Source organism: Anguilla rostrata, chromosome 1 (assembly GCF_018555375.3).
Source record: "Anguilla rostrata isolate EN2019 chromosome 1, ASM1855537v3, whole genome shotgun sequence".
Classification (NCBI taxonomy): domain Eukaryota; kingdom Metazoa; phylum Chordata; class Actinopteri; order Anguilliformes; family Anguillidae; genus Anguilla; species Anguilla rostrata.
The window spans coordinates 60,313,278-60,374,225 of NC_057933.1; the positions used below are offsets into that span (position 1 = coordinate 60,313,278).

Consider the following 60,948-nt stretch of genomic DNA (forward strand, 5'->3'; position numbering starts at 1 on the left):
GAAGGTAAAAGTCCTCCCCAGCATTTTGTTCCAACCACCTGGATTCACTAATTAGCACAATTCTTCAGCCAAGAGGTAGAACTAGTTAGTAGAATCAGCTGGATTAATTAACGGTTGGAAGAAATACATGGCAGGACTTTTACTTTCTGACCCCTGGACTTTCCACCTCTGTTCCCTATACATTAAAATAGAGTTAAAATGAATAATCAGAATCTATTTTGGGTTATATATTAAATATTGTGACCATTCTCTGACTGGGGCTTTACACGTGTTCTTTTATGGATAGCAATGGGCCATATGCCTTCCAGGTTTCCTTATATATTTAATGCCTTTCAGCAAGTTGCTGATGCCTATTGATGACCTTTCGATGGCAGCAAGCTATTCTCCCAATAGGCAAATACAGTTAGAGGTTGTTCAGTGTCTATTGCAATGTACACTACGGTACATCACTCTGCATAAGAGCTTCTGCTAGGTGACTGTAATGTAATTTACAATGTATTTGGTTGAGGTGTTTTATAAGGCAATCAGAACTTGTATGTGACATTACTGTAATCACACAGCTGAAGAGCTCACTGGAAGACTGCAGAAATGCATGCTAACCAGAGAGAGTGAGAGGGAGACAGAAAGAGAAAGAGAGGGAATGAGAAAAGGCGAGAGAGAAAAAACAAGCTGAGGAGATGGCATTCTTTTTGCGGCACGGGACCTGTGAAAATAATCAATCTCTCTCCCAGCGCAGGACAAGACGCAATCTCAAATTGCTGGTAATTTAAGGAGCGACAGAGCGCCCCTCTCTGTGAACCCGCGGTGACAATGGGGTCTGCCGCGGACTTGCAGAAACAGCTGCGGGTCCTGCGGCTCTCCCTCAGAGGAGGAAGCAGGATCGGCGGGTCCTGACGGGCCTCTAATGGCGGGCCCATCACGGCCCGGCCCGAACACAAGCACAATCACGCTAAGCATCCCCGCGCCGCCGCTATGGAGTTCATTACCTCATTACCTGCTGTGAGGAGCCAGGTGCTGCCGCGGGATGACAGGGACACCACGGGGGTGTGGTGGAGGGGCCGTAAAGAGGGCCGAGAGACGGGGAGAGAGAGAGAGAAAATCCTTTCAATAGGCCACTGATTTAAGATAAGTGATCCTCTTGACAGAGGAAACATTTTGCCAGTTGAGCATGAAAGGAACACCCACCTGCTTCCAGCTCTTAATTGGCTCTTGTGTAGCTTTTCACAGCTCGCCCCTTTTTCCTCAGCCATTTATGCAGCACTGCGTGGCGTATTGAGCAGAGAGGTTGCAGTTGGGGGAGTGCGGAGCATTTCAGAGAAGGATGGACTTCAAGGGCTTTCAAGATGTTTATTTTGCCTGGAATTAACAGCTTTTTTTATTTTTATTTTTTTAAACTTTCCCATCCACCACAGCTCCTTGAAGAAGCATTTTATTTTGGGGTGGCTTGTTCTTTTTTCCTGTCGCATATTCAGTAACCCTCATTTCTCTTCACTGTGCTGACATGAATCTAGTAAATGAGGAACATGCCATTGCCAGTGATTTGCATGTTGCTGGTTTTTCAAACAGCAGGTGGACAGTCTGGTCTGACAGGTGGTGTCTCTAAGCTTTTAACACTGCTGTCGAAGTTTATCCCAAATACAGCCCAGATATTTGCTTCCATTTCTGGATTTGATGATTTCCATTTTATCACACATGTTTAAATATATTTACTTTGCAGCTGATATTCATATACAATTAAACAGATAGATAGATAGACAGATAAATAGATGTAGAATCTGAATAAGCAGTAGAATTGGGTAGACTCTTCCTTTATTTTCCTCTTTGTAAATTGTGCGCCTTTTTAGAATCTACCCAGCAGTCATGGCAGAGTGAAAGAGCTGAGAAATTGACTTGTCAGACTGACAGTGAAAGACAACAGCACAGACAGAGCTACAGTATGAACAGACAGTCCGCCTCAAATACATTCATATGAATGCTCTGTGAGAAGATTTTTTCTTCACATTTTTTCTTCACAAATACAGATGAGCAAGTTAATTTAGTTTAACATAAGTTTAAGAAAAGCTGTTTCATTCAGTAATGAGTTGCTTTTTACATTTTAGTACAATTTATTTTTCAATAATGAATTGTATGTATAAATCGCATTCTTATTTAAGCTACTTCATTAACAGGTCAATCGATTAGATGTGTAGAGAGAAATAATTCCACCAAGAACAGCCACAAATGGTTTGCACTCAGAATTTCACGAGACATAGCTAAAATAGGCATGATTTATCTAGGCATATTAGCAATTCATATGAGTCTTTAATAACAGGTCCTTAGAGTCTTTAAAGCAAGAACACACAATAATGGCTGCTAATGAAGTGTTAGATTTGGTGTTTTCTTTCCAAAGGGCCATAGAGCTCTAGCAGAATAGGGAACTAATGTAAGACACAGGCAGATAGAACCATGTGATTAAAATAAGAGCTTTCGGTGAATGCAAAGTAAGATCTGACGTCTCAGCTGCCATCTGGCTGAAGTCAGTATCACAGGACCATAGAGAAAAAGGGCAGTTTTCAGAAGTTGGTTTCAAGATTGTTTTTTGTTTTTGTTTTTTGCAAGTTTTTGAGAATAATGTCTCCGTTTTGTGCCAATTAAGTCAGAATGTGACTTGTACGTTAGAGAAGATTATTTCAGATATGCTAATTATGTACATGGCACTTGCTATATTTGGCTGCAAGTGCATGTGAAGAATGCCATGACCTTTTCAATTGCAGTCTGATTAAGATCAAAATCACAGGGCCGTCTCAATTTATTCAGCTCTATTATGTTTCATTTCTTTAGCTTGTTATGTTCTATCTTTGTGTTTGATGGTTGCATGCACCAGATAACTGTGGTGAACATTATCAAGGTTGTTCATCATATAGCTGTGCACATTTGGTTTAATAGGTGGTTATTTCAGTGATTAGTTTTGTTTTGAGTTAGTTTTGAGAGACACATTTGTATGATGTGCTCTGAAAACATTCGTTTGTTCAGCTTGGAATATTTAATAAAATAGCAAATTGTTTTTCGCTACATTTTCATCTTACTTTGCTGAAACTCAAAGAAAGACAACAACATATCTCCTTACCAGGCAGGCTGAGATCTGTGCAGTGGCCTGTAGCCTACAGCCCATTAAACGGCTGGCCACGTGCATAGAGTCTGTGTTCTAAGCCTTCATCAGCTTTGATATAACAGCCTGAAAACAAACCAGTTCCATCATTAATTCAGTTTTCTATGAAGACAAGGATTGAGAAAATCAATCTATTATTATTTAAAATTTGAGCTGATTATTAAATGTATAATAAATCACACAGTGAATCTTTTCAATTAAGTAAAGGAATTAAAGAATCATCACCTGATGGCTCAAAATAAATAATGTAAGAATCAAACTGACTGAATTATAAATGGGTTTTTTTCAGTTTGAGATGAGTCAGACCCACACATGTGAACAAATTTGAATAATTTCCTGCTTATTTAGCTTATTCAGTCCCTTCTGTGTTCTTTTATTCTGCTGCTTCACTGCCACTTGTTTCCAGGAGCTCTCTGCCCAAAATTGCACTGAAGCACCCATTCACTTTCTCAGTGGTGGTCCACTGCACTGACACAAAGACGCACATGCAAAATCACATTGAGGCCCCCTTTCTTAAAAAGCAGATAGGCTGCTTGTCACCCCTGCATTCAATCATTCATATTCCTCTCTGCCCCTCTTCCTCAGTTCAGTGAGTGAAAAGATGAGAAAGAGATCAACTGTGAGGTTGAGTCTGGTCTGATTTAACACACTGATTAACCACATGGGGGGGGGGGGGGCGGAGAGTACACTCACACTAACACGAAAACAAGTAAACAGACATCTTCATCGTGGTTTTTAAACCACTGAACTCACAAATGTGCATTTGTCTTTGTAACGTGGGGTTCATGAACTGCAACCTTACTATAATATCCCTCTCTATGTAGTTGTCAAAGGACTGTTCTTGCCGACACAGTCTGATCATGTCCTGCACTGACATTCTAGAGTTGCTCTACTGTTTATCCCAACTTATTGCACTAATGCACGAGCACCACGATCATCAAATGTGCGCTTTCGACCCCAATTTCCAACCCTATTTCCTGATGATTTTCCCATAGATATAAATACAGATGTCACTTTAGTCATTGTTCCTATTGAGACACTCACCAGTTGAGCAGTCTTTGTGAATGAAGCTCCTGCCTTTCATGGCCCAATAATGAACCCTATTTCAAAGTCACTTTGATATTTTCCTCTTGCCATCTTGATCCAAAATTGAGGTCAACTGGGCTTGTAAGTTTGTATGTACAAGCACATATGTATGCATTTCAGAGGTCATCCAACATAACACATGGCCTTATGAAATCTGTTTTATTTTATCTTGTGGTAGTGATCAAAAAACATTCTGAATCTTTGAATTTTTACTACATTATATATTCTGTACAATTAAATACAGGACAGGATATCCATAGGACACCTGTCGACACCATGAGCTTCTTGTTAAAAATATACACTAGAGAAAAACAAAATCAGAACCATTTTCCAAATATGTGTGTGTGTGTGTGTGTGTGTGTGTTAATGTGCTCATTGAGCTATTTGAGGTCATCCAGTACTTAGAAAGCTCAATAGTTTCCTTTTGTCCCAGGAGACAGTGATGAATGGGTTCTTCTGGGACACAAGGCATATGTGTGATGAAGTAATCATAAATTCCCAATTTACCAACACTACCGCACCATTTTGTTACATATAACCAGTCATTTTATAATTACATTCTATTTGTCTCCTATTTGCATGCAGTCGGAAAGCAGGGGTAAGCATCTGAATCAGGACTTTACAGCATGTTTGGAAGGGATATACAAACACCTTGAGAATGGGGGGAACTGTTTGGAACTCTGAAATGTTTGTAACTTTAAAAGTGAAGCAAAGACAATAAAAAAATTAAATGGTGAATGGACAGTCCATACTTTTACTGAAGCATAGTTTTTAAAGAGACTGCTCATTCAGTAGTTATAACTCTTAGTAGGGCCTTCGAAAATGAAAAGTGCTTTTGTTATGAATAAAGTACACATGCAGCACAAGAATAACATGTCTGTATTCGCCAGCTCTCAGCAAATAAACATTGCAATGTCATTTCAAAAATGCATGGCTATTCAGAGAAACTAAAATGGAAAAACACTCTAGAAGGATTGATGGGTGAATTTCAAAGCAAGCTATGACTGCTTTTTCCCATGTCAAAATGAATCAGCGAGAGACCATTGAAAGGGAGCAGTGGTTTTTGGATGAGCTAGCACCTTCTGACTACCCATCTCAGCTTAAACTGCTTCTAGAATCTTTAAAAGACAAATGCATCAAAAAGTGCCAAGTGTCAAATGTTCTAGACACCATCTTTTGTTTAATCATGCCACGCTCTTGGAAAATCGCTCCCCTCAAAAATGATTGATATTAGCTAGACCCTGACAGACAGTTATAAAGGGGAAGGTATATTGCCAGTTTTCTTTTTAATGGAAAGTGTGTGTTTCATTACGTTATTTGAATTTACATTAGTGAAATAATTTATAATAAAGTTTTATGAATAATTGCCTTCAAACTCGGTTATGCCTTTTCAGTGTCGGTCTGCTGCCGAGATATTTGTATCTCAAAAGTTCTGCGGTACATTAATTGCACTCTTACAGGTAACTGTCCCATTTTGGTATTTTATTATTGGCCAGACTTGAAAGTAAGATACTAAAAAATGTTGCTATTCTGAATGGTTTGCACACACAGGTGGAGGTGGAGACAGCTGCACTTCCTGGCAAAATGTGAAAAATGCTGAGTGAAGCAATAATACTCTCCCCCCACCCCCCCCCCCCAAATACTGGAAATATGCCCGGAAACAGAGAGGCTGCAGTACTCAGGAGGAAGAAAGGAATGTGGCATATTACAGGCATGATGCCACAATCTGAGGGCCAGTGAGAGATACTACACAACATAAAATCTTAATTTCATGTACGGCTTGAGATTGTAATTATTTATTATTTCTGCATATTAATTAGGTCAAGCAAACAAAGCCAACAGAATATTTTTGAACTAAAAAAGAGGAGGGCCTGTGAGATCGCAAAGGCCCAGACCTATAAGTTCATTGCTAACAGAATGAGTCAAAGAAAACAACACTATAATGCAATATAAAAAAATCCTCCTCTAATTGCACTGGTGCCATATGGTTGGTACCAGATGACCCAATGTGTGGAGTGATTCCCCCTTAGTTCGGTAAGATAGCACCTTCATTAGTGCACGCCCTTGTGCTCCGTGAGAACACATGGGGGCATTTTTGTGTTGCGCACAACTGGCGAAAGAGCTATCATTTTAATTAGCTCCTGTGATTCCGACCTTGTTGCAATTAGTGGTGGTGTTTTTCCTGCCCAAGGTTCCTGTACAGACATCCACATTCCCCAGCAGGGCAGCCCTGGGCACTGCATCTGGGCTTTAGTTCCTCTTGTTTTCTTTTTTAAGGCTTTGATATCTCTGCTCTCAATCTGTTCACTCTCTCCCTAGTCTTTAATTTAGTGCGGTTATGTTGGTGAGAAAACAATTTTTGCAAGAAAGTATACCTATATTGTGAGCTGAAATGGCCATATTTGTGATGATGTCAATTGCGCATGGACATCAATAGTGTAAAGAAAAGAAAAGGCAGTCTTCACAAATATAACCTGACTTCACTTTAAAGCCATATTATTTAAAAAACATGAAGAATAAAAAAAGAGTTAAAAAAAAGGAAAAATACAGAAAAGGAAATGCTAGAAGGTACAATAGCAGCACACGACACAGTGAGTCAAAGACTAGAAGCCAATAGCTGTAGTGGCAGTGTGTGTTCTTGTTTGTAGTACACATAGAACAGGTTAATCCCACGCATCCTGTAAAATGTCAGTTTGAGCCCTCAGGAAAAGAGAATACACTGAAAACTTTCACTCTCAGCTACCTTTTCTCCCAATCTTCTCCAGATGAAATGATTATGTGATTTTCTCCCTGGTCTTTGCTTGAGGCACTGAATTTATGCAATAGTATTTCTTTTATGGCTGTCATGGTTTTCATATTCATGTCTCTTTATTCCAAGGCCGAGATAGAGTTGGGTATAAGTGTCCCCTCTGTTCTCAAGGCTTACCTGTCACCTCAGGAATATTCCTCAACATCAACATACTGCACTGTATCTGAACTCCACATTCATACATTATTAATGCAAGCATGAACACATTAATTTGTGGGCGATGTCTGCCATTTCTTGACATGCAGAAATACTCTCTCTCTCTCTCTCTCTCTCTCTCTCTCACACACACACACAGACACACAATGCATGCAAGACTGTATACACACTTGAACACACAAAAAGATGAATACATTGTGTACTTACAAAAAACACATAAAAACCACAGTCCTGTGTTGGTAGAAATAAATAAATATACAAATTCTACATCTACATCAAGGCTAAGGTAAAAATATTTACTTCAATTTTTAGACCCAATCTCACTGTGTCAGTCAAGCCCACTCAACAGATTAGCTGTCATCCACATAATTAACTCAGAAAATATACTTCACTCATATACTTCCAATTTCCCACTTGGTTGATCTAATATCTAAAAAGAAAAAAGCTGACCTATGAAACTGGGTTATGGCTCTGCTGTTGGTAACCTTTTAAATTTACATCAGCATTCTGGCCATAGCTAAGAATTTAAAAATTACATCTGTATAAATGTTTAATTATTATAAATCCATATAATCCCTTTTGAAAATGACCCCCGACAGCTTTTTTATATCTGGGCCTTATTTTAATTTATATTCAATGTTATTTTGGAGGAACTGTGGAACATGCAATTTAGTTTGACTTTACATGAATTGATATATGAGGCAAATTCTTTTGTACTATTTTCTATGAGCGGTACTTCCAAACCATGCAAAAGCTTCATGAGCAGCAAAACCTTCTTAAACACTTATGTCCATTGACACACACCATTTATATATTTAAGACAAAAATAAATATTTTACCTAAACGTTTTATTAATTAGTGATTTTCAACATTTAACAGAATGTTTTGAAAATGTTTCTTACATTTATGCAAATATTTCATACATATACTAAATGTCTGGTTCCTTAAGTGTGCAAGACATATGCACAAAAGATGAAACATGAAACATTCAGCTAAATATACAAAGCATTTGGTAAAGAACAAGGTCATTAGAATAACAAAGCTTGACAGTCTGCTAGCCAAACCACTACACCCCTCTCCCCCATCTTCCATGCATTTAAGTGAATATATTAGGATTTTAGCAACCACTGCATAAGCAGCTAATAGTTCAGGTTCAAGCAAATGTTTTATGATACATAATTAGGTATTCCAGATATATATTTGAGGCTTTCTTTTTTGTACCCTGGGCAAAAGTCTACAGTGCCATGAAAAAATGTCTGCCCCCAACCTGTGTCCTCTATTATTGCATATTTGTCACACTGAACAGTTTCCAATCTTTAGACAAAATGTAATACTAGATAAAGGGATGCTGAGTAAACACACAGCACATTTAAAACATTATTATTTCATTTATTTGATGAACCCATGTGAAAGAGTAATTACCCCCTTAAACCTAACAACTGGTTGCAACACCTTTAGGAGCAATAACTGCAAATTAACACTTAATATAATTTGATATCAGTCTTCCACATGGCTGTTTACATTTACATTTACACCAAAAGCTAAAACCAAAAATAGAAAAGGCACACCAAAGTGTTTAAATTGTTTCTAAATAAAGAGTAGACCCCTTAAGAAAAAATGCTTTTCTCACACTAAGAGAATAGACTAACAAATAATTTTCCAAGAGCAATACTACCTTAGAAGTAAGGCTTGAATCCAACCAAACAGGAAGTGAATTGTTTAGCTTCCTTTTCTTCAGAATAATAGTACCTTGGAGGTGGAGAGTTAAAACTGCCTCAGTGAGGAAGAGCAGGTGATTGGCATCCCTGTGAGAGGGTGATGCAGCGGGATGCTGTGAACAGGAGGATTCCGTCAGCAGCTGTTAAAGTCTCTAAAGAGCAACTTCACAACTCCCAGCTTGCTCTCTTTCACATGGTAGAGAAAATAGCTGTGTTGTGATTAGACAAAAATCCAAATTTAATTTACTTCACACTGGCAAGACAATGAATTAACTCAGACTTTAAATATTAATGTCTGCCTGTTTCATCTCCTGTTAAGCTGAGGTCTACTGTACCAAAACGTATGTGTAGTTTCACTTCTGGTCTTTCAACGTCTTTGATGAAGAATAATATGGATTTGATCCTTCAAGACCTTTTATATGATCAAAACACATTTTCCAAAATACATATTCTGTTACTACATGAACCAAACAACAATTTGTTTGATACAGGCCTCACAAGCAAAGTATAACACTGTTAATGGAAGGGAAGTGAAATTATAATATACAATTACTATGAATGGACATGAAATGTAATACTGTGTATTGGAAGACAGACAATACGGAACAAAAACATTTCATGAAAAGCATAATGGGTTTATACCTCTTAATAATAGAGGTTCTATTTATGTACACATATTTGTCTACTGTACCATAATAATCACTCTCTCTGAAGTTACCATTTCACCTAATAAACTGATAAAAGTATGACCGTGGTTTTTTCAGTCTTTGATATGATTTGATGTCCTGTTTTTACTACCTGCTGGATGTCGGCTCAAAGCTCAGCTCACCTAGCCTCCCTCTGGGGAAAGGGCATCTTTTCAGGGTCTCAACTGAAACCAGGGGCCCGAGAGAGACAAACAGTAACACTGCTCCCCTAGAAGGCCTAAAAGCCCCATAAACTACACTGCCTCCTGAGAACACACTGGCCCTAAACAAATAACTGTCTGTCATCTTTTCCCTGTTTTATTTCCCGTGTACAGGGTTTGTGACAGAAACACTGCAGCTCCAAATCAGGGACCTATCAAGCTATCACACCACTGCTTTTGCTGTAATGAATTGTGAATAGGAAGCATAAACCAGGTAATGACTCATAGGGGATGCAGGGTATGTTAAAAATCTAATGTCACTGACTGAACATCACTTAGAACATATTTTACAGCATTTATTTTACACAGAGTTATGATTTGAAAAAAACCACATTGCAATCCCTACAGGAAAAATGGTACGAAAAGCTATTTTGATATGAAACCTTGGGTTATTAAATCACATCACTGTCTTGCGCATTAGCAAAACAGCCAAAGTAAGTTGTTTTGTAAAATACAACCTATCACAGAACATGTGTTGTATGCAGCAAGATGAGGTATACTTCTTAAAGATTAATAGGTCTAGAGAGAAATGCAGGGCACAGGTGTCTTGGTGCCAGTGCACTGTGGTGCCAGGTCCTGCAGGGTGGGGGTCTGGAGAATGCAAACAGTGAGGTGCTGGCCTGTAGGAGGCCCACAGGTGTGATAAAGAGGAGTATGAGGTCACCTTTGGGCATGGTGCAGCTTTCACAAGAAAACGCACCAGTTACAACAAAAGAGAGTATGGTTCTTAAGAGCCACCACTGCACGGTTTTAGCATGAATCACAGCAGATGCACTTCTGCTGGGACAAATACCTGCTAGAATTAAGAAAATGATATGACTATTCTCTGAATCAATATCAACAGTTGCAGCCATTGCCAAGCATACAGCAATTTTATACTATCAGAACAGTTAGTATGTATTTGGAAATGTATTTGTAAGTGTTTACTCAGCACAGGGTTACACTACTTAATAGGCTGATCTATTGTAGAATGACTGCCTGCAGTATGTCTAACTCAACATTTTTCCTGTGTTTAGACTCAACTTTTAATGGAGGGTTGTACAGAATGCTATGTCCTCTCCAAACCCCCGCCTCCTCTCTCTTGGGTTGCGGTTTAAGGAAGACACACAGGATTTGTTTCACACTGCTGATGAACATGGGGTGAATCGAGGATTTATCATTTACATAAATGCTCAGAAAGTGGGTCACTTAAATAATTAACATGAATTAAAGTGCTTAGGGAATTATATCCCAGACAAAGTAGATTTAAATACTTTTAGGCCTGTAACATTAATACAGAGCTGCAGTAAGGAAACTGACATGAAATAAACTCAGAAGGTGTCATATGTGTGAGTCTGGGGCGAGACAGGGAGACATGTTGCCCAAAATATTTTCATTTGAATTAGTCCCTAGACTAGCTAGCATGCTTTTGATACTTGACATTTGACAATGCGGGACTAGGTTGTCCAGCAGTGTGTCTCCCCCACAATGAAACCTATACCTACACTTATGGTTAAAAAGGAGGAAGTGACTTTGTTTTATGCACATTATTTATTGATTTATTTGCTTTTTATTTAGTTTTTGCTTGCTTTGCAAGTATGTAGTAGTCAGTCCTATTGAAAAATCATAATTGCTAGTTCTCAACAGACTAAACATAAGCAAATGCTTTTTCATGGCAGTGTATACATGGTGCCCTCCTCCATTATTCACACCCTAGAAAAAGGAGAGCAAAGAAATATGCAATAGAGGTCACAAACTATATTGTATTCTTTAAAATCGGAAAATTATATGATTTTATACTAATACAGTTACAGTTGCAATACAGAGAAGAATATCTTATAATATTAGTGATATATTGGCCTTTGACATTATTATAGGGTGGCATGATGGTGCACTGGTTAGCACTATTGCCTGGCTGGCCAGATCCTGTTTGCACGCTCACCCTGTGTTTTTGTGGGCTTTAACCCAAAGTCCAAAGACATGCAGGCTCTAGGCTCAATTTGCAAAAGGTATGTCAATCTCACCGTGAATGCCCTGACTAAATTAAAAACTATTATTCCTGTTTTCACCACTGTGTACTTTTGCCCTGTATGTCTTTATATTGATGAATGCATGCCATTGAGGACTCATTGACCATTCCTCCATATAGAATCTTTCAGATCATTTGGTCTGTGCTTGTGGCTTGTGGACCACAGTCTATTTTCTGACCATATTCAAGTTAAGAGACTGGAATACCCATTGCAACACAATAATTTTGTGGTCAGTTAAGCACTTCTTGGTGGACTTTAAGGTTTGTTTGGGATCATTGTCTTCAGTTCATCATTTTTTTATCAAAATCTGAGCTCTCTGGTGAGGGGCTACAAGGTTTTTAACAACAGCCTTAAATCCAATGCAAATCAAATGCAAATGAAATAAAAAATAAATACTAAATTAAAATGAAACAAATGTACACATTTCTTCATCCAGAAAATTGTACACTTTTCCAAAAGGGTTTTCTCACTTACTGTAGACATAAATTTCATGAGCTTCATATTTTTAACAAAACACCATTATACAGACTTTAACAGGGCTGATATTTCATGTGCCCTTGGTCTGCGGTAAATCTGACAGGAATGCATGCTAGAAGCAATACATCAGATAAAAGATGCTTTTAGTCAGCGAAGTTACCTTGAAATATAACACTGAAAAACCTAGGATAATGATCATAGTATTTCATTCCTGAAGTGATTTACACACTTCTTCTTGGAGTAAAGCTATTCCTCACCATGGGTGTAGAGAAATGTAGTATACAGTATATTAATATAGATACAAATGAAAAAATTATGAACATTGTTGTAAGTTTAAAATTGTGCTTGAATAAAATCTGAGAATGTATCATCAGGATACACTGAGATCTGAGATCTGAGATCTGCTCTATCCTTTAAGCTCTTGGTTTATGCCAACCTCAGGAATTCAGTCATACTATATTTACACGAGGCCAAAAGAAAGTTGCAGTGATTATTCTGATGAGCGTGAGGGTGAAATGATGAGGCATATGTACCAGTCGCTGAGGGAAGCTTTTGCCAGGTGGTCCCTTCTCTGGTTCACTTTTTCCGGAAGGGGGCTGGGAGGATACTGTTTCAGAAATGCCTTTGTCAGCTTCCACCTCTCTGTTCTGGGGAGAAACCAGATGCTTTCATAAGTAATTATTTTTCCCTCTGTAACCGTGAGCTGACAAGCTGAATGTGCGTCAGCCGAACGAAAGTGCCTTCTCTCCACCTGCGGTCCTGTCCTTGCCGATGGGACAGAGTACAGCCGAGCTCTCAGCAGAACGGGACATGTGGTGTAACCCTATCCTAACCCTCTGTTTGGGCTGTCTGTTCCCTGTTATGAACTGTACCTCATTGCAGTGTATCTAACTGCATGATGGCCCGTTGGGCACATCTACCATTTGACTGCACTTTGTGTGCAGGTACGCATGACACAGAAGTGGAGGGAACTTGGTTGAAATATTGGAAAAGTATTTTGTGCAATTCAGTTTTCTCTCCTCTGTAACAAATGATATTTTGGATTGCGCTTGTTCTTTTCTTTGGCATTGCACTGAAACTACTTCATTTACCCCCAAACTGTCATTTATCATTTTATTAGCTTCAGAGAACTAAACCGATTCCAAATCCCTACAGCTGGACAACCAACATGGAATATATACATATGTATTGGCACACCAGCCTCAACTACCAGATATCTGTTGTGTCTACCCCCCTTTTTTCCCAATTTGGATTGCCTAATTGTGCTTATAGGCACTCATTGTCCCAGATTGATTCAGGAGAGGGCAGACATGCACCCTGCTCCTGAGCACATGATGTCAGGTGTTCTTCTCACACTGCAGTTTGGAAGTCGGGCTCACACAGACATGAGCTGGAGGAAGACACTTCATGTGCAATTTAACAGGCAGATGTACAGGGCCTGATCGACCAGCAGGAGCCCTGCTGGTGCATGAGGATACAATCATCCCAGCTGACTGAAACCCTCCATTTGCTGAGCAATGTTAGAGAAAATTGTGTTAAATTGGTATAGAAAATGAATTGTTTCATATGTTTGCCTTTAAAATCTGTGAATAGTGTAGCTGATCATTACCTGTAGTCGCAGGTTCTGTATAAGAGTTTAAGCTATGCTGTTTAAATCTTATAAAAGTAATGATAGTAAAGCTGAGTGGATGTCTTTTCATTTTTTTAATTATAGCACTGAAAAGGCTGTCTTTTTAAAACAAAATGCAGGCCATAAAAGACTAAAGGGCAAAAAAATATACTTATTTATAACTTATTTACAGTAGTCTTTCAGCATTTACCATGCACTGCTGTACTGTACATCAACCAATAGGTAAACACTTGGTCCCTCTGGTGCAAAATGAACCAGCCAATCGTGTGCATTTGTGCCATCTTCCATGTTGCCACTGAATGGATGAAAGGACTTATTCGTGTTGATAACAGACGCTGCCGGAGTGAGAGACAGCAGGGCATTAATCTTACAGTGTTAGTGGAACTATCCGTTTTTCACAGCTCATGTATTCATCATTTTATTCAGATTATAGGGATAGCAATAAATGTCATACCATAAAACTTTCCATTGTGAAGTTAGATGTCATAAATCTTACTTCGGAGGGACAGAAGGGAGTGTACTTTTATTTATGTCTACTTCAAATTCTTCTTTCTTCTCTTCATGTGCAGTAGTGAGTACCATCATTGTGCCTGTAGGAAGAAAAACAGGGAAAAAAAGAATCAAAGACTGAACTGCTTTAAATGTAAGGAGGCTTATTGTTGCAATTTTGTTGTTATTTATTTTATGAGTTGGGGCGGGGGAAGGTTACAGAAAAATGCTTCCATTCAAGTGCAAAGCAATTTAATAGCTGATTCCAGTACATGTAGGGAAACAGTTCAGCAGGCCATTGGAAAGAAACCTGGGCAAATAAATCATGTCGGTATTGTACTCCCCTCCAAAAAAAACCTCTCAATCCCTGTACGAACCAAATGAAAATAAAAATCTGAATTATGCATAATCAAATCCAAATCAATAACAGATCACGCTCTCTCTTGAGAGAATCAAAAACCAACAGTATTACACTCTTATATGGACCACGGATCACACAGGAAAGAACATCAAATGTACTGTACAGACAGAATGAAAGACACCTTTGGCTACTCTACTGTGTTTTTAATTGTGCAATAAATACTATATGGATTTCAAGCACTTAGAATGCTTATAATGCACAGAGAATCAATTAATCAATCAATCAGTTAACAAATCAATCAGGGGTAGTAACAGGAACATAAGGTCAGGAACATAAGGTAGGCCTCTCACACACACATCTATTGCTCTCTCACCCACGCACACACATGCATACACACCTCATTTATTCACTGCTTCCCCTCCATTACTGTCTGACATTGGAGGTAGACAGAGATCTGCACTGATTGAATATCCAATCTTCTCTAGCCTATCTCCTGTCTGGACAAAGCCCATGAACGAGCTGGTGCTCATGGCCTGCTCACCTCCAAAAACAAAGATGATCAACTTTGTGAGAGAGAATTGTGGGCTTATCAGGTCTAAAGTGTCTCTTCCTCTTAGTTGATCCCCTATCATTCAATTTTCAGTGCTTTTCTTAAGAAGCCTTTTTTCCCAGTTAATTCAGGAGATGGAAATTCTTTGTGAAAGTGTGTGTGTGGGTGTTGTGAGCACGTGCTGTGTACAGCCTCTGTGCAAGTGTCTTTTATTATTATCATTACTTTTTTTTTTTTTTTAAAGGGACCAACTTCTTCTTTAAACAATAATAACACAGATTAAGCTTTTTCTGATACATTTTCTGCCACTGGAATAATGCTGCAAGAAATATAAAGGGAATTGCGTCAGATGGTAATACATGCTCCAAACGGTGGAGTGCCTACTACCGGATTCATGTGTAAACGTGTTTGTCAGTTAACAGTAAATATATTGTTCCTTACAGGATCCTGTTCTCTTCTGCTTCAGTTGATAATGAATAATAGCGAAACACATGTTCATCTGTTGCAGTTCTGTTAAATATAGCAATCACCAACAAAAGAGATAAACAAGATCTCCTCCTTAAAATTGTATCTTTGGTTGCCAGGAGCATACCCAGGGATTTCCCATTTCACAAATGTATTTATTTATTTATTTATAGTGGTTTGTTATTCTGCTCATTTTTTCACTACAATGTCTTACTACATGCAACAGCTCCACAAGAGGATCTATTATACCTTTGGGTATATCCACTATTTGTGGAATTATTTATATGAAATGTGACCGGTGAAACAGTATGTGTCAATTATTACAATAACATGCTATACCAAATAAAATTTGACTGCAAAACCTTCACATACCCATTCACACCAAGGATTCAAATCGACAGGCATACACTGAGGATCCCTTGGGCCTCCACTGAGTGCCCACACAAGCACTCTGTCTCACATACATTACTTGTTCAGACACCCATTTAGCAAGTGAGACTACCAGCATCCATAGCTTCCTGCAATTATAACATATCTGTCTCCCACTATGCTAACTATACACAAAGGCACAGGTGCACATACATTTAGCATGTCAACTCTTACTTCTCTCAGTGAATTTTGGAAGCTGGGAATGAGGGTTAAATTTGAACTACACATTTTCCATTGACGTTGTTGCTGTTTTTCCACATTGACTTGCCTCTAAATGACACACAGAAAGCCATTCAGAAAGTTTTGTCCTCACAGATGTCAAATGTCAAAGATGACACTTCTGTGACAGTTCAGATTAGTTGGGAGCTAGGCCTATAGCCAAAAGGTTGTAAGTTTGATTCTGAGGTGGATTCCCAAATACCAGCCAACCTTCCAACATAGTATTTGAACCAAATCACCTCAAACACAAACTATATTATAATGGGTCTAATTTTAAGCATCTAGCATAGGGTCCACACCACAGGCCAGTGCCAAACTACTGTACTGTAATGCAAGCGTTTGAGAGGATGCAAGTCTGAATTTGAAAAGCCCTATTAGCAGCTCCACAAACAGACGATACAGCATTAATCTTAAAGTGTTAGCGTAATCGTCAGCCTTGCAGAAGTCACCCAAAGATGCACTCCTTCCACAGCCAAGGTATTCATCATCTGTTGAAATGATTAGGACAGCAGTATGTGTCACACTGTAGAACTTTCTATGCTGCAGGAAGTTCAGAACCATAAATCTTATTTGAGGGAGAAACACTGAAGAGGGAGAAGAGCGCATAACATTTTTTTTTCTATTCTCATTAAATTTATGAAAAACCTGAGGGTATATTTGCACCGCAGAAGAATGTTATTTTCCTTTGTAATACCTGCGCAGAGAGCGGTAATGTGATTCAAAGCACCAAAGTGTTCCCTGGTTTATGACACTCATCCAAAACTCACCAACTGCATATTAACTGATTACACTGTAAGAGTACCCCGCTCTCTCTATCACGCATTTCATGTCTCAAAAAATACAATATTCCACAAGGGTTTAATATGTTCACATTTTCAATAACATCTTCCTTGTATCATCATTATAAAATAAAACAAATCATTACTGGCCTTCCTATTACAAATGTACAAAAGTCAGCACGCTGAATGTAAATATGACATGTTAGAAACAAACTAGGATGCTTTGAAGACTACCGCAGAGAGAGCCCGTCACACATTTTGACTAAAGATGTAAGCAAACCGATTCTTAACTCATATCGGTCTCTCTCTGCATCTCAGCTGACCCCCCAGTGATTACATCTATTAAGAATTACCATAATACAAACTCAGCAGATTAACTGTGCTTTTCCATACATACAATTTGAACGCTAAATGGTTTTTTCCACTTCACTGTAGTGCTGTTTGCATAACATGGAGACGCCTGAAACAACAAGCTTTGCCTTTCTGCTGAACAAGAAGGAAGTCCTGAAGGAGAGAAATTTTCTCTGCCTGGCTTTAAGGACAGATTTGTTATTACATCCCCAAACCCCACCTGACCCTGTCCCTTCATTGGGGCTTCACTGTGAAGTGAGTAACCTAAGCAGACTCAGGAAGGGTCAAGATGGTACCGAACATTCAGAAGAAAGGCCTCCTGGTCTTACACAGTCTCTACCCTTAAAGGTGGGTCCCCAAGAGAGAACAAGCTATCAGTTTAATTTAACGCATCATCTGCGATCATTGTCGCAGTGCGTGCGCGCATGTGCGTATCATCTACGCAACCAGACACAAAAGCTGTCCCGACGCAGATCCTGGGACAGTGGAAACTGTGTGATTTAAGGACCATTAACCAAAGAAAGGGGCGCCACTTCAGTTTTGTCTGATGTACCTGGGATCACCTGCTGCAACTACGCGGAAAAACAATAATGCCATTTATTCAAACGAAAAACATGTTATCACCACTGTGCAATGTCTCATTGGATATATATATATATATATATATATATATATATATATATATATATACTCACAGCTTTATTTGACCTTTATTTGAGATGCACTGAACAGTGTGAAATCAAATACAAATTCACAAAATTAAAGTTCTGTTCTAAGCCAGAAAAAAAGGAATATATGGTTGTTTAAAACTGCTCTTCAAACTAAAACTTAATAATTAACAAGTATTTTCTTTATTTGATGGTTGCTACTATGCCAGCCTAGTGGTAAAGCATTATGAAAAAAATCTGTTGACCAGTCAGCGAGTCAATGAATGAAGGGCAGAGGCATTTAAAACACGTGACACAATGAGTTCAAATGAGTTGAAATCCATGGCATCAAGTTTCTTTGCAGCTTTCCAAACAAAATATATTTTTTACTTGTTGGAAAGGAGAGGATTATCAAATTGATTAGGAGTGGCCTTGTCCATGGCAAAGTCAATAGCATCCCTGCTTGCTCTGAGACTGACTGAAGTAAGTCATACTGTGCGAAAAGATTCAGGCAATTTCTCTGCCCCACACCAGTTTGAAAAGTACATACTTCTAAAAGTAGACGGCAGTTTAACCCAAGCATGTGCCTCCTCTTCACGTTTCACAGCAGCATAGCAGCAGAGACCTAGGGATGAGATCTATCATGGCTGAAAGGAGCTACTTTTGTGTCTTTATTTTGCAATCAAACCTTTTGACACGGCAATAAAAAAATATTTAATTGAAAACAAAACATATACCTTACAAGTTTTGAGATCAAATATAAACTATTTGCGTTGCAAACAAACTGAGAGTAAAACCACTTTTGCTCTCAGTGATACTCTTTCTGTTTGCATGAAAGGCAAACACACCTAGATCTCTTGGGGATCTGTATGTATTACCTGGTCTCTAGTAAAGCTGAGTTTAGTCCGAGACCTTATTAAAACTCCACAAACAGGCCCTAGGCCATATGATGGAAGTGAAGAAAACATGAGCTTTGACTCAAGGAAGACATATGCCACTCATGTGGTAAACTGAAACTGGCTAAGCGAATAGAAAGCGGACAAGTTAGTGACATCATCTTGACATTTGGTGTGTTGAACATGGCAGACTGCACAGTTTTAGGATGCAATCCTGATGTAGGAACTTCATTCCACTCATTACCAAAGGAGCCCAATCTATAACAAAAATGGGTGGGATTTGTTTTAAAAATCATGTGGGTGTACCTGACAGCAAAGAGGAAGTCCATGTCTGTAGCACACATTTTACGGAGGACTGCTTCCACTGCATCCAAACTCACGTAGAAGTTGATGGGTGTCACGAAGACATTCATTTTGAATCTGGATGCCGTGCCTATTTATCCCAGGACCAAAGCAGCAAGCATTAGCAATTTGCATATTCATAGATTCTGGCATTATCAATGAGGATAAAGGTATAGAGATTCTAAGCCTTTTCAGTAGTTCATTTTGGTGGAAAAACCAACTTATTAAACAAATTATTATTCACTATATAATATTTTTAAAGGTCTTAAAATACATCTGGAGGCATACTTTAAGAATCTTTAAAGATTTTACATCAATGTATTTGTTGATGGAATTGCAACTCACTTCATTAAAATGAACGTTAGCTCCCCCCAGTGGCAGTCATAGATTAATCTGTTGTTCAGTATATTAATGTGTGCCTGTCCTGCATATTCTCAACCATTGCTTAACTGTCAAGCATATTCATGTTGTTCAACAGTAATATCAGAAAATGATCCATTAACGGTATCTGAAAAAGATCAAAATTATTTCTAAAATAATTGTGTGTATGTATACATATGTGTCAAATAAGTGTTTTTGTCTCCTCATATATGAATGTATGCAAGTGCGTGTATACACATAGACACACACACACACAAATACAATTGTACAAATATACAACAATTTTGGATAGAACACTTTATCTGTTCAGAAACTGACCATTATTTTCATGTTTCTGACTACTATAGTTCATAACCATTACTATTAAATAAAAGAAATTGATATTTACAGCACCTTCTGGAATAATCACTTTAATAATTAATGTTAAAATAAAAAATGACAATAATCACTGTCTATAGTCTGTTCTCCATCATAGTGGAAGTCAAAGACATTAACAATAGTGCACCTTTTATGGACAATTTAAAAGAAAACAAAAATCAAGGCATTTTACAATTGCAGATGCTAGAATACTTTCCAGCTGATGCCTAAAGCTCAGTCCCATTAGTTTTATGTGGTTCTTTTCCACAATAGAACTATAGAACCCCTAAATACACTGACAAACAGTAGCTTTCACCAAATAAACAAACATACCGTAACCAAACTCACTCTCCCTGCGCGGAAGGCTTAAGACAAACTAGGAAAGCAAATTTTTAAAAAGCCCACTTTCCCACACCACTGATAAATACATTAATAGGATGCTGATTTTTAAGACAATGAAACACCGATGTGTCATTTCTAGACTGTGTACTGTGTAGTGCAACGTACCATACAGAAACTGATTTAGGCCATCAATGATCCCACAGTGGAGCAAGTGATGGAGTGAATCCTCCTCATCCGCTTAACACAGTGCAACCAACATTACAATGTACCATACTGGGGGGGGGGGGGGGAGCAAATAAAACCTGGGAAATAAAGTAGTTAGAGACAAACTCCAAGCAGTGGACATAGAACCAAATCTTGATGGGGACAGAATGAGAGGACGTATATGGGGAAAAACACTAACATTAAAACATTATTGCATTTTTTTCTTCTTCTGAAGCATCTTCATAATTCTCATTTGGCACTTTGTTGATGCGACGTTTCCACAGGAACGCCCATTCTGTCAACATTGTCTGCCCAGTGCCGCTAAGAAGTGCTGGATGCATATGCAGTGCTACAGTATACTGCGGACAGCTGTCCGGCCGCAGGAGATGGGCGTAGGTACATCTCCAAGTGAAAGCTACACCTTTTTAAGTCTCCTTTTTTCTGGGGGGGTGGGGGGGGGGGGAGGTGATATAAACAAAAGAGAATGCATTTGGCGAGAGAGAGATGATAAATAGAGAGAGAGAGAGAGAGCTGGATACAGAGAGAGAGAGAGAGAGAAAGAGAGAGAACAGATTCACTTTTGACAATGATGCTCCCTCAACCCCTTGCTTCCCGACTACCTGATACCAGTTACTGCACACGTTTGCAATCATACCAACAGGACTCATCATCCCACACCCACATGACACTGAGGACAAGGGGCCAAGGTGGAAAGGGGTCAGACTGAAGGGTGAAGGTAAGAAATGGGAATGGGAGGATAAACTGAAATGGAGAGGAAGAGAGGGTGCTGCACAAAAAAGGATGAAGAGAGGGTAGAGAAGGGGATGGGCAGAAAAGGAAGAAAGGAAGAAGGAGGCTGAGGAGGTGGAGTAGAGAAGATGGAAGAACCAAAGGCTCTTGATGCAGTGAGGTAAAGACGATAAGAGATGTGAGGTTTAACTAGATTAACAATCTGTGGTGCACAAAAGGTTCAGCCCCCTAAAGACTGCATCTTAAACAGTTCAACTGCCAACACACAACTACCACACACTCGCCTGCCCTACCACTGACGAAAACAGAAAAGAAAAAAATAAGAAAACTGCTGTCACTGCTTTTCACATACAGTTCAACTAGGCTGGAATGGAAGGATGCAGCTGCTTGAGCATGGGGCTGATACAGATGTGGAGTACACAGTCTTTGGTCGCTAAATTCTTTGAGGGGTAATTCAAGTATGGGCCACATTTTGGGTTTTCTTCTTTCTTTTTAGAGCAGCTGCAGGACGGGCCGGTCAGCGGTTTCAGTGGAAGCGTCCCATTGCCTCAGCAGCCTTGGCTCGGACCAGAGGGTCGGGATCCTGTAGCAGCTGAACCAGCCCTAGCAACAAAGATCACTGCAGTGAACCAGAGTGCAGTTCACCCATTAAAGGCACCTATTCTCTCAGAGAACATAACACTTTGACTGAGAGATCTGAGCTTACATATAGCACCATACAGCCCTTTCAGAAATCTCAATGTTCATCCATACAGAGATCTTCACGCAGGTGTTTTCAAACACGTGGCTAGTTCCAGAAAACCTAAAACTCATATATGCAAAACTTACTACGATTTAACTACTATAACTCCATTATTAAGCTCCAATCCATTAGATAAATAGACGTTAAATTACATTTGTCAAGTATCCTACTTATAATTAAAATATTTGTGATTTATTTAAATATAACCAGCCTGTAGGGCTCACCCTCTATGTTAAAAGGTGTTTCAGGCCTATTTCCATATTCATTTCAATATAGCCAGAAAAAAAGGTAATTCCTGAGTGACAGGAATGTTATTCCAGTGACACATGACTTTCACAGATGTGACTGGATGTAACATTCATTGACTTTGAATGGACAAGAACGCCAGGGCAAACTGGAACAGTTACCTTTCGTCAAACTCGCCATGTTCATTTGTGAAAAGTACTCCTCTGGAAGATTTCCTAAAAGAAACCCTAAAAATAAGAATATAATAGGTTAACATCTGATAACATGCCTTAGTGTTACAGCTGTTCTTTGAAGCTTGTCAGTTTGAAGAGGAAGCAGGTAGAGCACAGCTTGGAATAACCACACTGATGCTGCTGCACAGGCCTGTTACACAGGAACCAAAGTGACGTTACTGAATTTAAAAAAATTCTGTTATCATACACTTTATGACAAAAGAAAACACTTTACACCAGAGAGAGCCTGCAGTGATATTTTCTGAGGCTAAGGGGGAAGCTTAGTCGTGCTTCATGCTCACCCATGAACATGGCAGCGCTGGCTCGAACCTCAGCCCAGTTACTTTTGAAGAACTGGATGACTGTGATGTGGTAGAAGTTGAGCATGGCAGGGAAGTCTTGAATCTGCAGAGAATAAAAGCTTTAGAAGAGTGCAGTTTAGTCCTGTGGTTCATTGACAGTGCTATGCTGCAGTGTGGTTCAGTGGCAGTGCTGTGGTTTAGTGTGAGGATGCTACTCACAATGTATTTGGTGAGGTCATTGATGAACTCTCCATAGTGCAAACCTTTGTCCTCATGCAGATGATTCTGGAACATGGAAGTTATTTGCTCTGAGCCCACCACTGGAGCACACTCTCGCATTGCATACTTACAGGCCTGCCAAGACAAAAATCACACACACGCACACACACACCAGATACAAACACACACACACATGAATGCACACACACGCACATACGCACTAGTCACTGTGACTGTTCTTATCATGTATTTGCTTAGGATTATTGGGATGTCGCAGCTTCATGTATCCCACAATGGGTGGATACGCTGTTATTTATTGGCTTGACGTAGCAACTCAAGCAAACGAAGCTTCTTTGATTTTTTGGCATGTGACACAATATATCCACCCATTTTGGGGTTCACAGGTGTATACAGCAGGTAGACCACAGATATAATTTTAGGATAAGCAGATGGTCAGCTCTGAAGTAAATGTTTCAGAATCTAAAAGGAAGACAACTTTCAATGCTATGAATACAGAGCTGACCATCTGGCAACTCTCTAATAATCTATGCTTATGCTCTCTGCAACTCTCAGAAACAGCTGGACTCGCAAGTGCTATGACTGAAAGCTACGGCATTCAGGCCCACAGTTAGGCTTGCTACCAGTTTGCTGTGTGCAGCACTGTCTCCATTGGAAAGGGAGATGTGCACAGGAAAATCTATTCAAATGATTCTTAAAAACAACAGTGCATGCTAAATTACCACAGATTACTCAAATGCAGTGCAGTGTAACTGTGTCGAGGGTCAATAACTAGCTTGGTGTAGTTTACCTCACCTTGACCACTTGTGGGCTGGGGTCATTGAGGTGCAGAAGCAGGCTGACCAGAACGTTGTGGATCTGATCCTTAAAGACAGGCTCTCCCGACCCGAACATGGACAGGTTGCCCAGCAACATGATGGAGGCACTGCGAATCTCATCATTCTCCTGCATTTTAAAGAGGGGTGTGAGAACACTATTGCCACCTACTGGCCTAAATGTCACAATAACCAAAATCAAAATCAATCATGGCCCTATCTGCAATAGTGAGCATAATGTAATCAGTCATCAGTCTATAATTTTCATATTACTTAACTCTATTACAGCTATTTTAACTGTTATCTAACCCAGGAAAACTTCTCATCTACCATCAGTGCACAGGGAAAGGGAGGAAAAAAAAGATAGATAATATGGTTAAATTTCATTCACATCCTGACAGATATCAATAAATTTTGAGTTGTGAGAAAAAATTCTGGTCTCTCTGACTTCCCGAGGCTCTGAAATCAGCCACAATAAATTTCACTGCCTCTGAATCATTAACAACCAATCAGGACAGCTCTCTGTAAGGAGGCCAATCAGGACACCTCTCTGCCTGTCAATCAGGTTGCTCGTTCACAGTGCTGTCAGAGCAGAGATACCGCAGAGATAATGCTATAGCTTACCAGTTGCCTACAAAATAACACAAGAATGGCAGGGAAAAATCTGCCAAAATGACTATTTCCACCAATTACTGCAATGGCATATAATGATATTTTAAAAAAACACGAAAAACTGTCAAAGAAAAGATTATGACCATAAATGAATTGAACCAAGCAAGAGACAGGACTCGAGTGAACATTGGTTTGGCTTTTCAGCCAGAGCTCAGGGACTTGAAGGGCTTCAAAAGTGATGCTGAGCTAGCAGTATTTTTGCTGGACAGGTAATTATCTTGCTTGTTATAGTTCTGTTGGAATTCGTTATGGCTCTGAGCTGTGTAGCCCACATGCAGCTAGAATATGTAAGCTAGTCAAATGATGTATTTACCCCACTGTTATAGCTATGCGGTACGTTAGGTGTTATCTTGCAGCGTATTTTGAGGGGGTTGGAATGTTTATTTATTTTTTAAATAATCTAGCTCTCTCTCACTCATTTTTCCAAACTTACTGCGCCTTTAAGTACTTATAGCACATCCACCTTAAGGGGGCAGAGATCCAGCCTGAGTGTTTTCCCACATTTTGGCTAATCTGTACAATGGGGCCTTAAATAAAAACAGGGCCTCAGTTTAATGCCCTGTCTTAAAAACACAAGCCATCTGGAAAACACAGCAAGAAATAACTGTGCTCCTGTTGGACAAGATGTCGCTGCAGGACATCACATAAACTGTATATGTGGAATGCTATCAGAGAAGCAGTCTGTCACAATTTTGCCAAGACTGCTATATCTGAAGAAACACAACTGAGCGGCTGGCTGAAAAAGCTCTTCTTGCCAGGACACTGAGAGAAGAACCGCAGCACAATCAGACATCAGGAAGGACTCACGCTCTCCAGAAAGGGCTTGATCTTCATGAAGATGTAGACCACCAGCAGCTGCACGTTCTTCTTATCCAGGTAGAGCAGGACCTTGGAGAGGCCAGACATGGCCTCCAGGGTGATGTGTTTACCAGGATCGTCCTTCTCCTCCATTCCTGAGCTCATGGCTGCCAGCAGCTCCTTTGCATACTTGTTCACCTGCCAGCCGGATAGATTTCATTCAGCATAGCACTCTTAACAGCAGGATAGGCACAGTGCAAAGGAAAACCAAACACCAATGTAGGACAGCAAAGACCAAACCATGAGCATGGCTGAATGACCAAAATATAATTACTGGTCATTAGATAACTCTACAGTCAGCTATTGTCCCTTCATTGAATATAATGCTAGCCAAGCCTGTACATTGGAGAAGAGAAACATACTTTTTGTACAAGGAATTGATATCTCAGCCAACAAAAATGCTACTTTCTCATATGTAGAGCTGGAGAAAGTAAGGTCGAGTTAACCCTTTGATGGGTGAGGGAAAAACATACTTTTTAATCACTGTCTGACAAAAAAAAAATAGCAAAGCAGTATGATTGGCCCAAATCGGCGCGTCACGAACGGCATCATACATTTTGGGGACCAGGAAACTGAACTTAGCAATTGCTTCTACCATTATGTCAAAACAGAAAAAGAATGTAAAAATGTGGATGTGGATGTGTTAGTATTTGCGTGAGGCCGGGCCTACCTTTTCAGGGGAGCCCACGGCGATGTTCCCCAGCCCCCTGATGGACAGCATGCGCACGGTTCCGCAGGGGTCGGAGATCCGCTCCATCATGTTGTTCATCAGAACGTCCATCATCATCAGCTCCGTCACGACATGGTGGTTCAGCAGCTGAGAGAGGCGGCCGTCACAACACGCACACCAAACAACAGCACGCCAAAGTGTACATATAACAGCACAGCACACAGCCAAACAAACACCCAGCACAGAGACAAACACAGCTAAACACACACTCAGCACAGAGCACAGCTAAACACACACCCAGCACAGAGCACAGCTAAACACACACCCAGCACAGCACACAGCCAAACACTCAGCACAGCACACAGCCAAACAAACACCCAGCACAGCACACAGCCAAACAAACACCCTGCACAGCACACAGCCAAACAAATACCCAGCACAGAGCACAGAGACAAACAAACACCCTGCACAGAGACAAACACAGCTAAACACACACTCAGCACAGCACACAGCTAAACACATACCCAGCACAGAGCACACAGCCAAACAAACACCCAGCACAGCACACAGCCAAACAAACACCCAGCACAGCACACAGCCAAACAAATACCCAGCACAGAGCACACAGACAAACACAAACCACAGCCGCACAGAGACAAACAAGCTACAGACCACACTCAAGCAGCGCACAGCTTAACAATGCCAGCAGCGCCATGCCTCAGCACGACACAGGCCACAAACACTCAGCACAGCACACAGCTAAACAAACACCCAGCACAGCACACAGCCAAACAAACACCCAGCACAGCACACAGCCAAACAAATACCCAGCACACAGCACACAGCCAAACAAACACCCAGCACAGCACACAGCCAAACAAATACCCAGCACAGAGCACACAGCCAAACAAACACCCAGCACAGCACACAGCCAAACAAACACCCAGCACAGAGACAAACACAGCTAAACACACACCCAGCACAGCACACAGCCAAACAAACACCCAGCACAGCACACAGTCAAACAAACACCCAGCACAGCACACAGTCAAACAAACACCCAGCACAGAGCACAGAGACAAACACAGAAGCGACAGCACAGCGCCCGTCTCACCTCAGAGAAAAAGGCGGTTACAGTGATCCTCTGACACTCGTAGATGTTGCTGAGGGACGGGCACAGGCTCTCCACTATGGCGGGCAGGCGTGGTCCCGCGTGCTTCGCCATGGCCCTGCAGGTCACCGACACAGGCGCACGCACAACTATTACCCCTTATTTATGACCCCAGAGCTCAGGAACCAGACCCCCATATCTACTGATTTACTGCTGGATTTTATAGTGGTGAGCATCTGAACATGTATGACTAAACAAGCAGAAGCATTTGGACAAGCTAGGCTTCTGTAGCCTCAATTTACTGAAGAAAATGTGATTACAAGGCTAACGTACGCTAATGCACATAGTCTCAAGCCACAAGCCAGAAATAACAGTGGCATGTACCTCTGCCATGAACAGGATAAGTGAAGTATCTGTGACTGTTACGCTGTCTTTTGTCTGTGAACAGGTTAACCAAAACTGATGTGGCTTTCAGGTCATATTTAATATAACTGCAAAAATTGAGATATTTCTAAATTAACTAAGATTAATTCTGGTATTAAACTTTGGTTTATTTGTTTCCTGTTTAGTTATTTACTTCTCACTAGGATAGTGGAAGGGGCTAAAGCGTACACCCACTCAGATTTTCACCCGCAGGGTGTGTACAACCACTCCAGAAAGAAGAGGGGGTGTCCCTGCTAAACCCTGGTACAGGGAAGGGTACAGGAGTGTTCCCCTTCGACTCTGTGGAGAATGGGGGGTGGGGGATGGGGTGTACCTGGCCAGCTGCGTGACCCCATCAATGTGTTTCTGGGGGTCCTTCAGTTTGTCCCAGGCCCCCTCCCGGTCCAGGGGCTTCACCACCTCGTCCAGCTGGGCACGGGCCAATAGGATGCGCATCGCCTCCACCGCCACCCTGTTGCCACGAAAACACACGGACATACAACTTTCAAGATGGAATTTTTCCCTCTTTTGAACAAACCACATGTATTAAGAACAGTTCATATGTAACATAATCACCGTGACACTGTCACACACAATAATTTGACAGCCATTATGAACGTTGGCATCTTTACACCACAGCTTTGTGACTAAAGTCTTAAATAATGCCCCATGTGTGAAAATAACTAGCAAACTAATTTACTACTAACCGTCTGACCCTTGCCAGCCATAACTGCACAAGTTTGATATAAACGTGTGAATAAGCATATGTACGTTTTTGCATGTTTGGGAGTATTGGTCTAGAAGCGAGCCCACTGCACACGCTCAGAAGAACAGTTCCCAGCGCCTCCTCCCTACCGCCACTCACCCGCACACGTCGAAGGAGGCCGGCGGCTTGCCGGGCGCCCTCCTCTCGGGCCCGATGCTGTTGCTGTTGATGTCTTTGGGGAGCAGGACGCCCACGCTGGAGCCCAGCCGCACCAATAGGGTGCTGAAGAGCCGGGGGAAGAGCGTTGCCACGGCGTCCAGAGTCTGCCCGTTCAGCATCATCTCCCGCAGGGCGCAGGTCATCTGCAAGCAGCCCGCAGAACAACGGCTCAGCTCTCAACTTTACAGGGGCACTTCACTTCACCCTTTCCTACTATACAGGGGTACATCACCCTTTCCTTTATATTATTTCAGTTTCAGCGTGTTTTGGATTTTTTTATTTTTAAAAAGTAATCTGGTAATATACATACGTACAACCACCAGTTAAGTTTTTGAGAACCGGCTGGGTTCACATTGGCTGGTATAGGTTTTTGCTTTAAACTACAAACCCGCAAATTCCCCTATACCAGCCCCTGTAAAACCTGCAGGTCAGAAACTTAGCGGTTGTATGTGTGTATACTACCAGATTTCCTTTTTTAAAGTTATATATAATCTTACTTTCAGTTGGAACTACTCTGTATGACAACCTGAGATGTTTTCAAGGAAAGAAGTAATGGCAAAATATAAATGTGAACAACCACTATAAAATAAGTGTGCTCGCATGTATAGCCTCTGACAACAGTCGCTGTATAAACTGCTTTGGAGTCATTATAAGTACACTTTCATGCTTTAGACAACAAACCCACAAATGTCATTATTAATGCATGAAATAACTTTCAACGGTTTTTGTCGAATCCCCTACGAAGGCCCAGTAATCCTCTGAGAGCAGATCTCTGAGATGGGAGACCGCATGCTCTCATCATTAGCCTTGCTCATGTCCCGCTGTTCCTCTGCGGCTCCACACAGCTCAGCTACTCACGGCTAACGGGTGACTGGTAGCCACTTTGGTGGTGCCGGACCTCAGCATGGATTCCTTCTTGTCCACGTAGGGCACCATAACGTTGAGCTTCTCGATGATCAGCTCCATGATCTGAGAGGCCAGTGTGCTGTCGGCCCCAAGAGCAATCCACATCTCACAGCTCCAGCTGCAAACACAGCGAGGGCATCGTGTCACTGCATCACCCAGCAGTTTTACTGGCATTGTTGTTTATTATTATTAGTACTACTTTTCCAGATACATGGCGTGTATGGCAGGATGGACAGAAGGATGGATTGGTAAATGAATGGTTGGATGGACGTCATTATATAACATCAATGGCAGACGTAATTACCATTTCATATAACATTTCTGCCAGTTAAGGCTTGGAGAACATGTTATGGGAGATTCTTCTATTATTCCACCCAAACTGGAGGGTTTGTGCTGCAGTCTCACCTGTCGAAGGGCAGGGGGTAGGACACCAGGGTGTTGACGACAGTCTGCAGGTGTTGAGTGGCCAATATGAGGATGGACTGGGCCACGGCCACCTTCACCTGCTCCTCTGAGATGGCCTGCAGCCGGATGTGCAGCACTTCCAGCATCTCCGGCACCTGCAGCACAGACACACAGACTAACCAGAGCCTCCAGCATCTCCGGCACCTGCAGTACAGACACACAGCCTAACCAGAGACTGTAGTAACTCTACCACCTGCAGCACAGACACACAGCCTAACCAGTGCCTCCAGCATCTCTGCCACCTGCAGCACAGACACACAGCCTAACCAGTGCCTGCACTAACTCTGCCACCTGCAGCAGACACACAGCCTAACCAGAGACTGTAGTAACTCTGCCACCTGCAGCACAGACCACACAACAGTCCTCCAGATCCTCCACCTGCAGCAAGACTACAGCTAACCATGCCTGCACTACCTGCCACCTGCAGCAGACACACAGCCAACCAGTGCCTGCCAAACTCTGCACACTGCACAGACACAAGCCATACCGAGCTGTAGTACTCTGCCACCTGCAGCACAGACACACAGACTAACCAGTGCCGCCAGTATCTCTGCCACCTGCAGCACACACACACAGCCTAACCAGAGACTGTAGTAACTGCCACCTGCAGCACAGACACACAGACTAACCAGTGCCTCCAGTAACTCTGCCACCTGCAGCACAGACTAACCAGTGCCTCCAGGATACAGTCTGCATGTGAACACATATGAGCATGTGCACTGGACTTACATATAAAACCAGTAAGCGTGCATCTGTGTATGTGTGTACATGCCCCCACATGGGCATCATTTATCTCACATGTCAAATCACACACGCCTGCTTGTTTCCTCCTCTGGGGAAAGCTGAAATGGTGCATTTCCTCTCATAATGGTTCTAATTGTGTTACACAGAGAGATCAGTGAGCGGGGCTTTACCAGATCCTGCAGGCCTCCTCCCCTGTTCTTCAGCAGAGTGTTCAGGACCACGCTGGAGGCACGGGAACAGTTTGACTGGGAGTCCACCAGGCCCTCGAACAGCATGAAGATCAGCGTGTTCAGCTGCTGCTGGGGCAGCCGCTTACTGATGATCTAAAGAGGGGAGGAGCCTCATAGTCAGAAACAGCAGGGTGGGGAGGGGGAAGAGGGCGGAGTCAGAGCTGATAGACTCCTGACCGATACACACCCAGCTCTGTTTAAGGTGAAATGGGCTTTTGCATTCTGATTAGGGACTTCATGAGTGTTCATCACTGCAACTATGAAATAGGCAAAATATTACAGAGAATAGATTTTTAACAGACTAGTCAGACTAAAGAATAAAAACGATGTATGCATCTTTAACCCACTGAAGAGTAGGCCTTTTGGAATGTTTTTTCAAAATTCAAAGTCAGTGTTCTGGGATACCATTGCTTTCAATTACCAGTAGTGTTACCGTACATGAACATTAGAATGTTCAGCTAAGATTCTAATCACATATCTGTTATCTTACACCTTAAATGGTTAAACCAATATGCTGTACTGCCACCTTAAATGTACCTTTGCGAGCAGGACTGATACAGGATCATGTGGTCAGAGTAACTGTGTACCTTTGTAAGTTCAGAGCAGGTCCGGTACAAGACGGCATGGTCAGGGTTGTTCAGCTGCTCACGAAGGGTTATTAGACTTTCCACAGACTCGTCCTTGAAGTCTAGAGCAAACCCTGAAAGCAACGAGCAAGATTTCCCCGGTCAATGGTTCAGTTCTGGTCAGAGTGGGGAAAGGAGGAGGGAGTTCCTCTTCATATTTGATTAAGAAGTGCCACTCAGTCCTTTTCCACTATAGAGCTGGAACCAGGCTAGCACAAGATGGTGTCCTCCTTTCCATAATACGGTAACTTTATTCTGGGCATTCAAAACACCCACAGTGAAACAAATTTTGGGCATTGCTGCTCCTATAGATCATTGTTATGCACTGTGTGTACTGTAGCATGATCTAACACAGAGGTGACCAACCCAGGTCCTGTAGATCCGCAGGGTCTGCTGGATTTTATTGTTACTCGGCACTTAATTAATAAATTAAAACAGTCGATTATGCAGTTAACTCACCCCAAATGGTTTCTCAGGTCTAAAGCGGTTGTTGTATTTAAGGTGAAAGCAAACATCAGAAAACCCTGCGGCTTCCCAGGACCAAGGTTGGCCACACCTGATCTAAATTGTGGCCTAATACTAAATTGTGGACAGCTTCTGCAATCACAAGTCGATATTGATTTTCACTTCTGCAGAATACTGAATATGGTGCCCCAGGGCTGCGTGTACACCTCAGCTGTGAGCTTCCACCAGTGTAGACTGCAGGTGTCAACAGTTTACAGCGCTGATCAGCGCTTTATGACATAAGCAGCACAATAATGGCAAACAGTGCATATTCAGCATGACAGAGCCATAACACCCACTGCAAATTAAGGAAATAAAGGACATGGGGTGTGCAACCAGTTGGCCTAATTCCTGCATTTAACAGACCCAGCCAAAATTACTTTGGCCCATCCTAAACTGAAACCCTGGCACTGCTACCGGTGTCATTGTCAGCATAACTACCTCCACCGTGGCTAAGTGGACGGCCTCACCTTCGTAGCGCAGCTGGATGTACAGCAGGTTGTAGATGCAGTCTATGGCCACCCGTCGCACCACAGCGCTGGGGTCTGTGCAGCGGGGAGCCAGGCGCCCCAGCAGGGCCCCCAGGTTATGGAACGTCACCATGTTCTGCACAGAGACAGGGCGGGTCAGTACAGTGATGCACCATAAGAGACATACAACTCTGGCCCTAAGGGGGTCCTAACGTTCACTCTCCTCCGGCTGGTCATTTTTTATTAAAGTCATTATCACAAGAAGTCACCCGCTCCATCTAGGGCACAATAAAGGATCCCCTACAGAGCTTTTGAGTTTTTGAGCAGCTTTCAAATGCCTGTTAGGAAGTATATGCATGCGACCATCCAAAATTCAATGATAAATCCGATGGGCTTAGAATAAAAACTAGGACAAGCTGAACAAGTCAATGAACTGGTCGTGAGCTTACGCTGCACAAAATTATATGATTTTTTTTCCTTCTTAGTTCAAATCCAAAAATGGAAGTGGACTTAATAGGTACATTTCATTTACCATAAACACACACAGCCAGCTACGTACATACACAAGGCCGTATACACACGCACACACACACATACACATACACACACAAAAACGTATAAATGCAGACATACATACACATGCATGCACACAAAACACATGGAGACAAACCCGCAACACACTGAGGACTTCAAAATAGATTCGGGTATTTCACATGATTTGAGTCACAAGTAAGCCAGAGAGATCAGTCATTTGAAGCAGACCATTCAGCAGTTACCTCGTCTAAGCACAGTTGTGTTCTAGGCTCCCCTCCCCACCTGACTCACCTTGACCTTCAGGTTGTCCAGGTAGAATTCCAGGATCTCAGCTATGGTCCTCACTGCCCTCTCCCGCTCATAGTCTCGTCCTGAGCTCAGCCAGCCTTCGATGTGCTGAGGGATGGACAGCAGTCAACAGCAGCAGTGGCCACTTTCACAACGAAGCGATGACTTACATTTTTAACAGTGTTATTTATTTGCATATCGGACACACTTATCCAAGGTGAATTACACAATCCATGGTTTACCTATCATGCCTGTATATTCATTTTGTCATGGATATACAGATTTGATATGGTTAGCAATCCAGCAATTTCATATCATCCATATCTACTTCCTGAGCAAATGCAGGCTCAGAATGTCCCTCAGCTCACCTTGAAAACACCCTGAAGTCCATCAGGGCTCAGGTCTCTTGCCAGAATGTTCCTCAGCAGGTCGTGAAGAGCGCGGAACGTATCGGCATAAAGCGCCTAGGGCACAACAAAGTTCGGACAGCTCTTAGACATACAGAGCATTACACTACATTCATTTCACAGATGTTCTGATCCAGAGTGACTCACAACTATGGAAATACACGGTACTGTACCTGCATTATTTCTATTCACTTTCTGCTTACAAGTGCTACAAGCAACTGGCATTCACCTTACCCCAGTCAGTACAGGAGAGCGAACCCATCAGAGGTTCCAACTGATCACATGACTTTCTGACAGCATGACGCAGCCAGTCCCCTAACAGGGCCCACCCACTGTCCCACAGTACCCCTCACCTCTCTCTGCTGGGGGTCCAAGATTTCGTCCTCCTTACCCCTGTCGGGGTCCTCCACAGGAGACAGCCCGTACATGCTGTTCAGACAGGTACGCAGCAGGTCGAAATTCTCACTCTCTGATAGCATGGGGTCCAGGTTTCTGGGCCACGGGTTAAGGTCAAACACAGACACTTTAAAACTCCTCATTCATCCAGTGGGTACCCCAGAGGACGTCTTTGGAAACTTGACCAAGACACACGCTGAAGTCATTGGAAATTGACCACTTCTAATTTATTTAAAGTGCCTAGTGCCGATCTGCAAAAACAATCAACGTTATACCTCATGAGTACCATTTCCCTTATATACGGTACCAAAATAAAAAAGAACTTTCTTGGGAAAAGACAATGAATATTTGAAAATTTACCTTCAGAGAAATTTTCAGATGGTGATTTGCAATGACTGAGTGACTTCCAAAAAGGACTAGTCTGAGAACGCATGATGTGCAGTCAAATACTTTCCTTGGGTATTATTTTCAATATTTTCAAGAAGCATCTAACTGATACATAATCAGCCTATCAAACTTACTCTTACTCACTCATAGTCATCAAGTAAACTTTCACGCAACGCACACAGGCACACACACACACACACACACACGCACACACACACACAGATCAAATGAATGACTGTGAATGGAAGGATACATGAGGTGAGCACACGTGGTCATGGCTAAATGGCGAATTGGAGTGCGCATCACATCAGGCGGTTCTGCTTTCATAAAATCCTGTAATGCAGGGGAGTAAATCAAGTGTGGTAAACAAGCAGCAGTTCATCATCTCTGATCCTAGACAGCATCAGCACATTCCTCACATCCACTACGCCACGTTGGCAATACGGACATTTGCGGAGAAATAATAGTCACCTGTTAACACTGGTAAAACAGCACAACTCTACTGCTACCCCAGAAAGCCATAATAACCCACTAGGTTTTCTGACTGACTCTGCAGCATGTATCCTTAGGTTCAGGGTGGGCAGCTTCTTTTGATTAATAGGGCAAGAATTCCTTGAATCATATGGTTGGGTCGCTGAGCATCCATTAAATAATAAAAATGTAATTAGGACGGAGGCACGTGGCACATGCTGGATGAGGCTACATGGATTATGAGCTTTCTAAATCAAGGACAGAAAAGTGTTCTGCTTGGTTTATGCAGAGAGCAGTGTTGTTGCAGCACAAGGAAACTGCACCCAGACACCACTCTCTCTCTCTTCACTCTCTCTTCACTGGATCAACAGAGTGAGGCGACCGCCACTCACCAGCATGACTCCCAAGAGCTCCTGCTTGCGGGTGAACGTGTAGCTCTGCTGCCGCACACAGACGCTAACAGCCTGCGCAATCAGCCCCACACTCTCCATCAGGCTGAGTTTCATCGTCAGATCCTAACGAGGGTCAAAATACACACACCGTGTGTACACGCACACACACACACACACACACACACACATACAAGCGCAGATGCACGCAAGACGCAAGCATGAACACATTCACGTGAACACACACGCACATGCACACACACATAAACACACACGTACACACTTCAGACTAACATGCTAGGTTTATGGTAACCACAAAGAATTTAGTCCTTAACGTTCAGTTAGTTTTAAAGTTTTAAGCCATGGTAAGTTCATACCTCACACTATCTATAATTATTTGGGGTTGAGCACTTGCTTAAAATGGTTTATCATTAAGACCAAAGCTTGCTGCAGTTAGATCAAATCCAGGAGTTAAGGGTTAGTAACATTAATGACCTGCACCTCCATTCACCAGTGCCTTACTCCTTACATCTTCACTGAAGAAAGCTGGAAAACCCCAAAAACAGACCAAATATTTTAATAATATTAAACAGATCAAATGGCAGTCAGAACATGACACTCATCTAATTTGTTTGACCTGAATACTCAGTTATATGCATGCTGCGTTCGTTCATTTGAAAGGCATTTTATTCTGAAGTGTACGTGCACAGTAGAGCACTGCACACTGACGGCCAGCGGTTAATGTAGGGGGAAACATCAGAAATCATTGCAAAGAGTGATTGGATTCACCAGAAAAGCCTGAAAATGCTGCAATCAGGAAAAAAGAAGTGAATTATCTTCTGCTTAGCCGCAGACGTGATTCAGATTTAAGGAGCGCCTTAAATCAGTGCCATTTGAGACAGACGAGGGCCTGCAGGAAGCTGAAAAACGCAATCATCGTGACAGAATAGCGGACCTCTGTGGTAAAGTAGGAAAACTGATCAGGTTAGTAAGAAACTCACGGAACATTAAAAGACTTTCTGAACTTCTGAAAGCCAGCTAAACTTACACTGAACAGATGTACTTGAACTGTGATGTGCTTTTAAAAATTTAAGTTTTTAATTTCACTTTGCTCTGTCATTGTGCCTTCTAGCTATTTTATTGCAATTCATATAGTAACAAATAAATATGACACCGACATTAATTTCTGAAAAGGAAGGCTGTTCTCTTCCCTCCAAGCATCTGTCAGTTTGCAAGCCAATAAGTGTTAGAGCTGTTGACAGAGCTCCCAAGCCTCTTGTAGAGAAGAATGTGACCTTTCTCCACACTTCAAGTGGAACCAATCTATTTCATCATTACAGGAAAGCCAGTGTGCAAGAGAACACACACCCAATACAATTAAGACTTTTCTCCTCTGAGGTCAAACTTGTGTTTTTCCATCCAAATGAAACCCAGTTGTAACATAAGATGAAGTGAAGCTTTGTAAAGAAGTTCAGAAAGCTTAATCTCAGGTTCTACCCAGCACGCAAAGATGTAGAAAGTAGTAGTGAGAGTTAAGGTTTCAGTGCAGGGACGTAGGAAAGAGGCCTTGTGTCGGGGTCCTGTCACTGTACCTTGGTCTCTACTTTTATTCCCAGAACCTGCACAACATAAAAGTAACAAGGTGTTTACAATCCAGGGTGCAAAAAGAGAAAAATGGTCCCCCTACATTGGATGCGAGCAACTCCATCACCACAAGCATCTGCTGAACCTAAAACTTTTTTTTACAAGTTTAACAGTCTATCACTATTTTTGTTTCATGTATATTTAACAGAAGATTTTTTTATTTATTTATAAAGATCACTGGCTATTTGGATTAATGAGGACCATATCCAGGCATTTGCAAGTCTGTTTTGTAAAATGTCCAACAAAGAGGTTTCCAAGGCTTTTTTCATACCCCTTGGTGCCATTTTAACATATAGAGCAGTGGTGTCAAACTCGTTGCCATGGAGGGCCGTGTGTATGCAGGTTTTCATTCCAGCCTCAGATCTTGATTATATAATTAGTTAAATTATTTGCTGAATTAGGGATGCAGGTTTGTGCACAATGGTGACCCGACGTCTATGGTGACCCGCATTGTCTAAATAAAAATTTTCTTATATTCTGTGCTTCAATGCAGTTAAACGGATATGGCTGAATGAGTAATTGGAGTCAATTAAGGCAGCATTAATTGGTTGGAATGAAAACCTGCATACACACGGCCCTCCATGGCAACGAGTTTGACACCACTGATATAGAGGGACCCTTTACACATGCAGCGTGCAGACAAATGTAGGGACTAATCTGGTTATGATATTAAGTTCATTTAAATATGAATCAATGGCAGGTTTTCATGTGAAAGAATTAAAAAGCAGGTTAGGATGCTAATTGAGGAGTTAACCAGGTTTATCTCTTGCTGTCCAAATACAGTACTGTGTAGGCAGAGCACTGTATCATATTAAGTACTTGCTTTGCAAACAAATTCATCCAGGGAAGCTCACATTCAGCATATTTCCATATACAGCTGGACACTGAAACAGGTTAAGTATCCGACTCAACAGTGCAACAGCAGTGCTTAATGTGGGATTCTGCTGTCGGTTCTATGTTGTTCTTCAACTAGCGCCATGTACTTCCAGCCGACCTATAGCAACATACATCACCAGATTATTACAAAGGCAACAAACTCGCTTGCTAAAGGCCAGCTTGCACTCTTAATGTTGTGGTGGAATGTTTCCTTTAAAAAAAAAACATTCCAAATGTGCCCTTTGCTTGCATTCAAGTCCGTTAGTAATGGATTAGTGAGACATGCAACAAAGTAATAACTCTTCATAACAATTTTTTCTAGAGGCTACGTCAAATGGTTCTTTTAATAGACTTTTTTTCCCTGGTCCTGCTCTTATGAATATAACCAAGTGTCTGCTCAGCATGTCTGTAAACTCCTGTGGCGATATCTTGGTTCCACAGCATGAAGTCATTCCATGGGACGCCAAGTAAAGCATGCTTCCTGTTCCAGGGTCAGTTCAAATTGATTTTTAAAGCGCAATGTTAGCCACAATTATTTTTGATGCATTTCTCCCCGCCATTTCAGAAAAATAATACAATTTCAGAGAAATGAAGGCATTTGTCAGCCACAATTTTTTTAAACCAGAAAAATACAAATGGCTTTTTATATTTTACCAAATTCTTTAGTGCTTTTTTGCTTAGCAACAAAATATGAAGCTAAATGAAATATTTACAAGCAAGTGCTTTTGCACATTCATGCAAAGGCAGGTAGAGTGAACGTTTTGTCAATGTTAAACGGTTTTCTCAGGCACACTTCTGAAGTTTATGTAGTAAAAGAGTCACATGGGCCTTGGTGGGAGGAGGTTTTCGAGTAGCTTAGCTTCTAAATATCAGCTGAGGAAAGCTGTAAGCTGTGTAGGGCAAGAGTAAATTAATGGTGTTATGGTCCCAGGGTTATGGGAGGTGGAACCTCTGTGCTCAAGTAAAAGGTTGGATAGGGCATGGGGGGGGTACCTTGGTAATGATGTGCAAGGTGGGCAGGGCATGCGAGGTGGTACCTTGGTGTTGAAGTGCTTGCTGATACTCCTCAAAATGTCAGAGTCGATTCTGCCGAGAATCTGGTCTGGAGGGGCGTATAGCGCCACATACCCGTAGCACAGGATCAGGCTGCTCTTGATCTTCTCCACCTCCACGTCATTCTTGTCCTGAGACCACATGACAACCCACATCAGGACATTAACAGAGCGAACGGTGGGCGTGACATGGATGTGACGGTTCAATGAAATTACCGCCTGATGCCTGTAGGCAGGCAAGGGGAAGTGAGGCTTCATTGGCCCCAAGAGTAGAGCTAACAGATGCTGTCAGCACTACCTTTCATGAACCTTAAAAAACACTTTGTTTGATAGATGAAGTCAATCAGTCACTTAAAGCAACCAGCTCCACCCAGTTTGGGTCTCATGAAGCTTCCCATCACTACCTGTATGCAACACTGAAAATATGTTAAATAAATTCTATGAACTACATTGTGTTATGTATCATCTCCGTACAACCTACTTTTAGCAGACCAAATATTCCTGAGGCTTTCTTGAAGGCATCCGATTTCCCAAAATCTTCCAGTTTGGCCAAAGTGCCATCGAGATGGCTACTGGCGCAAAGCCCAATTCCCACCGCAACTCCCTGGAAAACCAATTACCCACAATGCACCACATTACAAATGTTTAAGCAGAGTAAAAGTGGCTTCAAATGCCAAGACAATTTATCTGTATCAACATTGTTGCATGGTCAAAAATGTAAAAAAAATAAATTTAAAAAGCACACACACACATTAATCCGCATAGAAATAAGCACAGACTGAAGTAGACTACTTGTCATGAGACTACTTGTCAGTGGGTAACTGAGTTAACGAGCTCCAGCATAAAGGATCTCTGTTCCCATGCTGAAAGAAGTAAAACAGGATGTGCATTGCGGGTCACAAGGGAATGTTCCTCCGACAAAAACAAAAGGCTTCACTTTGTCACAATCTGCAAAAGTGATGTACAAAGTCATGGTCTCCGTTTACTGAATGTGAAAACCTCCATACTCATGAGACACATTAAACAGAATAGCCAGACAGATAATATATTTTTCAGACAATATCTTGCATCAGAAATGGAACTAGCATTCCTTACCGTTCTTTCTATGGCGTCGTTGTGACGCGCGCCAACCAGGATTTCCTGCAGCAGCTTCTTGACAAGGTCCTTGTTGTAGCACTGCTGCAATGTCACACCGATGAATTTGTAGAGAAAGCTCTGTTAAGGACAATGCAAAAAAAGAAGAGATAAACAGGCAGTCAGATGACCTGAATGACCTCCAGAGTTCAAATTTGGCCCCTAGAAGAAAGGTTAATAATGATGTACATTACTATTTTTCTCAACTCTTAAATACTCAAAAAAAAAAAAAAAACATTAATGTTAGTAGTTAGCATTGCATTTCTACTAGAGACATTTAGGCGCGAAATATAGCTTCAGCCACACATGCCCACATGAAGCTGATCTACGAGCTTAAAAGGGCATTTAACAATACGAACAATAACAGGAGATGACCGGATGAGTACTTACTACGTGACTACAAGTAAAAATCCTAGTAACTTTTCCCATTTACACTATTGGAGACCTGTGCCTGAAACAGTGCCCCAGATTTGTACTATACTATCTAAAGGTGGCTAGGAAATGTAAAGGCAAATCTGTATTTAGAGGCAAATAAGACTAACTAACAAAAATACCGCTGTGGGATGTGCCTTTCAACCAATCTGCCTTCCACGACAGATTTTTGTCATCACGTAAAGTCACCCACAGACAGGTAAAGCAGGCATGGGTTTGGCTGTTCAGGTGCCCTTATCTCACCTTTTCCTCTAGAGAGCCGTTATAGGTAGGGAGATAGCGTGTTGCCTCAACAGCCAACTGACAGCTCCACTTGTCATCCTGAACGGCCACCAGAGTCTTGGACAAAAGCTGCACCAAACAAAACAATAACAGCACACTCTGAGCCATTCTGTCCACACACAAGCCAGGTGTGCAAGAGCTCATTATGCAAAAAGATTTTCATTAAAAAAATCTACAAACCTCAAGAAGACTTCCCTCCCATTGCTTCCTGTTTAATGTTTCTTCTGTGCAGTCTGAGAGAGAGAAAAACAAGCGAGAAAGAACAAAATAACTTTTACACCACAATTCCAGGCAAGAGGAACAGTAACATGGTATAAAAATGAGATTTATTAGAACGCAGCTATTTTTTTGTATCACATTGCAATTAACTTGGGTTGTTTTTTTTTCAAAATTGCTGTTAGCAACATAACCTTCTATAACCCCATCCAAACCTTCCCAAATTTATTTCTCCTCATTCTACATGTGTGGATGTAGAACGGATGTTTACTACCTCAACTCGCATGTGGATAATATGGTGTTGCTTGTGCTTTGACAGAAGGCAAACAGATAGCTGTAGCAGTAGCTATTTCACTAAATATGTAGCATGGTAGTTAGTAATCAGCAATATCCTGAATTGAACTTTAACCTAGGAATTACTGATTTAGGCTGATAACGGTGTGCTACAAAGTGTTCCAAACACATACCTTCCAGGTAATTAAGAAGCAGAGGGATCTCCGTGTCCCACACTGTCTCTGTTTTGGGATGAATGTTGGTGCTCAACACTTTCAGAAGACACAACGAGGGGTTACCCTGTTCGCGTCTCCAAAAAGGGAAGGACGCATTTACCTAACAGCAAACATCAACATATACAGTCATAAGCATGTCACTCTGAAACAGCATTCAAGGAGGCTTTCTTTTTATTTTGAAGAGATTTGTTCACTCACCAGGAGCCTAGTCAGGAGTACGTAGGGCGTAGGAAGACTGGCTGAAAATAAACAAGAAAACAAAGAAGAAACCATTTGTTCCAAAGCATAAATATATTAAATATTACTCCAGATAGATTCGTCTTGATAACATAGCATCTCTGTACTGTTCCTTTCAAGAATCTCACAGAATTGAGTTGGGCATGGGTAGAAGAGCTAGGCTACCACAGTGTCACCCCCAACTGGATGGTTATGAGCCATTTTGTCCCAGAATACTGACCACACATGAACAGAGCTGCACAGGCTAAAGCTTTATGCAACCCATTAAAATGAGGAATGATTGAATTGCCTGAATGAAGACTGGGAATTTTGCCAGGACCGCAGGAAACACCCCTGTGCCATGGTATCTTTAATGACCAAAGAGAATTAGTACCTAAGCTTGAAACCTCTCCAGAATGGAGAGTCCCAGAAATAACCTATTTCTCTCCCTATCTATTTTTTGTTTCTATATATATGTATATGTATATATATATATATATATATATATATATATATGAGAGAGAGAGAGAGAGACCGTAGCATGACAGAGAGCTTTACCAGGTAATACATTTACTTTTTAACTTATTAAAACAGACTCAAAATAATGCCTGTCACAAAAACGAAATGTCTGTCCAGTAAAGTCTACCGCCGTGACTCCTGTGGGCGTGCAGGTGAGAGGCCAGCAGTTGGCTTCTGCATGAAACTGCTGACGAGTCAAAGAGCCTGTGATCTCATTTACAATAAAGTGCACCAAGCCTACTTCTCATCATTACCTTGCAATACAATCGTTATGTCAATACGAGCTTTAATTTACTTTTATGTACCCCAAAACAATTAAACAAGGAAGAGAAAATGATAAAGTATGGAAAGCTTTATAGCACTGGAACACTGGACAGCCAAAAGTTAAATCCCATTTAACATTACCTCAAATAATGCTGAGTTTTAACGATGCAATATCTTGCTCCATTATTTAATTTGATGTTATAAAAATGTTATTTACCCTTACTGTAAATTATATCTTATCATACATGGGTAAGATACAATTCTGTCCTGAGTGCAACTCCATGAAATTAGTATTAGAATAAACCAATGAATCCAAGAAAGAATGCATGTGGTACCAACTCACATGGTTTCACAGCCTCTTTGAGAGGATATAAAGATGTGAATTGCTGTAAAAATCCTCTTTAGTGTGGCATTGGCTATGTCAGCACCTACACTACTTCTGTGGAAGAAGGCCCTCACAATTGGATCACCTTGTGTGAACTGCTTCCTCAGTGTATTACCTCTCTATTACAAAACTATTTTCCACTGATATCTATCATACATGCCATATTGGGTTTACCTGTGAACGGCATGAACAATAGGCTATGTATACGACTAATTTACAAATACCCTAAACTGTACGGTCAACTAAACCTTTTTCTGAGTGTCACATTCTTCACACATGATACAACATTTATCCAGCTAGGCCACCAAATTTACACATTAAGGGGCAATAGGCACGAAATCACGTTTTTTTTTTTCTAAAGCCAAGTGTCCGGTCTGCATTCGAAACATCACATTACCCCATGGCTGACTCCGCCTACGTGCCTGTGATGAATTAACAACTGGCTCTATCGCCCCTTCCTCCTCCCCCGTCCCCTCTGTGATCTCACTCTCAACCCCAATTTGCACCTTTTAAAATTGGGAAGTGGGCAGCGACAGACCAAAAGCTGGTGTTGCTGTACACATCAAGGCCATCTGTTGCTGTGCTCCTAAATATCAACAGCTAGCTTCTTCCCCTAAATATCTGTAATAAATATGAATCCATGCCAGAACCTTGCTCCTTGAAGTCAATGGTGAAGTTGGACTCCTGCGCAGCCTTCTTCTTGTTCCCCAGCAGTATAAGGCTCTTGCATAGGGGTGTAGTGGCATTGGCGTACTGCATTGGGGTCAGGTAGCACAACAGGGAGGGCCACAGAACCTGGGGAGGGAGATGGTACATGATCACACTGAGAACCCTACCTGCTATTTGAAGAAAAGGCCTCTGGTAAACACTGAGATGAAACACCATACCTGAGGTAACACAAAGCATGACTTTTGAAACAAGGCGGACAAGGGGGATATGATATACTGAAGAGAATGAGGCACACAGTGCACATTCAGTCAGTTTTCAAGCACTGACTTCTAAATACACAAAAGTACTGTCAGCACTCAGAAACAATGTTCAATTCTTCATTATACTTTTTCACATTTTTTTTGACTGAAAATACACCGCATACCAGATACTTTGTCAGGAAATTCTCACCCAAAGGGCATAAAGGTTAAAGAGATTTAAGATTAAAGAGCCAAACTTTAAAATAGGATCAATTAAGGACAAACTTGTGATGGAAAAAAGGAAAGGAGTGAGGTTAAAGCCTCTTTCTAATTTAATGGGGAACCTTCTTATGGTATGTGAGGAATGGTCATTTTTTACATCAAAACAGTGACTTCACTGCACATCAGATTATAGCTACGGTTATAGAATGGAGTGGATTTAACACAAAGAACAAAGTCAAAAGACGCTCCATGCCCCTTGTAAATGCTAATATGCTTATGAATCGTTACAGGCTATCAGTGAATTCAAAGCTTGGCACTATTTTTTTTGAATTTCCAAGGAATTATTTCATTTTAGTCTCACCTTCTTTTGTCACTCAAAAATAGGATAATGGACCCATTTAATGAACAAAATGTATATTTTAAAATAATCAACCCATTTAAACTGTAGTTTTATAATTATTATGTTGGTTGCAAAGATAATACAAACAGCTAATACAGTGCAAAAGTCACAGACCATTTCATTAATTCAATTTCCAGTCAAATGAGCCATTCAGTGCATTTTTTTTCCTCAGTGTCAGACGATAATGCATGAAACATATATTTAACAGAAAACTACAGAACAGTGTCCACCACTACTGTACAGTACATATAATATCAAATCTATCGATATTTGTCCACCCTTTCTTTTGTGCACACTTCTACAACTTTATTCTGATAAATAAATGCTGATAAATACAAATAAATCTTAGCATATCATGCAATGGACAATGTTTGATTGGGAGCAAATTTACTCCTCAAGCATACTGCTAAGAAGATCAAATGACTGGCCCCCAAAAACATAGGAAGTCTCAGCCTTATATATAACCAACTGCTGTGCACCCCAGAATCAAAGCAGGCATGGTTGGCTTTGCTTGGCATGGTAAATGATTAACACGCACAGATAAAAATGATTAACACACAGGAGTGATCAAATTCCTTAAGCTATTCAGGAGAGCAGGGATATGATATGAGACTGAAACATTATCACAGAGCCCCCCTCCTGCACCCCGGGCCAGGGCTGAGAGGACTCACGTCCGCGAGGCGGCCCACGGTGGTGGTGAAGAGGTGCAGGGTGTTCTCACACATGGACCGCAGGGCCTCGTTAGTCACTTCTTCTGGGTCGGGGGGCCGGTGCCCCAGCTGAAACAGGCAGGCAGCCAATATCAAGACCCACTGAAATGGGCTTGACCAAAAGTAACCCGGTAACAGTGCAGTCGTGTATGGCACCAAATGATTGCAATACCATAGTACACAGCAGAATGCAGTAACATCATTTCACAGTGTATGTTTATTTTGAGGGCACGTCTCATCCTAAATGTATATTAACAAATGACGATAACTACTATGAATAAAAATCTCATGTGAATGCGAATATATACACAAGTGTATGTGTACGTGTGAGATGTACATACTTGGCTGTTGGGGAGGGCGCAGTGCTGGACGATGAATTTGACCAGGGCCTCTCCACCCTCCAGTTCCATGTAACCATGATGAGCCATGGCACTGATCACCTGAACAACCATCTTCTTCACCTGCAGGAAGCAGTAAAAGACACACAAACAGTTAACTTAAAGCGATGAGGTTCATTAGTTTGTATGCCTGGTAAATACCTTGGTAAAGTTTGGTAAAACAGATTTTCACTGGTCATTGTATGCTCCATAAAAATTTTGTCTCACTATTCAAATGGACACGACACACTGTGCGCTTTCAAAATGTAACATGTTTCCTGCATATTCACATGGCTAATAAAATTCATAATGTACTGTTTCTCAGCCTTAAATTTATAGATGCTAAATTTATATACATTAAAATACTCCAGTTGCTGTATATTAAAAGGGACTTATACCTTGTTGCTGTTGTCAAGTAGCGGTACTCTGATGCTGGCAAGAATAAGAGGCCTCTTCACCTCTATGATTGCTAATAAAAGATAAACAAGATTAATCAGTCCTTAAATACTATTAGATCCACTGTAACCTTATAATATGTAGGATTCCCAAGTTTCCTCTGAACATTATAAGGTAGCAATTAATGGGAATAAGCGCTAATTACTGAAATAGCGATTTGTTAGTTCACAGCAGAAGAGCAATTTGCTAAATGTGTGAAACCTAGGAAAAGGTCAGTAGTGTATAGTCTTACTGGCCTTGGTTAGGCTAGCACAGGCCATGCTGGTCTTAGATCCTACTGGTGATTTTTAAACAGCAGCATGTTGGCTCTGGATCTTACTGGTCTTTGTTAACCCAGGACCATTCTAATTTGGGGTCTTACTGGAGGAGTTGATGAGGTGTCTCAGAACAGCCAGGGACCCCATACGGTTGCGTTCATTGCTGTTCTCCAGTTTCTGAAGAACGAACACAGTCAAGCGGTCCGGGAAGGTGTTTGCTGAGAAGGACGGAAGGAAGGAGGGAGAAAAGCCTTTCTGACATCACTTCCCAAACCATTCAACAGAGCCATGACATTTTGTAAGTACTCCACTATCTTCCTACATCTACTTACAACTAGTAATATTTAAATAACACAAACAAGGAACATATGGTTACTGAAATATATTCATATAAAAACTCAATGTATATCCATGCATATTATTATCATGTCAAGAATTTCAGCATTATTTACACAACAGCTATGTTGTCTAATGTGATCAGTCTTGTCAAACCTACCCATAATGCTGAAACACCTGAGAACCTCATTGTGGTTCTTCACAGTTGGAGGGTTGCTATAGTCTACAGGTGCACACACCTGGAGGGAGAGAACAAGAGCATCATTAACATGTAGTTCAGGAGAAAAGTTCTGAGTTACGAGAAAATCTCTTTTGGGCCTTAGGCATAACTAACTTTCATCTACATACCTACAGCAGTGCCTGCGTTCTGTCAATAAAGATCGGTACCTACCCTCTCTCTCGCCCTCCCACTGCTGTAGCGCAGGTTGAGTCAGCGAATGAGAGGCAGTGATTTATTAGGGCGTGTGAGCGAGCGGACCGCTACCTGCTGATGCAAACCGAGCAGCAGGCCGTCAATCTGGGTCTCCAGCACCCTGCTGCCCATGTTCACGGAAGCATCCAGAATCTGGCACAGGCTCTACGGGGGAGAGAAAACGGCACGCGCAGCCAACGTTACACCAAAGTCTTCCGGGCATAAAGACGCTAAACAGGTACCGACAAGGGACTGAGCAGCACAGCAGGAGGAAGACGTTTTCATCAGGATAAGGGCAACAACAGTACAGTATTTAAAAGGCTGCTGAGGCTGTTCTGTGTGAAAATGGGGTGGCAGTGCGGCTGAGGAAAAGAACATGTAATCACAGGTTTGTGTAGTCATATCCCAGCAGGGACACTAGAGCTGTACACTTTACCACGGTACTCAAAGTGAATACCCAGCTGTACGAATACAAAACAATCAAATGTAACGTACAGGCATTCTTTACTCAGTTATAGAACATTGATAACTGAAAATAATTATAAATAAAGCTTTAAAAAAATGACATTATTTAAAAAATATTGATAGTATCTTGAAAAATAAAATTAAGACATATTTCAAGCCCAACCTAGCTATATAAATCTCAACTATACTGAATTTGTAACAATTTTCAAGGGAACAACAATTGTTCTCATAAATCTAAGAGATAAAACAACCCACAAAATGGAGTGTATAGTACAGTGAGTATTGATAATTGGTTTAAACATTATCCAGGGACCTGTGAGTTCTTTGTGGAGAACAGAAGCATGAGTTAGACAGCGAAGAGAGAGGAACCTTGCTGATGATGTAATGCTCTGTGTTTTTCTTGTAGAGGGAGAGCATTGTGGGAATGAGCTTGGGGAGCTGTTCCTCCAGCTTGTCGTGGGCCATCAGATGACTCATAGGCCCCAGAGCTTCAGCCACAGTCAGCCGCAGCTAGGACAGACAGCAGGGGGAGCTCTGCTCAGATCATGTATCAGATGATAACAACTATGACCTGTCTTCGTAACAGGTGTTCAGATTGTAGCCTCCAGCTCAGCAGAAACAAACTACATGTCTCTCTAGCCACTGCAGCTGAACATGAACAAAGAAAATTGGTCATTAAGCCGTGATAAACCTGATACAGAAAAGCTAATCATAATGTTGAAATTGCTGTAAATTATTGTGCTAGCTAATGGATTACTCGAAAGAATTCAGGCAACAAAAGTGGTCAGAGTCATAACCATATCATTAAATGAGAACACACAGGGCACACCATTAAGAGAGCTGAATTAATAAATACACACTCATCACCGGCACAACAACATCACTGAAAATGGACCAATTAAAAATAATTTACTAAAATTACCCAATAAGGGATGGCCAGTCATAACTGCACCGCCATATTCTGTCACTTGAAAAAGACACATCTAGCATATAATCTCCCAAACCATGTGAAGTCTTTCTGCTTCATAATCCACCCACTGAACGGCACAGTTTCTGCGCCTGAGCAGAGCACACCTGGTGCAGCTGGTGGAGGCCGATCTGCGGCGCACAGTCAAGCAGAAGAGGAGCTGCTATTGTGCAAACGGCTAAAAGAAAAGACCCTGTCAACTCAAACTTTACATCCCTGGGTGACACTACACTCGGTAGTAGTATAGCCAAGACTTGTCCACTGCACTAAGCCCAAGTGCCTCAGGTGGATATGACACCCTGAAGTGGAGAGATATCCTTTTATGCTGTGTCTTCACATTGTCAACGGACATCTCAGGTCCAGTATTTATTTTCTGTTATTACTAAGTGAAGAGCCCAAAATGGCTTCTTAAGTAGGCTATATTGGAGGACTGCATTACAGGCTATAAAACCTAGCTGGCTGAGGCCCCAGTAATAACCTATGGCATAGGCAGTACAGTAAATTTTATATGTACAGTAAATCTTTTATGTACCCTAAAACTTCAACTGAGTTATTTTATACCTGACTCAGCTACCCCGGGCAGCTCCCTGATAGAGTTTAAAATGAACCGAATACCTAACTGACATCGCACAGAAATAAAAACGCTGAGCGAATCAGTGGAGCCTCGCGTCTAAAACAAAACTGCAAAAGCGTGCTTACTCAGCCAATGACCGATAGACAACCCATTTTGACATTCTGCACAACTCTGACCAACGTACAGTAAGGTCTGACACTTCACCCAGGGTTCGCCTCTGTGGCCAATGGTCCAAACATGCCAGTTAGTAGGGCTGGATATTTCAAGGCCAGTACGAAAGGCACGAGACTGACAGGCCTCTCAGTGAGGCTGTTGAGGAGGACTGATCAAATTAAAGTATCACTGACAGGTCTCCCCACGTCCCTCATTTTCCCTACCTTGGTCTCCCTGCTCTGCAACCAGATGCAGAACAGGATGTCATAGGCAGCATAGACCTCGCTGGAGAAGGTGTCTTTCCGCACCGTGGGGTCTGGGGCCTTGTCCAAGTTAGCCAAGTACTCCAGAATACTTTCACTGAAGTGGCACAGGGCTGGGACAAATGAATAGTGGTCAGCAGCACTCTCAACATTCACTGGTTTTATTCTACTGCCCCACATGCTTTTCTCTCTTAAACTATGTCATACATGTCCCTGGGTGTGCTACTCTGCTACAGTACATTAGACATGGGCCAGAAGGTTACTGTGGAATCATATTACATGCCTCAGGCTCCAATACAGCATGTTACATTTGCACATACTTTCTTTACTAGTGTTACAATATTCTCCAGTTTTCTGTTTTAACTTCTGTTACTCTATGTTACACATACATATACAGACATTTCCATGTTAGTATGCATCTTATTCCACATACCATATATATTGTGCAGAAGTATGACCTCATTACCTATGTGCTAGCAACAGTCTTCCTTTAAGTGTGCCATCATGCATTGGCTAGTTCAACAGTGTTCCCCCCATTTTCAACATAGTACATATTTGGAACAAATCTAAACAAATATACATGATATATTACATAAAATCTACATGAGACCATTTTCTCATATTTCGCACAGCCTCATCGTCAAAGCCACCCGCTGACGCAGCCACCGCGGACAACGATGCTAGCATCAACAATAGCAATGCTGGATAATTTCACCAGAAGCCATTATCAGTTTTCCGGACACCATTACGCAAAGAGCGCCCAGCCCTCCCTGATCAAGCTTTGAAAAATCATTCTGTTCGCGACCACATATTTATGTGAGAGTAGCAGCACTTAGATATGAACTGAAAATAGAAATACAGACCATGTGTGGAAAACAATATGAGACTGAAACTCAGCCATTAAACCAGATCTCTTTTGGATATGAGCTGTAGCCTCATACGCATGAGATTTAAAACAATGTGATGCCTAACTTCCTCTTCTGATTTGACCAGGAATAAAGTCTGTCATTCACTTGAGAAGTAAACTAAAATGTGATGTCTATCTTTGTCACTTGATTTGAAAATTTGAAATGTGAGTTACAAAAATGATGTTAAGGAATTATGAAGTCTGTCCTTGTGGGGCTGAAGGGGGCTTGCAACAGTGTAAGATGTCTCAGTGCTTTTCCAGCAGGTAGTACAAATGAATGCTTCTTTTCTTACCAGAAGAGAAGACCCACTTCATGTTGTCTTGCTTGGCCATGCTCAGCATTGGAAGCATGGTACCCAGGATGGCATTGAGAAAAGGCACCATGCCATACACTGAAATCAACACATTGACTTGTTAGTGTTTAACAGAACCGAGCAGTGGCTTCATGCTTCATTGCTCAAAGAGAATAGCACACCTTCTCTCCTGGATTAGAAAAGGCTGTTAACCTTGCAGTGGAAATGTACACAACAAACCTTAATTGCTTTGAATACATATACATAAATATTTCACGTTTCTGTACATCACAGTTTTTAATATAATCGCAAAGCTACACAGAATTCTTCTAATAATTTTTGGTTGTCAGTATATACTTCCTTGTCCATGTTACATTATATCCTTGTCGTTTGGCACAATTTGTACATCTGTGGACTCTCTACAGTTCCTTACTTTCATTTGTTACATTACATTATGCAATGTGCTTTAATTTCCAGATTTTCTAAAATACATACGGAATTAGATTGCAGATATAAATTAACTGAAAATATCTGTAATAATCACAAACACAGAGGTGACATACATCATGTAGAAGGGACATCTGCGCATTATTGTTGAGTCATTTAAACTATGCTATGGCCTCTGAATGCCTCTGAATATGGCCTCTGAATACCATGGGGAAGTGCAGCACGTACGGGTGAAGAGAGTGAAAGTGACACACTTCAGCTAAACCACTTCGGTTCTGCATTCACATGCATAGCGTGAAGGGGCGGCTGATATAACTGCTTTAGTGGAGTTTTGTAGTGAAATGTTTTCATACCATTAGAATCAGAGAGATTTGCCAATGTCTGGACTACAAAGAAGTGAGGCAGCACCCCTGGCTGGAATTTGCTGAGAATCTCCTCCATGATGTCATTGATATGTTTATTCCCCACAGCAACCAAAATATTGCTAGCTGCCTGTTGCCAATCGGGTACTACTTCCTGTAAACGGGGAAGAGGGTTAAAGTATAATGAAGAACAGGGAAGTCACTGACATTTGCATGCACATGACATAAATAATAAAAAAATCAGTCTCTGTAATTAAAAACCAGCTCAGCAACTGCTTAGAATTAAGGCTCATAACTTTTGTTAAAACTTTTTAAACATAATCTTTAACTAACCTTACCTTTGATCTAGTCATCTCATCCGATGCCAGGGAGATTATGCTCTTTATTTTAGGGTAGCTTATGTCATCGATCTTGGACTTCACAACCAGTTCAATGGTTTGCAGGATGACCACTCGATGTCCAACTATCAGCTGTGAACAGGAGGAAAGTGTGATGCTTCACTGCAAATAAAACAGAACTGAAAAACTATTATGTCTTTAAAAAAAATTTTTGAATTGATATGGAAATGCTAGCTGTAATGACAAGGTTTTTTATTTAATAAAACATACAACAAAATAATTTTAATTCTTTGTCCAATATTTCCTCATATACAGTCCAGATGGAATTTACATCTCTCTGGGAAAGACATTTTGTGAAGGTATTCATTATTTATAAGTAATGAACACGTCATTTCAGAACGTCCCTTCGTAGCCACACAGAGTTATTTTAAGCTTCTTGCACATCTTCCCAATTTGGAATGCCCAAACGTATTCCTCAGCTCTCATTGGTGCAAACTCCACTCATAAATTAAGGCAGCACAGAAAAGCATGCGCTCTCGTCCAAAGCACATGATATCAGCTTCTGCTTCTCATTACATTGTAGTTTTCCTCGCCAGGCTCAAACAGACGTGAGCTGGAGGACGAAACTTCATGTGCAGCTGAAAAGGTGGACGTGCAGCAGCTGAATCGACTGGCTGGAGTAGCAGGTGAGCGATGGGTCACTGTAATACTGACCAACTAAAAACCTTTGTTTCCCTGGGTGCTGCATCAGCCTGAGAAGCTGCCACGTTTGACACTGGGACAATATGGTTAAATACCAGACCACATGGGCCCATCCATACACCAGTACAGTTAATAGGAAGAGCAACCCAGCAGCCCCACCACACAGAATTCTTAAACACATAGTAGCCAATTGTTTTTGCTTAAGTTTCCTAACATTTTGCATGTTTGTCTTCCTTTTCCAGATAACCGACAGAAAACAAACAAACTGGCACTATGCCTAACAGACCTCTAGCATTCAGTATATACAGTGAGCTCCATAATAGTCAGAACAAAGACACATTTTTTTTTTTTGGCTCTGTACTCAACAATTTTATCTGCTCAAGCAACTGCCTCCAAGCTCATTGTATAGTGCTTCATCCTACAGCAAGACAATGCTCCCAAACATACTGCAAAAGTAGCAAAGGAGTTTTTCAAAGCCAAAAACCAGAACACCTGATCTGAACATGCGTTTCATATGCTGACCAGAAAACCTAAGACAACCCGCGAAACAAGCAGGAGCTGAAGATCCACTCCACTACAGGTCTGGCAGAGCATCAGCAGAGAAGGTACTCAGTACCTTGTGATGACTATGGAACACAGACTTCAAGTTGTCATTGCTTGCAAAGGATGCAACAAAAAACTAAACATGACTACTTTCACTGACATAACAGTAATTTGTCCCAAACATTATGGTACCCTGAAATGGGGGACTATGAATAAAAAGTGCAGTAATTTCTACATAGCGAAAAAAAAATGTATAAAAATAACCTTTAATAAAATCTGAGAACCTGCACCACATGTGAATTGTTTGATTACAAGTATAAAATTGTGGAGTACAGAGCCAAAACAAGCTAGAATATGTCTCTGTCCCAAATGTTATGGAGCTCACTGTATAAGAACACTGCAAGTGAGGTCATGACTGTCCTGTGCCTAACAGCTAATCAAGCACCACCGCCTTACTTGGTCCTTATTCTAACTCTGATCATTAGGGGAAAAACATTCAAGTGATCAAAGGCCAGTACTTATTGTAGTCCTGAGGTTAGCATCTTCCCCTTTCTGTACTACTGACAGTTAAAGACAGGTCATGTGAATAAAATGTATCTGTATAAAACCATGTGCCAGACATATGACTGAGACCATGAGGCAATACAGACATCATATGGTGCATGTTTCTCAATCAATGACAAAGCAAGAAGCCAAATCTATTAAAAAGGTTTGGTTTAGTTTTATCAGGCAAACTCTTGTGTCTTTGCCATGTTATAGTTCCGAATGCCCAGGACACTGTTTCTGCATGTAGCATCAAAGATATGACTCTTTCCTTCGGAGCAATGCCATAAAAAATCATTTTCAATCCAGTCATAGCAATCCTATTCACCTAATCACAGCTTCCTTCCCTAGTTCTGTCAGTATTATTTACAGTTTAAGAGATCTACAAGAAATGTTCTTGATTATTCTACTCCAAGGGTGCAGATTTCAGTGTGCGTAGCCTTAATCTGAAAAAAACACTCACAGCAAAATCATACTGTACATACAACAAGAAGTCACGTTTATTTGTTTTACATTTATTTACCCAGGAAGGTGGGCAGAGAACCAGTTTGTTTCCTCTTTTTAAACTGGTAATTTTGCTAAATAAAGTGAGTAAGTATGATAGGTGGAAGTAATAAAAATCATCACTGAAAGCTGAATCCATTAAAATGCAATAAAATGAAATGATGAATCAAATGCAATCATATTAAGTTTTTAATCAAATTTAATGTCACATCTAATAAAATGCAATTAAATTAAATGTTAAGTGTTAAAATGCTATCAAATGAAATAATACCTCAGTGATACAATTTACAAATCATTCTATCATTGTACTATTTGAGCGCCTTGACATTTAATCAATTCGATGCACTGCAATTCCAATCGCCACCACTTTTATCAGTTCGCTGCAGCTTTCGCTACAACTTTCATCAATTCGATGCCACTTTCAACAACACTTTTATCAATTTGAGGGCAGTTTCAGTTTAACCATGTGGCAATCAAATTGTCCCGCCCACCGACCTAGGTTACATCTACACATTTGACAATCAGTAGTTCTTGCAATTTAGACTGTTTGGACTATTCAGCCATGGGATCGTGCGCTCACCTGTCCGTGAGCATGGTATTGGTAGGTGTCTATGATGGAAAAGATATATGGTGTGTGATTTCAATGTCACCCACCAAAGACTCGCAATTCAATCGTTTCAGCATTAATTTAATCATTGTTACTTCCACCCCTCATAGGTGAGGACCAAGCAGACTATCAGCGGGCGGGATGATTGTGTGGCCAAATGCAGTTTGAGACCCAGTTTTTGGAATTTGACCAGGGAATCAGCTACGGACAGCCCGCACTCTTTCAACGAGTGCCCTGGTCTCTAAAGAGCACAGCGAGTCAGAACCTGGTGTAAACATCTTGGCTGACCTTGGGATGCTTCAGCAGGTAGTCCTGGCACATGAACAGGATCTTGTCAGGTTGCTGTTTGCCTAGTCTCAGCATGGACTTCCTGACCTGCTCCTGCACCACAGGATCCCGGTCATTGGCAGCATCCATGAGCGCCAGGGACACCTCTGGAGAGAAGAGCAGGGACGCACAAAAGGAGACACCTTAATCAATTAACCATTCAGCTTCACATTCAAAATGGAATATTTTCAATCGGGGCCAAAGGACAAGCAATGGCTAAGCCAGCATAAGTATAAGACATCCAGTTACAAAAGAACGTAACAGCAGGGGGACAGTGCGATGGAATTCCAAATCAAGACACTTGATTTGTCTCAAGAGTACAGACAAAGACAACAGAACTGTGGTTTGCCCAACATGACACTTAATAAGGCGGAAAATTTCAGTCTGGAAGATCAGATTCAGTCAAACTGATGCCAGCGCATGAACAAAGTCTGGGTGAAGAGGTGGGGATGAAGTAGCACCAGCCACTAACAAATGAGTAATATAATGGGCCAAGCGCATGGTGAGTATTCAGTGCATCCAAAAAAAATCACCATTTCAAAATGCACAAGCTTTTTTATTTTTTACCACAAATTAACAACTGAGCAACAATGAATGCCTACTTACTGTACATGACACAAGCTAACTGTTAATTGTGGAATAAAGCATTAGATAAACCAGTCTTGGTTTCCCTTTAAATAAGCAGATCATCATTGGGCTACTTACGCTCCACATCTGACTCCTCCATACTGCCTGTAGAGAGGCTTCTGGTGGACAATCAGGAATGCATCTGTTGCACCTGCTGCCAGAACTCACTCCTCCAGATAACATAAGTTCACAGACAAAAAGAGATCGAGTGTAATGATAAATAATTACAATGTTGCACAGATTTTCATCAGACGCTTCGGTATATGTGACCCCCTCCATCAACAGACTTGGTCTCACCAAACAAATGTCAAAGGTCTTATTTAAGTCAAGGATGTAAAGTGAGAGTGCACAGGTCACGTTACCTAGGCTTAAATGACAAATTCAAGACAAACTACATAACCAAAATTATGTAGACACCCGAACATCACACCTATATGTGCTTGTTGAACATCTCATTAGTGCATTAGTGAGGTCAGGCACTGATGGTGGGCGAGAAGGCCTGACTCGCAGTCGGTGTTCCAATTCATCCATAAGGTGTTCGATGGGCTTGAGCTCAGAGCTCTGTGCAGGCCAGTCAAGTTCTTCCACATCAAACTCAGAAAACCATTCCTTTATGGATCTCGCTTTTTCACACAGGGGCAATGTCATGCTGAGGAAAGGGCCTTCCCAAAACTGTTGCCAAAAAGTTAAAAGCACACAATTCCATAGAATATCAATATGTGTCATAGCAAAATTTCCCTTCACTGGAACTAATGGGCTGAGCCCAAACCAAGAAAAACAGCCCCAAGCCATTATTCATCCTCCACAAAACTTTACAGTTAGCACTACACATTCGGGCACGGAGCATTCTCCTGGCATTCGCCAAACCCAGATTCATCCATCAGACTGCCAGATAGTGAAGTGTGATTCATCACTCCAGAGAACACACTTCTACTGCTTCAATGGTGGTGTGCTTTACATCACTCCAGCAGACGCTTGGCATTGCGCATGGTGATCTTAGGCTTGTGTGCAGCTGCTTTGCCATAGAAACCCACTTCATTAAGCTCCCAACGAACAGTTCTTGTACTGATGTTGCCTGATTGACTTGTTGGAAAAACAGCCATGTTGTCCTATGACAGTGCCGTCTTGAAAGTCACTGAGCTCTACAGTACCAGTCCCATTCTAATGCAAATGCTGGCCTATGGAGATTGTATGGCTGTATGCTTGATTTTATGCACCTGTATGCAATAGGTGCGGCTGAAGTAGCAAAAACCACTGACTTTAAGGGGTGTCCACATACTTGCCACGTAGTGTATTTCCATCAATGACTGTAAAAATGCTAATTACCTTAGCTGTCTAGAGAGCTAAACTTCCGTCACATTCATTCCATTGCAATGTCATTGGTCCGGTATGAGGCTTGACTACAGCATAGTCGAAGGCCAAGTCCGTCTCTGTATTGACATTCACAACGTACACGTCTGTGGTCACTGTCTGATTAACCAAACACAGCATGAGCGATGTTTCAAAAATGCTTCTACTGCAACACAGCAGGACAGAATAGCAATGTGAATTCGACATGAGGACATGTGCCATCTGGAAAGCAAGCAAAAACGCGCTATTGAAGTTACTTACTGGCACTAGTTAGGTCAGCTGCTTTCTTAATGCAATTGATGTGAAACGTAAGCTAATTCGGTAGTGAGCGAGCAATCAGATCAAACTAATCAGATATAATGCCACGGGTACAAGTTTTCATAAAGATAACTAAGTTAGCTAAGGTACCTGATTCATTGAAAGTCACAAGAATAACGTTAACAGAACATTGTTGCTTGTAGCAGTTATAGTGACCGGGTTAACAACACCTCATAAAAACGAACCAGTCACTTAGCAAGACAGCTATAAATCAATAGTTGTAGCATAGTAGTTGAATAACGTTATCCAGCTGGCAACATACTTCCTCGATTTCTAGTCTTCCTTGATGCATCGTCACTAGCGTTAGCTAGCTTGCTGTTAGCCACGGCAAAAAAAATAGTTATCAGGCAAGGTTAGTCGGTTGGCGACATGAGACACCCATTAATGCAAACGAGAAATCTGAAATATTTAAACAATGCATTCTTCACAGTCAATAATTACTTCATGCGAAATATTACATTGATACGACGCGCACGCATTATTTCTTACCTTTCGAAGTAGCTTCTAGCTATTTAGCTAGCTAGCTTCGTATTGCACAATGCCAGACAGATGCTAGCTAATGTCCCTGCAGTACACTTTCCAAGCAAGCTTTCAAGGGTTTTGTGTGAAATAAAGTGAAAGTATTTAAATGTAGCCACTGCCCTTATGTGATGTCAATGTAGCGAAAGTATTCACCTCGGCTTGTCAATTTTCTACAAATAGAGGTAAATACACTTCACTTGCATGTATCACTGCATTGCATTGCAGGTAAACACGCCTAGTCATGTGCTCAAAGTCAGGAGGAACGTATCAGGATGGGCGTGTCGATATCAGTCCTCCAAGCTCGTTAAAGTACCATAGAGTTTTAATGTCACGTCAAATAATGGAGTGAACTTCAAGTTCAGAAAAGCTCTATTTAACATATTTTACAACATAACTTAATTTGTCAAAGTATCAATGTATTATTATTATTATTATTATTATTGTGTGCGTGGGGGGAACTGATCAAATGAAATAGGCTATTTTCACGACGAGCACACTTACAGTAGACAGTAGGATCAGATCAGGTCTTTTCTGAATCTGCGATTTCTCAGTTTAAGATTCCATAAGGGGACTTTGTAAGTACGCACTCTTTTACTGCATCACAGCTCAGCTGTTCTCCAGGCGAGCATAAAGCGTCACCAACGATTTTCTCTCTCTTGATGCGGTAGAGCTGAATTGCAGAAACTCTGACGTAGCCTTGTTCGTATATAATCTTAAAGGATATGGGCTGAAGCTTATAACAAAAGAATGCCCGTCTTTGTTTTTTTTTTCTTCAAATATTCTGTTCAAACTCAAACTGGAAGAATAACAAGTGCTTCTTGCAGACATCATATTACATTTATTTGGCAGTAATGTTTTATGGAGAACCATCCAATTCCATTGGTTTTGATGAAACGACTGAGGTAATTAGTGTGGTTTTGGACTATTGATACAAGGAGTTGTAGTGGTCTCTAGCCTAATTGTGGTCTTCATGTAACAATGCGGGCCTAGACAATCTCCCAGCTGTGAAACAATCCATATTTCGCTGGCGCAATGGAAACTGAAAGTTGTACTGTATCTGGCATTTAGAAGCCTTAGTGCAGAGGCCTCATCAAAAAGTAGGTACTCTGGGACTTCCATTTGAGTAAACTTGAAGGATGTTTTCTTAAACAAATTCATCCATCACTCAACATTGCCTAAGCACACCTGAGCAATAGCCAACTATGTAGTAATCTATTTTCCACCAGAGCATGCCACACCCATCTTGGTTGTCAGTCTTGTAAGTCTTGCACAGTAGTATGAATCAGCAAAGACCACCAGAGGGAGCAGGGCAACTGGGGCCATGCGGCCAGGCTGGCAGCACAACTTGCCCCAGGCTTACACGGAACAGGATGTAGGACTTACTTGCCTTCACCTGCAAAAACACACACAGGCAGGAAAACCAGAGCAACCAGAAGAATGTGACCACTATGTCAACACTGCTCTTTAACTGAAAAACAGAAGTCCTGGCAAGTCTTCCTTCCTCTCACAGAAAACATACGATCTTTTTTTCTTACAAGGTTTTTACATTAAGGAAGTGTGATGTCATGTAAATCAGTTATCCGAGAGGAAGCAACGCAAATGAAAATGACTAGTTAAGTAGTCAGAAACATAAGATATTGCAATGTCCTTGTCTGTAAGGGAGTAAGAACATACCCTGTGTTCTCATCACAATTTTCTTCCGTTGGAAATATAATTCAGGATCAGAAGTAAGCCACGTCCTGTTGCTCTCTATGCATTATTGAAGTTAATAATCTTAATATAATCTCTCTAAAACAAGATTATTTTATGTTGCATTTGGGTGGAAAGTGTGTATCTGCTGTTCCAGGTTCATCTTGTTATTATAATGTTCGCATATGTTGATAGAACAAAGCAGGGGAGTAATACAAGTTTACTGACTTGCGTAATCACATCGTTATTCATCTCTGATGAAATATGTAATCGTGGGAAACCATGTGATTCAGTCCTTAGAGCTAGTCAAAACTCCTAACATGACTGCTACCAGGAGTTTAATATACAGATGGAATTTAAAATATATGTCAGTTCTTCTCATTGAATTTGGCAAATAGTTCCACTGGAAAGTATAGTGAATACTGAAAGATCAATGACCTGCAATTATTAGACAGGTCAATTGTGGAATGCAAATGCTTGAAAAACAGTGGTGCCACTGTACATGTACTTATTATGCCACGAATACCTCAAGGGCAGGTTAGCCTCCCATCCCCCCCACCCCCAACACACACACACACACACTCACAAAACCTGGAAGTCAAACAAATCATCACGTCATTGAAAGGTTGTTAGCTTGATTTGTTCATTTGTATTTTGAAACTAGAAAAACTTATAGTACTGACACAGCCTGGACGATATCCAGCCCAATACTTTATCCACCTACTTCAAGTATAATTCTGCTTTACTCATCCAGCAAGTGGACAGTTGGCAGGAGACAGGGTTTGGTTTATTATTATGTGAATATTTTAGCACTGGGCATTGTCTGTGTATAGGCTACATGTCTCAGTTCTATGGAAATTACTCTAAATGTTAAACATTTTAAAATGTAGTTTCAAATATATAGAAAAATATATAATGAGTGCTGGCAGTTAGCAAATGGGAAAACATCTCTTGCGGATAGAAAATCTTTATAGCCCCAGTGAAGCTAATGAGCTGCTCAAGTAAATGTGTGTTTGTTTTATTCCATGCTGATCAGCACTATGCTTGTCATTTTGTAGTGACATTTTGAGGAAATTCTTATATCCAGCCAAGCATGTTGAATTTGTTCAGCCACGGTGGCAGAGCGGCTTGAGCATTTATGAATTTTTAAGCTTCATTGCACAATGTGCGGCTTGGCGTGTAAGTCAGCAGCATTGAAATAAATGCATCAGAATTAAAGGTGCCAAACTCACAAAAATAATTGCTTTTTGGTGCAGTCTGGGTTCTTCTCTTTTAGAGGCTTGTTTTTAATGGTCATCATTGATAAAT

The 60,948-nt window shown here is 41.2% G+C and overlaps 1 protein-coding gene across 3 annotated transcripts; it reads right to left on the reverse strand.

Annotated features, from left to right (window-relative positions):
* Positions 1-20,243: 20,243 nt before the first annotated feature.
* mroh1 (maestro heat-like repeat family member 1) lies at positions 20,244-58,211 on the reverse strand. Of its 3 annotated transcripts, none has more exons than XM_064346112.1 (43): positions 57,919-58,211; positions 55,840-55,928; positions 55,096-55,241; positions 51,909-52,040; positions 51,562-51,724; positions 50,762-50,860; positions 49,523-49,674; positions 47,974-48,114; positions 47,212-47,304; positions 46,888-46,966; positions 46,496-46,609; positions 46,077-46,147; positions 45,643-45,762; positions 45,263-45,370; positions 43,712-43,856; positions 41,876-41,916; positions 41,636-41,777; positions 41,133-41,185; positions 40,914-41,021; positions 40,200-40,319; positions 39,586-39,708; positions 39,090-39,236; positions 37,125-37,151; positions 35,536-35,658; positions 34,926-35,005; positions 34,243-34,381; positions 33,851-33,946; positions 33,486-33,590; positions 32,661-32,796; positions 31,648-31,760; positions 31,001-31,153; positions 30,027-30,181; positions 29,574-29,739; positions 28,656-28,858; positions 28,125-28,262; positions 27,371-27,485; positions 26,257-26,403; positions 25,536-25,724; positions 24,037-24,186; positions 23,224-23,358; positions 23,005-23,107; positions 22,652-22,717; positions 20,244-22,105 (listed from the first exon to the last, which is right to left on the reverse strand). In XM_064346112.1, exons 2-43 carry the CDS (start codon positions 55,859-55,861, stop codon positions 22,029-22,031), a joined length of 4,935 nt encoding a protein of 1,644 aa, XP_064202182.1. In that variant the 5' UTR covers positions 55,862-55,928; positions 57,919-58,211; the 3' UTR covers positions 20,244-22,028. The 3 variants fall into 3 exon arrangements, with proteins under 3 accessions (XP_064202182.1, XP_064202177.1, XP_064202189.1); XM_064346107.1 differs by having other exon boundaries at positions 55,840-55,931; XM_064346119.1 differs by lacking the exon at positions 37,125-37,151 and having other exon boundaries at positions 55,840-55,931.
* Between the last annotated feature and the right edge of the window lie 2,737 nt (positions 58,212-60,948).

Excerpts from the sequence above, each read along its gene's own strand:
- mroh1 (XM_064346112.1), bottom strand. The coding sequence starts at position 55,861 with ATGGAGGAGTCAGATGTGGAGC. Across the intron at positions 46,610-46,887 it reads CAGGTGTTTCAGCATTATGG|CAAACACCTTCCCGGACCGC; the intron begins GTAGGTTTGACA and ends CGTCCTTCTCAG. Across the intron at positions 41,022-41,132 it reads GGGAGGGAAGTCTTCTTGAG|CTTTTGTCCAAGACTCTGGT; the intron begins GTTTGTAGATTT and ends TGTTTGGTGCAG.